General features: G+C 50.1%; 1 protein-coding gene and 1 long non-coding RNA gene across 3 annotated transcripts; one reads left to right on the top strand and one right to left on the bottom strand.

The window, feature by feature from the left end:
- Positions 1-15,445: 15,445 nt before the first annotated feature.
- On the top strand, positions 15,446-36,699 carry ASB13 (ankyrin repeat and SOCS box containing 13). Its single transcript, XM_058682002.1, has 6 exons — positions 15,446-15,573; positions 23,282-23,469; positions 24,471-24,621; positions 26,696-26,830; positions 32,598-32,789; positions 34,479-36,699. The coding sequence occupies exons 1-6, from the start codon at positions 15,531-15,533 to the stop codon at positions 34,604-34,606; spliced, it is 837 nt and encodes a 278-aa protein (XP_058537985.1). The 5' UTR covers positions 15,446-15,530; the 3' UTR covers positions 34,607-36,699.
- Positions 36,700-58,708: 22,009 nt separating this feature from the next.
- Positions 58,709-65,749, bottom strand: LOC131483637 (uncharacterized). Of its 2 annotated transcripts, XR_009247821.1 has the most exons (8): positions 65,512-65,749; positions 64,810-65,145; positions 62,559-64,382; positions 61,752-62,436; positions 60,623-60,818; positions 60,210-60,334; positions 59,789-59,948; positions 58,709-58,916 (listed from the first exon to the last, which is right to left on the bottom strand). It is a non-coding gene; the product is annotated as an uncharacterized LOC131483637 (long non-coding RNA). The 2 variants fall into 2 exon arrangements; XR_009247820.1 differs by having other exon boundaries at positions 61,752-64,382.
- Positions 65,750-70,674: the final 4,925 nt, after the last annotated feature.

Below are 70,674 nucleotides of genomic sequence, written 5' to 3' on the forward strand. Positions count from 1 at the left end.
TAGGCTTTGTCGGGGATCTCTGATGCTTCAGGCTAACATGGTGTGAACTTTGCTCAGGTGGGTGCTCCTTCTCCTGGGTGGCAACATAATCCTAATATTTACCTGACACCCTTAACCCTTACCATTTGGAAGAATGAGCGAACGAGAGCGCTAACATCTTAAAAAGGAAAAGGTAGACTTACCCTACCAAGTTATAAAACCTACAATCTGCTGTATGGTTTTAAAAGTTATGAAGATAGTATGTTTTATAGTTAACATGAAAAGCAGAGAAAAGTAGAAAGAACACATCGCCCCCTCAAAAACTATTCCCACCCGTTACTGTTAATAGGCTGGTTTGAGATTTTTTTCCCCTGTAATTTGGTATTATTTTAAAATACAGATGTAATCATATAATCTTCACATTTTGGTTTTGATTTTTAACCTAATCTTATAATTTTTCAAGTTATTTTATATTGGCTCCAAACATTTTTAAAGATCCCTTAGTATAAACCACTTGCCCATTACTTTGTGTTGAAATGTAACAACTTTTTACTGTAATAATCATGCAGTGAATATCTTATTCTATATTTGCTATTTTTAAAGTTTATTTTGAGAGAGAAAGAAAGTGGGAAAGAGAGAGAGCATGTGCGCATAGCAGGGGAGGGGCAGAGAGAGAGAGAGAGAGAGAGAGAGAGAGAGAGAGAGAGAATCCCAAGCAGGCTCTGTGCTGATGCGGAACCAGATGTGGGGCTCAAACTCACAAACCATGAGATCATGACCTGAGCCAAAATCAAGAGTCAGATGTTTAACCAACTGAGCCATCCAGGTGTCCCTGGTATTTTTAGTAGATTCCCAGATATCAGACATTGGGTGTGAAGTTTCTAAAGACTCTCTTGATATGTAATGCCAAGTTGATTTTTAGAAGCTTCCTAATTTAGGGCACCTGGTTAGCACAGTCGTAGAGCACGCAACTCTGGATCTTGGGGTCCTGAGTTCAAGCCCCACCTTGGTCATGGAGCTTACTTTAAAAGTTTCCTACTTTATACATCTGCCAGCAGAACTGTAAAGTGATGGCTTCATAATAGGTTTCTCTAACTTTCTACTTAATATTAAATATTGTCATTTAATAGTTAAAATTAGAATTAAATTACCCTTCATTAGGATACATAATTTGTTAACTCTTGTGTTTGCTTCACGCAGTTGTGATTCTGAAGCGGGAATAGTCTGCGTACGTTATGGCTGACTAATTTTGTAACCTCTTCAGTGAAGCTTCCTAAACTCCACCGAGGCTTTGGACCCAGACTAACCTGAGCTATAATCGCAGCTCTGACCCTTACTATGTGTGACCTTGGGAAAGTCAACATGTCAGAATCCTGCTGGGTAGGGTTTCATGAGTGTTAACAGCAGCGTTCGGAAAGCAATTAGCGCATAGTAAACATTCAATCCGTGTTTGATCCAGTACAACCACAACCCAACACCACAGTCTGTTTTAGGTTTACCATTTGTGAGTTTGTTCTTTAATTGTTTGCTACAGCTAATAATGTACTAAATAAACCAACCATTTATCTATTTTCTAGACTTATTTTCTCAATTTTTTAGTTTTTATTTTGTTTTGGAAGCTGGGCAATTTAGCCTCTAGCTACTAATGGGACAGATATGTTTGGCCTAGACTTCTGTCAATACTTCATATTATACTTTCTATTTTTTTGGCATTTAAAAACACTTCATTCAGTATGCCTTACGTATTTCTTTGGCGAATTCGGGGACAAAGATGTTTATTTTTAATTGTGAAGTATTTCAAACATACAAAAATAGAAATATTGATATTTATGTACTTACATGAAGATTAAAAAGATGCTAATTTTATGTTGTATTTAAGATACCCCTCCATTCTTAGAACTAAAATTGTACAAAGTACTTCTCTTCTAGGGAAACATTATCTTGAAATGGAGGGGTTATCATTCCTCTGCGTATTCCTGTTCTTTTGGGGCATACATGAAAGTGTGTTTTTACACAATGGCATCATACTGATAATATTCTTGTATTCTTGCCCGTCCCTTTTTTACTCAAACTTTAGAAGCAGTTTTGGGGTGCTTGGCTGGCTCAGTTGGTAGAGTCTGGGACTCTTGACCTCAGGGTTGTGTGTTCAAGCCCCACATTGGGTGTAGAGATTAAAAATAAAATGTTTTTTAAAATTTGAAAACATTTATGGGGCGCCTGGGTGGCTCAGTCAGTTAAGCGTCTGACTTCAGCTAAGGTCATGATCTCACGGTTCGTGGGTTCGAGCCCCGGGTCAGGCTATGTGCTGACAGCTCAGAGCCTGGAGCCTGCTTCGGATTCTGCGTCTCCCTCTCTCTCTGGTCCTCTCCCACCAGTGCAATCTCTCTAAATAAATAAATATTTTTTAAAGACATTTAAACACTGTTAAAATATATATCCAGGTTGATGCATGTAAATGTTTGTTTTATTAATAAACTATATTATTTATATTATTTATATATTTATATATATTTATATATGTAAATATTTATATTTATATATTTATATATATTATTTATTTACATTATTTATTTTATTTATTAATAAAATAACACCATTCATTCCCTTACAATTAGATGGCTTCTAGATTTTCTGTTGAAAACAGTGCCACAGTACAGATTTCTGCACATCTCTCACAGCACACTTGGCAGAGAGGCAGAAGTGCGCCACCATAGGGTGTGTATAGAGTGACCATATAATTTACCCTGTGGCCCAGGACACTCGGGAGATGAAAGGAAGGCTTACTAATAATTATTCCGGGACAAGAGGCTGAAGCCAGGAGTTTCCCTAAAGAGCCTTAGGTGTGTGCCTCTTCGGATTTCCTAGGCTTTGTTAGAGTGGTGATACCATTTGGCCCTCCTACTAGTTATGTACAAGAGTTCGTGTTTCCTCACAGCCTCACTGACCCTCCTTATTGTCAGACTTTAAACTTTTAAACCCAGCCGAATGGGTATAAAGTGGCATCTCACTGGCATATCAAATGATTTCTTTCTCTGTGACTTGCCCATCCGTATACTTTATTGGCTTATCTCTTTCTCATGGATGTGTAGAACGTCATTATGTTATACCACGAATCAATCTTGTTGACTACATGGATTGCAACTATCTTCTTTCTAACTGTGGTTTATCTTCTCTGTTTATGGGGTCTTGTGTCATACAAAAGCTTTTTATTTGACTGCAATACTTTTCACGACCAATATTTTCCTTTAGGCTTGTGTGTTTTGTGTCTTAAGAAATTCTTCCCGGGTGGCTCAGTCAGTTAGGTCGCCAACTTCAGCTCAGGTCATGATCTCATGGTTCATGAGTTCGAGCCCCGTGTCGGACTCTGTGCTGACAGCTCAGAGCCTGGAGCCTTCTTCAGAATCTGTGACTCCCCCTCTCTCTCTGTCCCCTCCCCAGCTCATGCTCTCTGTCTCTCAAAAAATAAATAAACATTAAAAAAAAAGAAATTCTTCCCTATCATAGTGTCAGGACAGTTTTGTTTTTTTTTTCTATGTTATACTCAGGTTGTTGTTTTTCACACTTGGCTTTTTAATCTGGAGTTAATTTTCATGTGTGATGTGATTTTATGTTTCTTCACATAGACATTTGACTCAATACAACTTATTAAATACGTCAGTCTTTCCCATGGATGCTCCCTCTACTGAACACCAGGTTCCCTCATGTAAGTGAATCTGTTTCTGGAAAGTTCTTTTACATTCCACATTATCATGCTGTTTTATTACCGACTTAATTGCCACTTCACAGAAAGTTATCTCGCGGGCAATCTAACTCTTTAAGGCTTCTTAGTTCATGATGTGTGAGAGTCCCTAATACACCATTTTCCAAATAGCTGTCTTATTTCAAAGGAAAAAAGTTATGATCTTATTAAAGGACATTTATGTTAAAAATGTAGTGGTTAGTTTAAAAAACTACCTACTTAAAAAAGAGGCGATCAGTAAATATTTGCTAAATGAATAGAACTTTTATTATATCATAGAGAGTCTTCCCATAGATTTGAAAGATAATCAGACACTCGTAATGAAGTGAGTATACAGGGAACACACAACATAATGAAGGCCACATGTGACCCGCCTACAGCTAACATATACTCAACGCTGAAAAGCCAAAAGGTTTTTCTGTCAGATTAGAAACAAGGATGCCCATCTCTTGCCACTTTTATTATTTAAAGTAGTATTGGAAGTCCTAGCCAGAACGAATAGGCAAGAAAAGTAAAAGGCATTTTCAGATGACACGATACAAAAACCATAAAGTATTCCACAGAAAATCTGCTAGAATGCATCCGGTACAGTTTCAAGATACAAAATCATTCTACAGCAATCTGTTGCATTTCTATACACAAATGACAAACTATCAGAAAAAGAACTGAACGACCCCATTTACAATTCCATCAAAAAGAATACCAAGGAATAAATTGAACTAAGGAGGTCAAAGACCTGTACGCTGAAAATTATGACACTTATGAGATAAGCTGAGAAAGAAAGACACAAATAGATGGAAAGGTATTTCATACTCATGGACTGAAGGATATCATCAGAATGCCCATCCTCCCCAAAGCAATCCATAGCTTCAGTGCAATTGCTATTAGAATTCCAGTGGCATCGTTTCACAGAAATAGAACAAGCCTCAAATTGGTCTGAAACCAAAAAAGGACCCTGAAGAGTCAATGCAGCCTTAAGGAACAACAACAAAGGGGGAGGTATCACACTGCCTGACTTCAAACTGTGTGACACGATCCGTGGTCATTAAAACGCTATAAAATTAGCATGAAGACAAACACGTAGAGGGATCGCTGGGAAGATGGCAGAGCAGGAGGACCCTGAGCTCACCTGGTTTCATGGATACAACTAGAGGACACTCACATTAGTGTGTATCACCCACAAAAGGACCCAGAGACTGGCAAACCAAACTCCACAACTAAATGTAGAGAAGAGTCCACATCAAGAGGGTAGGGAGGGGCAGGGATGGGTGGGGAGCTAAACAGACCCCAGGGACTATCCGCGGGAGGGAGGGCCCCACAGGTGCAGAGAAGGTGCACTGTCAAGCTGGACTTAAAACATGGGATTTTAAAAATAAGCGGGCTGGATCAAGGCGAGCCCAGAGAGCGGGAGGCAACTGAGTGGCCACCCTTAAAGAGGCAGCACAACAAACACCCTGTAGAGATGTAGACAAGAAGCAGCAGTCTGAAAATTTCTTGGGGCATACAGAAGGGAGAGTCACTTACTAATCTCAGAGCAACTCCCAGAGAGGCAGAGATCCTTGGGGGATTCTCCAGGAACAAAGGAGCTGGCAGGAGCTCCCTCTTTCTCCCATCCCCCACAGCACCTCCTACCATAAACACACAGCCACCTATGGGACCCGGTGTTCCCTGCACTCACTATACAACTTGTTCACACCACGGGAAATGCACGCTTCGGCAGATCCGACCCTCCCACCCCCAGCCAGGCCTGTCTCATTCCCAGTGTAGCAGGGCCCCTCCTGCAGAGGACCAGTGGCGTGCAGTATGTCACAACACTGCCCTGCCAGCCCGTGCGTGTTGATGATCTGCCCTCTAAGACACTCTTGGCCAGAGGCCATCCAGGATGGCGTCACAGGCCTGGCAGTGTGCGAAAGCTCCAACAAGGGCCAACACCACTATACCGTGATTCCTGCCCCGGGGAGAGGGAAAGGTGAACACACATAGCAGTCAGACTGGGGCCCAGCAGTGTGTTAATGGCAGACATCTGGTCCGACTAGAGGCCCCGCACACCAACGAAAGCTTCCCAGGGGACAACACAGGAAAAGCACCCTGGAGTTTAATGCCACTGCATCTCGGGCTAATGCCTGGTCTGACTCAACTCAAGCCCACAGCAGCCCCAGACTGACCCACTAACACCACAGGGACCAGACACTGCTCACAACAGGCAAAGAGAGCCACTGCAGACAATCGGGCTGAAGGAAAAAGTGTCCCAACCACAAAAGTAGGGTGAACACAACACACCTAAGAGACACCCTAGAAGTACCAGGTCCTGGTGCACAGGGGATACTACACTTTAGGGGACCATAGCACCTCTTCTTCATAAGACCATTGCTTTTAAGAATAGGGAGATGTAACTGAATTTCCTAACACATAGAAACAGACATAGAAAGTCAGAAGAGACACAGGAGCATGACCCAAATGCAAGAAAAGACAAAAATCACAGCAAGAGACCTAAGTGAAATGGAGACAAGCAATATGTCTGATAGAGAATTTGGAGAAATGTTCGTAAAGATACTCACTGGACTTGAGAAAAGGGTGATTGACTTTATGAGACCTGTAACAAAGAGATTAAAAACCAATCAGAGACAAAGAACACAATACATGAAATTAAAATTCACTAGGTGGAATAAACAGTAGACAAGAGGGAGCAGAATAATGAATCAGCGACCTGGAGGACAGAGTGATGGAAAATATTCAAGCTGAGCAAGTAAGAGAAAAAACATTATGCAAAGTGACAATAGACTTAGGGAACTCAGTGACACCATCAAACATGATAACATTCACATTATAGGGATCCCAGAAGAAGAAGAGAGAGTAAAGGGGACAGAAAAATTACTTGAAGAAATAACAGCTGAAAAGAGTACCAATATGGGAAAGGAAACAGAAATCCAGATCCAGGAGGCCCAGAGAGCCTGCAACATAATCAACCCAAAAAGGTCCACACCAAGACATATGGTACTTAAAATGGCAAAAAGTAGTAATAAAGAAATAAATCTTAAAAGCAGCAAGAGAAGGGCACCTGGGTGGCTCAGTCGGTTAGGCATCTGACTCCGGCTCAGGTCATGATCTCACAGTTCGTGGGTTTGAGCCCCACGTAGGGCTCTGTGCTGACAGCTCAAAGCCTGGAGTCTGCTTCAGATTCTGTGTCTCCCTCTGTCTCTCTGCCCCTACCCATCTTATACTCTCTCTCAAAAATAAATAAACACTAAAAAAAAATTTTTTTTTTAAAAAGCAGCAAGAGAAAAGATGACAGTTACATATGAAGGAAACCCTGTAAGTCTATCAGTGGATCTTTCAACAGAAAGTTGGCAGGCCAGAAGGGAGTGGCATGATATATTTGAAGTGCCGAAAGGGAAAATCTGCGGCCAAGAATACTGTATCCAAAGCTATCATTGAGCATAGAGGAAGAGATAAAGAGTTTCCCAGAAACACAAAAGTTAAAGGAATTTACCAACACTAAACCAGCTGTGCAAGAAATGTTAAAGGCGACTCTGAGTGGAAAGAACATAAGCAGGAGTAAGAAAAGTAGGATCACGGCAGGAAAATTAAGTATATCCATAAGAATCAGTCAAGAGACTCACAAAATAAAAGGATGTAAAGTATGATGCCATATACTTAAAACATGGGGATGGGAGGGAGAACAGTAAAGAATGGGTTCTCTTTTCTATAAGTTGTACCAAAACATCTACTTAACTTCTTTAATTTATACCATTCCTTTAAATTAAGGAATTTGGTACATTTCCCCAAAAAAGAACAGGTTCAAACTTAAGTGACCATCAACTTAATATATACTACTATATGCAGAAGATATTATATGCAAACCTAATGGTATCCCCAATTCAAAAACCAGAAATAGATGTGTAATAATAAAGAGGAAGGAAGCCAATTATATAACTAAAGGGAGCCACTTTATTATGAAACAAGAGAGCAAGGGAAGAAAGGGACAGAGAAGACCTTTGGAAACAAGTAACGAAAAGCAATAAATACATAGTTATCAATAATTACTTTGAAGGTTAATGGATTAAGTGCTCCAATCAAAAGACATAGGGTGATGGAATGGATAAAAAGTAAGATTCACACATATGCTGCCTACAAGTGACTCAATTCTGACCTAAACATCCATGCAGAGTGAAAGGGAAGTGATGGAGAAGCGTTTATCATGCATGGGATGTGAAAAGAATATGGGGTAGCAATGCTTATACCAGACAAAATAGACTTTAAAACAAAGACTATAACCAAGAGACAAAGAAGGACACTCTCTATATAATCATCCAGGGAACAAGCCAACAGGAACACATAACAATTGTGAATATTTATGCACCCAACATGAAAGAACCCAAATACATAAAGCAGCTAGTGACAAACATAAAGGAACTAATCTATAGTAATACAATACTAGTACTTGATGTTAACGTCCCATTTACATCAACGGACTGATCATCCAAACAGAAAAGCAACAAGGAAACCGTGGCTTTGAATGGCACATTGCACCAGATGGATTTAACAGATATATTCAGAACATGCCATCTTAAAAGAGGAGAATATGCATTCTTTCAAGTGCACATGAATAGTCTCTAGGGTAGATCATGTTAGGCCACAAAACAAGCCTCAACAGATTTCAAAAGACAAAAGTCATATTATGCGTCTTTTCTGACCATAGTGACCAACATTATGAAGCTAGAAATCAACCACAGGGAAAAAGTAATGGAAAGAGAATACATGGAAAATAAACAACGTGCTACTAACCAAAAAATGATACAACCAAGGAATCAAAGAGGAAATAAAAAATACATGGAAACAAATATAAATGAAAACACAACAGTTGAAAACTTTTGGGATACAGCCAAGGTGGTTCTAAGAGGGAGATTTATAACAATGCAGGCCTACCTTAAGAAGCAAGAAAAATCTCAAACAACCTAACATTACATCCAAAGGAGCTAGAAAAAGAACAAACGGAACACAAAAGTAGCAGGATGAAGGAAATAATAAGGATTAGAGCAGAAATAAATGAAATGGAAACTAAAAAGACAAAAGAACAAATCAATGAAACCAGAAGCTGGTTTGTTGAATAGACCAACAACATTGATAATCCTTTAGCCAGACTTGTAAAAAAAAAAAAAAAAAAAAAGAAAGAGGAGAATTAACAACCAATACCACAAAATACAAATGATTATAAGAGAATATCATGAAAAACTATTGACCAACAAATCAGACAACCTAGAAGAAATGGATAAATTCCTAGAAACATATAACCTGCCAAAATCGAAACAGGAAGAAAATTTGAACAGACTGATTACCAGCAATGAAATTGAATCAGTAATCAAAAAACTCCCGACAAAGTCATGACAAGATGGCTTCACTGGAGAATTCTATCAAACATTCAATTAGTTAATTAATTAATTTTAAGAAAGTAGTTTCTTTTAAGTTTATTTATTTGGGGAGAGACAGAGACAGCTTGAGTGGGGGAGGGGCAGAGAGAGAGAGAGAATCCCAAGCAGCCTCTGCACTGCCAGCTCAGAGCCTGATGCACGGCTCAAACCCCTGAAACCATGAGATCATAACCTGAACCAAAGCCGAGAGCTGGATGCTCAACTGGCTGAGTCACCAAGGTGCCCCTCTATAAAACATTTAAAAGAAGAGTTATTACCTATTTTTGACACTATTCCAAAAAATTGAAGAGGGAGGAAAACTTCCAAATTCAACCTATGAGGCCAGCATTACTCTGTTACCAAAACCAGATAAAGATATCACCAAAAAAAAGAGAAGTAGAGGCTAATATCTGATGAACATTGATGTAAAAATCCTCAACAAAATACTAGCAAACCAAATCCAATAAAACACCCAAAAAGTCATTCACCACGATCATGTGGGATTTATTTCCAGGTGCCAAGTGGCTCAGTATGTGCAAATCAATCAACATGCTACATCACATCACATCAACAAGAGAAAAGATAAAAACCATATGACATTTCAATAGATGCTGAAAATGCACAACATCCATGCATGATGAAAACCCTCCACAAAGCAGGCTTAGAGGGAATATACCTCAATACAATAAAGGCCATGTTTGAAAAACTCACAGCTAATAATGTACTCAATGGTGAGAAACTGAGAGCTTTTCCCCTAAGGCCAGGGACAAGACAACGATACCCACTCAAAACATTTATTCACCATCATATTGGAAGTCCTACCCACAGCAATCACACAAGAAAAAGGAATAAAAGGAATACAAATTGTAAGGAAGAAGTAAAATTTGCACTATTTGCAGATGGCATGAAAGTATATACAGAAAATTTTAAAGACTCCACCAAAACACCACTAGAACTGGTCAATGAATTCAGTAAAGTCTCAGGATACAAAATCAACGTACAGAAATCCATTACATTTTTATACATGATAGAATGAAGCTGCAGAAAGAGAAATTAAGAAAACAATCATATTCATAATAGCACCAAAAATAATAAAACACCTAGGAATAAACTCAAAGAGGTGAAAGACCTACCACTCTGAAAACTATAAAACACTGATGAGAGAAATTAAAGATGATGCAAAGAAATGGAAAGACATCCCACGCTCATAGGTTGGAGTAACAAATATCGTTTCGATGACTCTACCATCCAAAGCAATCTATAGATTCAACACAATCCCTATCAAAATATCAGCAGCATTTTTCACAGAGCTAGAACAAACAACCCTAAAACTTGTATGCAACCACCAAAGACTCTGAATATCCAAAGGCAAAGAAAAGCGAAGCTAGAGGTATCACAATTCCTGACTTCAAGTTTTATTACAAAGCTGTAGGAATCAAGACAGTATGGTAACTGGCATAAAAACAGCCATGTACATTAATACAGATGAATACAAAATCCAGAAATAATCCCATAACTATATGGTCAATTAATCTCCAACAAAGCAGGAAAGAATAACTGATGGAAAAAAGATAATTTTCAGTAAATGATGTTGGGAAAACTGGACAGCTAGCTACATGCAGAAGAATGAAACTGAATCACTTTCTTATACCATATACAAAAATAAATTCAAAATGGATAAAAAAAACAAAAACAAACCTAAACGTGATACCATAAAAATCATAGAAGAGAGCACAGGCAGCACACACAGCAATGTGTGTGACATTGGATGAAACAATATTTTTCTAGATTATGTCTCCTGCAGCATGGGAAATAAAAGCAAATATAAACGAATGGAACCACATCAAATAAACGCTTTTGCACTGCAAGGGAAACAAGTAATACAACTAAAAGGCAACCTACCGAATAGAAGATATTTGTAAATGACATATCTGATAATGGGTTAGTATACAAAACATATAAGAAACTGATACAACTCAACACCAAAAAAAAAAAAAAAATTCAATTAAAAATGGGCAGAAGTCATAAACATCCATTTTTCCAAAGAATACATGCAGATGGCCAACAGACACATGAAAAGATGCTCAACGTCACTCATCACCAGAGAAATGCAAATCAAAACCACTATGAGATATCACCTCACACCAATCAGAATGGCTAAAATAAAAAAACGCAATAAATAACAAATGTCCATCTGGAGAAATAGGAAGCCCTGTGCACAGTTGGTGGGAATGCAAACTGGTGCATTCACTGTGGAAAACAGTATGGAGATTTCTCAAAAAGTTAAAAATAGATGTACTCTATGATCCAGCAATCACATTACTGGGTACTTACCCCCCAAATACAAAAACACTAATTCAAAGGGATACATGTATCTGCATGCTTATAGTAGCATTGTTTACAACAGCCAAGTTATGGAAGCAGCCCAAGTATTTGTAGATAGATGAATCGATAAATATATGGTATATATACACAGTGGAATATTATTTAGCCATAAAACGAGTGAAATCTTGCCATTTTCAACAACATGAATGGGTTAGAGAGTATGATGCTAAACAAAATAAAAGAGAAAGGCAATATCATATGCTTTCACTTATATGCAGTATTTAAGAAACAAATGAACAAAGGAAATGAGAGAAAGACAAATCAAGAAACAGATTCTTAACTGCAGAGAACCAATGTTTGCCAGAGACGACTGGGTGGGGGATGGGTGAAATAGGCGAAGGGGATCAAGAGTACACTTATCGTGGTGAACACCGAGTAATGTACAGAACTGCTGAGTCACCATATTCTACACCTGAGACTAGTATATCGCTGTATGTTAACTACACTGGAATTTAACAAAATAGACGCATAAATTGATGGAACAGAACGGCATGCCCAGAAATAAGTCCGTGAGTGTATATGGTGAATCAATTCACAAGAAATGAGCCGAGACCATACCATGGGCAACGGACAGTCTCTTGGACAAATGGTGTTGGGGAAACTGGATAAGTACATGCAAAAGAATGAAACTGGACCACTCTTGTAAAATACACAAAAATCAACTCAAAATAGGTTAAAAACTTGGACCTAAGACCTGAAACATAAAACTGCTAGAAGAAAATGAGCGGTAAGTTCCTGGACATTGATTTTGGTGATTTCTTTTTTCTTTTTTTTTTTTGGATTTCACACCACAAGCAAAGGTAACAAAAGCAAAGACAAACAACTGGAACTACATCAAAGTAAAAAGCTTCTGGGGCGCCTGGGTGGCTCAGTCGGTTAAGTGTCCAAATCTTGGTTTTGCCTCGGGTTGTGATCTCATGGTTTCATGAGTTTGAGTCCTGCCATCAGGCTCTGCACTGACGGTGCAGAATCCCCACTGCTTGGGATTCTGTGTCTCCCTGTCTCTCTGCCCTTCTCCCACTTGCATTATCACTGTCTGTCTCAAAATAAATAAACTTTTTTTTAAAAAAAGTAAAACTTCTGCACAGTAAAGGAAACCATCAGCAAAATAAAAAGCAAACCTATTGGATGAGAGAAAACTATTTGCAAATCATAGATCTGATAAGGAGTTAATACCCAAAATATATAAAGAACTCCTACAACTCAATAGCAAACAAATGAGCTGATTAAAACACAGGCAGAGGACCTGAACAGTCACTTTTCCAAAGGTGACATACAATTGGCCAACAGGTACACGAAAACATGCTCGACATCATTAATCATCAAAATCACAATGGGATATCACTCCACACCTGTTAGAATAGCTATTAACAAAAAACCCCAAGAAATAACAAGCATTGGTGAGGACGCAGAGGAAAGGGAACACCGCACTGTGGCACAGCCATCATGGGAAACAGTATGGAGGTTCCTCAAAAAAATAAAAAATAGAACTACCACTTCTGGGTATTCATATGAAGAAAACGAAGACCCTAATTTGATGTGGTGGTTTCTTCCAACATAAGGCTGTTTTATCTACATTGATAAGCTGGCGTAGCCAACTTTGTTTTCTTTGCTAGATCTTCTGGACCTTGCTGCTTCACCACGCAGGTTTTTGTTCGGGAGACGGGCAACCCAGGTCTGCGAGTTTTTCTTCTGCGGCTTCCTCACCTCTCTGTGCGATTGAGGAGTCAGGGCCTTGCTCTGGATGAGGCTTTGGCTTAAGGGAATGTGTCTGGTTCGCTCTTTCATCGAGACCAAACTTTGTATCAACAATAAGGCTGTTTGCTTTCTTATCATTCCTGTATTTGCTGGAGTAGCACTTTCAGTTTTCTTGAAGAACTTTTCCTGGGGTGCCTGGGTGGCTCAGTTGGTTGAGCGTCCGACTTAGGCTCAGGTCATGATCTCGCGGTGAGTTCAAGCCCTCGAGTTGGGCTCTGTGCTGACAGCTTGGAGCCTGGAGTCTGCTTTGGATTCTGTGTCTCCCTCTCTCTGCCCCTCCCCCACGTGCACTCTCTCAGAAATAAACGTTAAAAAAAAAAAAAAAAAAAAGAACTTTTCCTTTGCCTTCACAAGTTGGCTAATTGTTTGTTGCAAGAGGCCTAGCTTTCAGCCCGTCTTGGTTTTCGACATGCTTTCCCCACTAAGCTCACTCATGTCTAGCTTTTCATTTAAAGTGAGAGATGTGCGACTCTTCCTTTCACTTGAGCAGGTAGAGGCCATCGTAGGGTTGTTGATTGGCCTGATGTCAATATTATTCCATCTGAGGGAATAGAGAGGCCCGAGATGGGGAGACTGAGGGCAAGAGCCTGTCAGTGGAGCACACAGCATTTATCAAGTAAGTTTGAGGTCTTCCATGGGTGTGGTTCATGGCGCCTCCAAACAATTACGACAGTAACATCGAGGATTATTGATCATAGATCACCATGATACTGAAAACGTTTGAAATACTGCAAAAGTTACCAAAAAGTGACACTGAGACACAAAGTGAGCAAATGCTGTTGGAAAAATGGTGCTGATAGATGCTTGCCACAGGCTTGTCACAAACTCCAATTTGTTAAGAAAAAAAAAAGGCAAGATTTGCAAAGTGCAATAAAGTGAAATGCAATAAAATGAGTATGCTTGTATGCAATAAAAGGAAATTAACACAAAGATAGATAAGTTACTATTTAATAATATTTTAAAGAAACTTATTTTAACTTGGAGGAAAATTAACTTAGATTCTAACCGCCGCAAAAAATTCCAGACTTAAATACTTACCAGCAGAACAGAACAAAAATAACATACCTGCTCTGGCCCTTGCTAGGGAAGTACATTCCGAATATGAAGAGGGAACACTCTCAGAGTATGTGTGTCTGAATATATAAACACTTAAAGCTCTTCTGTAATACTGAAATCAAGCAACAGAAGAAGGAAAAATTTACAAAATAAGCTAATGAGGAAATATCTGCTAACGTTTAACAAATAAGTAGTAGGTACGTACACAAACAAAAATATATGGTTTATAAATACATATGGCTTACACAAACATACAGTCTATACTAAGACCTAGAAGAGACTTTGCCAAGGAATAAAAATCAAAGAAAATACAAACATACAAACAAGGCATCGTCATAGGAAAAAACATCCCGCAGCAAACACATTTTTTAAACGTACGGTTAATACAGAATGCAAGAAACTGGCAAGAAAAATGCAAAAGCCTAATTATGGTACGCAAAGGGGTGCAAAGCCACACTAATAGGCTTGAGATGTCACTTGCAAGGCTGGGGCTGTGACTCCCCAGCAGCTCTGGTCAGACCGACAAGGTTCAGCCTCCACTCATTGCGTGCCTGTGGTCTGGACCGGAGGAACATTCGAGTCGTCCAAGCGAGAGATCAGACCTTCCGCACTCCAGTAGTCCTCCTGTATTTCCGCATCAGGTAATTTCTGGTATTTTTACTTTCCAGCCCAAGCTAACTTCTACAGGTAGGCTCAGCACAGGTCAGACCGGGTGAGAAATCTCGTGACCAGGCCGCAAGGAACTTGGACAAAGTTAAACCTGCCGCATCGCGCAACTGCCTTTTGTAAAAGCAAAGCAAAGCACAAGGGCTCATTCAGTTGTCCGCCTGGACTTATTAGGAAACCGGCTCTTTCCCGCCGCGAGGCTCGGAAAGGCGCGCCTGCTGGGTCCTCCCGAACCTAAGCGATTCAGGTGACAGACACAGGGAGCGTCCCCGCTCCGGCAGGAAGCCCGACTCGGCGTCCCAAGCGCGGAGCGGCCCTGGGTCGCCACGGAGGCTGCAGCCGAAGCCGGGTCGGGAGCACCAGCGGGGCGCGCACGGACTCCCCGGCGCCAGGCCGCGGCGGAACTACAACTCCCGTGGCTCCTCGGGCGGACGCCGCGCCCCGTAGGCCCGCCCAGCCAGCGGAGCCCCGCCCAGGTCGCGGGCGCCCGAGCCGCCGGAGTGTGCGGGCGGGCTCGCGGCGGCGGGCGGGCGGGCGGCATGGAGCCCCGCGCGGCGGACGGCTGCTTCCTGGGCGACGTGGGTACGTGCGGGCGCGGGCGGCGTGGGTGCGGGGGGCGCGGGGACCGCGGGGCTGTTCCCGGCCGGACAGGTGCGTCGGAGGACGCCGGCAGGGGCGTTTCGGTGGGCCCAGGTTGGAGCGCCGCCGTGTCCTCACGGGGAGCGAGGTCGGTAACCCCAAGCATCTCAGGCGCTCTCTGCGTCCGGCCTCTTGGCCCCGGTCAGCCAGTCGCGAGACTTCCCAACCTCAGACCCATCGGCGCACCTTGGGGAAGGCGCAGGGAGGGGTGGGCATGGTCATCCCCAAGTTCAGAGCACCCAGAGTTGCCTCTGGGGGACCGCTCCTAGGGCATCCCCGCAGAGCCCGGTGTGGGAGCCGGAACATCTTCCAGGGGCCCTGTGGGAAGGTCGTGTCGCACGGTCATTAGCATCCTACAGGTCTATCCGGCTGTGACCGAAGGCGTGTGCCCCAGAAGGAAGATAATGCCCTTGTGACAGGTCACCCCATGTTTAAAAAAAAAAAAAAAAAAAAAAAAGCCATCTCGGTTCTTCCTACCATTCAGGCTACGGGAGAATAAAATGGATCCGAGGGCAAAGGGACATTCTGTGGGGAAGGAGACTTGCCTACGAAGTAAATACGACAGCAGATGAAGTGACCCGAGAGAGCACTTAGAAAGCCTGGAAGCAAAAAACCAAAACCAACCAACCAACCAAAACTAAAGTACTTTGACACTGGTAAAAACAGTGCCAATAAAAGTGAGACCTCTTAAGGGTAAATTTGGCGTAAGGGGACTTGAAGTCATAGCAAGGCAGATATTTGAATGGGTCCTGGACAATAGCCACCTTGAACATGATCAAAGACATTTAGTAAACATCTGCTTTTACTTGGCATTCCACCGCAGGCGGGTGCAAGACTTTGACCCCTCCAGTGCCATCTGTGTTTGGTTCAGTTAAAATAAGCAAAGAATGGCTGACCAGGGCCACGTGGACACGTTTTCATGCTTGTGTTCAGGGAGAATCTTTAATAGCGCAGCCTTCACTTTTCTGAGCATAGTTTAAGGAATCTTTAAGAGAAGAGCTTGCTCAACCAATGGGTTTTACAGCTTCTGGGGTTCATGGATATTTTTGACTGCCATTGTTTATTTCCTCTAAAAATAGGTTCCTGACATTTTCATTCTCAGCATTAACCGATAAGCTGAATGTATTGGATCCAGAACACCGCTATCCCAGCAGAGGCAATGGCCCACTGTAGGAACTATAACCCATTTTAACTTTCTGATCTGAAATTGTAGATGTGTGGTATATATACTTCAAAGCACGTAGATTTTTCCATTTTTTTTTTTTTAATAGAACGTCTCACAGAGGTAAAGATTATACTTATTAAGGCCATATTGTAAAGCTCTGCAGAGAATTTAGGGCAAGCCACCTCCTAAGTGAATCCTATATTTATAACTTAGCCAATGTAATACAGGTTGTTACGGACCCAAGGGCAAGCATCCTTTTGTGAAGTGGAAAAAGGGATCCTGTGTTCAGGATCTGTACTCAAGAGCTGTATTCGAGAGGCTGGCAGACAATGACAAAAGGGTACCGTAAGGATTTGAGGTTCTAAGCAAGGTGAGCTGGTTTTTTCTTCTGTCATCCTTAGCCGTGAACTCTAAACACAGCTCGCTGCCATCGGGGGGGATCGCTACCATCTGGAGAGAGAAAGGAGAGACGGTTTCTGGGACCCCGATAAGAGCCTAGTGCTGGTCACAAGCCCAGAGGCAGCTGCAATACGCTTATTATTGATAATTTAGAGGTACGGTGGAGTTCACACAGCTGGAAAGAGGCAAGGCTGAGGTTTAAACCCAGGCGGGGCTTTCCTGGGTTGCCGGTTTTATGCTAAAAGGCTCACACCCTTCACATCAAGTACATTCATCTGTAATCAGTTTGTAGGGCTACTTGGATTGCTGGGCTGGGTGGATAAGCCACGTCCTGCTGTGGGTTTCTCAGGGGACACGGAAAGCTTTTACTGCCTATCTCCCATCTCCACTTGTTACTATATGGCCTTTCCCGCCGTGAGACATGTGTCTGCCTGTGGGGTCCATGATCAGAAGCACAGCTTGGTCTGCATCCCCATGCCTGGGAACCTACACAGGCACACCTTGGAAATATTTTGGGGTCAGTTCCAGACCACCACAGTAAGTGGATGTTGCAATAGAATCACATGAATTTTGGGGGGTTCCCAGTGCATATAAAAGTTATGTTTACACTGGCCTGTCGAGTGTGCGATCCTCTGAAAACCTACCTTAACTGTAAAAGTGCTTTAGTGCGAAGAATGCTAACTGTCATCTGATCGTCTTGCTGGTGGAGGGTCCTGCCTGGATGGTGATGGCTGCTGATTTAGCAGGGTGGTGAAAGTTGGGGTGGCTGTGGCAGTTTCTTAAAATAAGATAACGAACTTGGCCGCGTTGCTGGACTCTTGCCTTCACAAACTTTTTCTGGAGCATGTGATGCTGTTTGATAACACTTTATCCCCAGAAGTTCTTTCAAAATTGGAGTCAGTCTTCTCAAACCTTGCTGCTGCCTTGTCAGCGGAGTTTATGTTATATTCTAAATCCTTTGCTGTCATTTCAACAGTCTTCACCAGGAGTAGATTCCATCTCAAGAAACCACTTTCTTTGCTCCTCCGTGAGAAGCAACTTCTGTTCAAGTTTTGTCAGGAGATTACAGCCATTATTCCACTTTACGGCCCCACTTCTGATTCTGGTCTGCTCTCTTTCCATCTCATCTGCAGTGACTCCCTCCACTGAGGTCATGAGCCCCTCAAAGTCATCCACGAGGGCTGGAACCAACGTCTCCCAACTCCTGTTTTCCTGTGAATGTTGATATTTTGGCCTCTTCCCATGAATTATGAAAGTTTTTAATGGCATCTGGAGTGGTGAATCCTTTCCAGAAGGTTTTCAGTTTTCTTTGCCCAGATCAGAGGAATCACTGTGCTGGCTATAGCCTTATGGGATGTATTTCTTAAATAATAAGACTTGAAAGTTGAAATGACTCCTTGATCCATGGGCTGCAGAATGACGTCGTGTTAGCAGGTATGGAACCATGAATCTCGTTCATCTCCATCGGAGCTCTTGGGTGACCAGGCACATTATTAATAAATATTTTGGAAGGAATCTTTTTCCAAGGAGTAAGTCTCAACAGCGGGCCCAAAGTAGTCAGTAAACCATGTTGCAAACATATGTGCTGTCACCTGGGCTTTGTCGTTCCATTTATAGAGCCCAGGTAGAGTAGATGTAGCCTAATTCTTAAGGGCCTTGGGATTTTTGAAATGGTCAGTGAGCACTGGCTTCAACTGAAAGTCACCAGCTTCATTAACCCCAGCAAGAGAGTCAGGCTGACTTCTCCTCTCTAGCTATGAAAGTCCTGGATGGCGTCTTCTCCCAATAGAAGGCTGCTTCATCTCCACCGATCATCTGTTTGGCATAGCCACCTTCGTTAATTTTCTTAGCTACATCTTCTGGATAGCCTGCTGCCGCTTTGACATCAGCACTTGCTGCATCATCCTGTGCCTCCATGTTTTAGAGCTGTCCTCTTTCCTCAGACCTCACAAACCAACCTCTGCCAGCCTCCAGTTTTTCTTATACAGCTTCCTCACCTTTCAGCCTCCATGGAATTGAGGAGAGGTGGGGCCTCGCCCTAGGTTAGGCTCTGGCTTAAGGGAATGTTGTGGCTGCTTTGATCTTCTGTCCAGACCATCTGAACTTTCTCCAGATCAGCTGTAAGTCGGTTTCACTTTCTTATCATCCACGTGTTCGCTGGAGTAGCACTTTTAATTTTCTTCAAGAAAATTTTGCATTCACACCTTGGCTGTGGGGGTCAAGAAGCCTAGCTTTCAGCCCGTCTTCGCCTCCGACACGCCTCCCTTACCGAACTTAATCATTTCTAGCTTTTGATTTAAAGTGAGGGATGTAGTACTCTTCCCTTCACTTGAAGACCCAGAGGCCATCGTAGGGTTATTAATTGGTCGTAATTTCAGTGTGGTGGTCTTAGGGAATAGGGAGGCTGGGGAAAAGAGCTGGTTGGTGGAGAAGTTGGAACACAATGTTTGTCGATTAAGTTCACCATCTTATGTGGGCACGGTTCATGGCATCCTGAAACATCACCATGCTAACAAAGATTATTAGTCACAGATCACCATGACAGATGTAGTGAAGTTTGAAATATTGCAAAAATTAGCAAAGCATGACAGACACAAAGTAAGCAAATGCTGCTGGAAAAATAGCAACACAGGATTGCCACAAGCCTTCGATTCGGAAAAAAACGCAATTATCTGCAAAGTGCAAGAAATGGAAGGTGCACTGGCTTTCCTGAGCTGCATTTCCCTTTTTTGCTATATGATCGAGGGCCTCGCCCTGCCCTCCTCTTTTGAAAGTTGCAACCCCTCGTCCTACCTGTGGGGTTTTGCTTCTTCCAGTGTGACTCTGGAATGATAGCCACTTTTCACTAACCCCCAAGACAGGTGTGCCCATGCCTGGTAGTCACTGCTAAACATACATACTGGGGGGTATGTATGTACCCTTCGTGAAGTGGTAAATAGAAAGTTCCACAAGCTTGGCTTTTATATTTTGTGAGAATCAAATCTGAGTTTCAGCTCTCCTTTTGTTCCATCCTCCACCCCCCGCCACTCATACGATCAAGTCCCCATTTCATGGGGTCACAGGCTCTTTGGCTAGCAGACAAGACAGGTAGGCACGATGGGAGAGGAGGGGTATTATAAATGGACCGCATTTACTGAGCACTTTGTGCCAGGCCCCACACTAGGTGCTTTCACTCACTATAATCTACTGAATTTTCATAACCCACCAATGAACAAACTATCATCATCCCCATGTACAGGTGCAGAGACAGTCAAGGGAAGCTACGTCCCACAGAAGCTGATAAGTGGCTGAGCCAAGTTTCAGATGTAGCAGAGCTTAGTCCCTGTGCTGTCCCTGTGGTGTCCTTGCCACGGGCTGGTGGGGACAGGGAGGCAGGCTGACGGGACACAGACGAGATGCTAACCCAGGGTGGGTAGGGGCAGAGGTGGGGTAAGTCCTCCTGGAAGAAATAAGCACTGGATTGCAGCGTGGAGAGGTACAAGCAGAACTCACCCAGGGTGAGTGGGAAAAGGTGGGAGTGAGGTGAGGAGATGGGGGGAGAAAAGGGCCTTCATTCAGAGGGAGAGGTATTGTCTAAAGCAGTGGTTCTCAAAGTGCAGTCCCCAGGCCACAGCGTCCACATCAGCATCATGTGGGAACTTATTAGAGATGCAGATTCTCAGGCACCAAGACCTGCTGACTCTGGGGTGGGACTCAGCAGTCCATTCTCATAGCCCCCAGGTGGCACTGTTGGACGCTCAGGTGTGAGGGCCACTGGTTAAAGGGATCAGGAGGTCAGAACACTTTTTGTATAGCCAAAGGGAGTGATGGGGAGGGGTGAGCCAGTGTAGGAGAGAGAATTTTACTCCCATTTTGGGATCAGAGCAGTGCCTTGATCAATTACAGGTTTGTTGAATGTATACATGGAGGTTGGAATGAATGTAAAAATAGTTTTAGTTTGAGATGAATAAAAATGAGGATAATCTACCAAACTCATGAGAGGAGAGTCCCAGTAGCACTTGAAGGACTTTTATAGCCGTAAACGTTTACATTAAGAGGAAACAGCTCAAATCAATATCCTTCCACCTTAAGACACTGAAATAGAAAACTAGAGCTGAAGGAGGTAGAAGGGAAAAAATAATAAAGATTAGACAGGACATCTGTGAAATAGGGAATAGAAAAAACAACATAGAAAGCCAACAAAACCAAAAGTTCTCTGGAAAGAGCAATGAAATCGACAAACCCCAAGGAAAAAGATGCAGATCACGAAGATCAAGGAGGAGAGGGATGACGTTACTCTGGCCCTTCTAGAAACAAGGACCACAGAGGGACAGCGTGAACGGTGGCATGTCAGTCTGCCGGGGCTGCTGTGACAAAATGCCACTGGGTGGCCTGCACAGTGCACGTTCATTTTCTCACAGCTCTGGAGGTTGGAAGTCCAAGATCAGGGGCTCAGCCGGGCTGGTTTTTGCTGAGGCCCCTCTACCCCTTGGCTTACAGAGGGCCACTTTCTAACTGTGTCCTCACATGGCCCTTCCTCTGTTCAGGCCCATCCCAGGTGTCTGTGTCCTAATCTCCCCTCATGAAGACTCCACTTAGATGGGTTTAGGGCCAGCTGTAATGAGCTCACCTTGACTTTATTACTTCTGAAACCGTGCAGACTCCAAGCGCAGTCACATTCAGAGGTATATAGGGTTCAGGCTTTGCTTACGAATTTTGGGGACAAAATTCAGTCCGTAACCAATTGTAGGCCAACAGATTAGAGGATGTACACGAAGTGGAGAAATTCCAATAAAGACACAAACTACCAAAATTGGCAAAAAATAGACACCAAAACGGACTCAAAAAAAAAAAAAAAATAGAAACTCTGAATAGACTTGTAGCAAATGAAGATGTGGAATTAGGAATTAAAGCTTATGGCAAAGGAAAGCCCAGACCCAGAGATCTTCCCAGATGAACTTGACCCAACAGTTAAAGATTCAATACCAGTGCTTTCCAATTTTTGGAAGAGACAATTTCCTGACTCATTCTATAGAGCCGGAAAAACCAGATAAAAACATCAATCATAAGACAAATGACTTACGAGTGTAGATATAAGAGTCCTGAGAACACTAGCAAACCAAACATGCTATGGCATCATGACCAAGAGGGTTTATGCCAGAAATACATAGTTGGCTTAACATCTGAGAATCTGTCAATGTACTAACCACTTCCACAATTAAGGAAGGCCGGCAGGAACACTGCACTAGATGCAGAAAAAGCATTGAACAAAAATCCAACGCCATCTGGTGATTAGAAACAACAACAACTAGAAAGGGAGGTGAATGTCCTCCACCTGATAAAGGCCACCTGTGAAAAAGTCACAGCTAAGCTCATCCCTGACGTGAAAGTCGACGAATAAGGCCGGGACGTGCTCTTACCGCTTCCGTTCAGCATCGAGCTGGAAGTCCGAGCCAGGGCAGTGAGGCCGGAAAGAGAAGAGGCATCCAGATTGGAAAGGAGGTGGTGAAACTACTTCCGTTAGCAGGTGACACGATTTTACACGTACAAAGTCCTGAGGAACCCGTTAAAGTGGATTAAAGGTGGTCCCCACTTTCAAGGCACTCCCGGGCAAGGATGGGGTGGAGAGGGCGTCAAGCTGTAAATGAGGGTGTGCGCGCGAGTGTCGTGGAAGAAGGGGAGACTTCAAACGGGTGCAGGTACGGCAAGTGACAGGAGACTCTAACGGGAGATTCTCCCGTCCCGGCGCTCCAGTCTGCAGAGGTGGGGGATCCGAGGCGGAGAGGCAGGTGTGGAAGGGCGGTGGGCACGGAGCAGCTACAGGTGGCACCGGAGAGGGGTCAGTGGGGGGGGGGGGGGGCGGGGAGGGAGGGCTCCAAGAGGTGAGCAGGGCCCAGGTCGCCACCCCCGACAGGCCGTGCCAACGAGTATGACCTCCACGCTCCGGCAGTGGGGAGGACCCGAGCGTTTTGAGGAGCGTTTCGGCCGACTCCGTGATCCTGCATCGGGTGCTGGGTTTCATGAAGCGTCCTCGCGACCCTGCCATGGTCTCCTGACCTGGGTACACGTGTCCCTGGGTCTCAGCACTGGGTCTGCCTTCCCTTCCAGGTTTCTGGGTGGAGCGCACCCCTGTGCACGAGGCCGCCCAGCGTGGCGAGACCCTGCAGCTGCAGCAGCTGATTGAGAGCGGGGCCTGTGTCAACCAGGTCACCGTGGACTCCATCACGCCCCTGCACGCGGCCAGCCTGCAGGGCCAGGCGCAGTGTGTTCAGCTGCTGCTGGCCGCCGGGGCCCAGGTGAGGGGCCCTTTGGGACAGACCCCCGGGGACGGGAATGGATGGAGCGCGTATGGAGGGAGGGGAAATACTAAGAGGCTCCGGATTCACGTTGCAAATGCACAGAAAGTAGAGAAACCACGGGGGGGGGGGGAAGGAAGCCTCCAGCGTGGGGTGTAGTGGAGGCCAACAGAGGAGCTGGCTCTGGGGCAGCAGTGGTCACGGCTGGGCTGCCGGGAGGGCACGGGTGGCCGAAGAGCGGGCGGTTCTAGTTTCTCGCGAGGGAGACGTCTGTGAGGGCTGGAGGCCGTGGCCGAAGAGCCACTGCCTGGGTCCAAGAGCAGGATTCTAAGCACAAGACTGGGATCTGCTTCCCTGCGCACCTGCTCCTGCTTGCGGGCTGGCTTGAGCCTCCAGCCGTCGCCGCGGCAGTCGCTGGGCGGAGGGCAGCGGCAGCAGCGGGCCAGGAGCCCGGAGCGTGGGCTGCAGCCTCCGGGCCGAACGCAGCCAGGAGCTTGGCCGTGAGGGCGCTGCCGCAGGAAGCGGACCGAGCTGTCGCGCCTACCCACGCAGCAGCTGAAGTCTGAGCACAGCCCGCCAGCCTGGGGGTCGGCTTTCCCCTCCGGGTCATTTCCCGGCTAGAGGGGGCACGATAAGCAGCTCCGGGCAGCCCTAAGCCGGAATTAAAACGCCCTTTTTACATCCTGCCTTCGTCACCTTGCAGTCTTGGGGGGAGGGGGGCCTAAGGGACCGGTAGGAGGTGGCAGGAGTGAGGCCGAGTTGACCCTGTCCCAAGAGAAGAGGCCGGAAAAGGGCCCCTCCCGCACTTGGCGGGCTCAGAGGCGCTGCCAGCCCGTCTCCCTTTGTCCTTGAACGCCCTTGCCCGGGACGGCACCTTGGCACACGCTGCAAAACTACTGCTAATAAGGGACTTTGCAGAGATGAATGTGTGTCAGGATGAGGAAGCGAGTCGTGTGGGCTTTTCCCCTCAACCCTGACGCTCGTTTCTTCCTCCCCACCAGGTGGATGCCCGCAACATCGACGGCAGCACGCCCCTCTGCGATGCCTGTGCCTCCGGCAGCATCGAGTGTGTGAAGCTCTTGCTCTCCTACGGGGCCAAGGTCAACCCCCCACTGTACACGGCGTCCCCGTTGCACGAGGCCTGCATGAGCGGTGAGTCCGCGCCAGCAAAGCGAGCACTGTAGCGGAAGCCGTCAGCCGGCCGAGGTTCCCCCCGCCCCCCCATTCTGTTTCTGGAGTTCGGGTACCCGGCCGTGAGAATCCTCAGCTTTTCCTCCTGCAGACCCTTCCCCGCCAGGAGCAGGGGCCATGGTTTCTAGGGTAGGATTCTACTTCTTAGCTGGGTCTCCAGGGCCTTTCAGATACTAATGCTGAAAATCAGCCTACCCTGTGGTGGCTCACTTGGTCTTCACCGTCTTCTGCCCTGTGGACCCCTGTTGTATTTCGAGGAGACCCAGCACGGGCCGAGGACAGGGCGCTCATCCTGGGGGCTTGGGGGAACAGGTGGGATATCAGCCGCCCTGCAAGAAGGAGTAGGTTTCAGAGGAAGAGGAAGGCCACTCCAAGTGAGAGAAAGTGACTTGTCCAGGCTCATTGGACCAGAAGCTCCCAGGAGAGGGGTGACAGAGAAGACGAAATTTAGGGTGAGACCGGCAGGTGGGAAATCTTTAAATGACACACTAAGGAGTTTGGATTCTACTCTTCTGAGCGAAGTTTGCACACTTGTGGCCAATATTTTGATTGGCCGGCACAGTGCCGGCCAGTGTTGTGTTCGGGTGTGGGTGCGTGTCCTTTCGTGGCTCCACTCAGAGCCATCATTCTCTGCTGAGATGCCACTTGCACTCAAGTCAAGAGAACGTGGTACGGTTCCAAGGGCACTTTATGAAACCCAGGACCCTGCGTAGGATCACAGAGTTGGTCCCAATGCTCCTCAAAATCCTTGGGTCATCCTCACTGCTGGACGGGCCTACCAGTCATACTCGTTGGCCTGTCGGGGGTGGCGACCTGGGCCCTGCTCACCTCTTGGAGCCCTCCCCCACCACCGGCCCCTCTCCGGTGCCACCTGTAGCTGCTCCGTGCCCCCCGCCCTTCCACACCTGCCTCTCTGCCTGGGATCCCCCACCTCTGCAGACTGGAGCGCCGGGACGGGAGAATCTCCTGTTAGAGGTTACGTGCTCCACCTGGTCTGTAGAGTCCTCTCATGCTCTGGGCTGATAAGGGTCTGGAATTTTCTCTGGTCATTACTTTCTGTCTTTCCTGGTAGAGGGGGATGGGGAGACCGTTATGAATTTCTGTCCCGCTGTTAGGCAGATGGGGAGGGGAGCAGAGAGCTTTTCTTATATCTGCCGTGTAATTGCTTTAAGCTCAGAATAATCCTTATGCTAAAGAAGCAGATTTTGGGGGTGGCGTAGCTGCTGCTCTTCCATAGAGGAGCGATGGGGCTGGGGTATCCTGACGTGGAGAGAGGAGTTGGAGCCCAGGCAGGGTGGATTCATTTAGAAACCTTTAGGGGAAGAATCAGCAGGATTTAGTATGGGGGAGAGGACTACGCAGTGGTCCAGACATCCCCAAGAGAGTGGCCAGCAGAGGGCTGTAGGGAAGAGGCTGGATTTCAGGGCCACACGTGGAAAACTTGGCCGCTGCTGACGATGAAGCATGAATAAGTGAGGAGAGAGGATGGAGCCTGGGACAGAATGAACCTCCACCCAAGCCCAGTTAAAGATGCCGGGAAAGAGGCAGAAAAACACCTGCCAGGGAGAAGGCTGGGGGACCTCCGAGGTCAGGAAGCTTCGGGAAGCTCCTCCAGGGGGCTCGGACTCGGGCTGCCAGTAGCTTCAGCTTATCACCTCCAGGCCTGGTGCTCTCGACGCCGCTTAGGAGACCCCGGAGGTGGGGAGCACCTTCCTTCCTGCTGAGGAGCCGGGTCTGGCTGCTCAGAGGTGCTGTTCCCAAACCTACTGCTCTCCCCCGAGAGGCTCACCCATGCCCTCTGTCCCTCGTGCCGCCAGCCCGGGCCGGGGGAACCGTGCACGCCCAGAAAGCACAACGTTCTGGCTCCGCAAGGCAACTTGGGGTTGTGACCTGCTTTCAGTTGGGGTGTGGTTCTGGTTCTCCGTTCTCCCCCAGCAGCCAGGCGTGGGCTTACCTGTTCAGCTGTGCTTCTCTCAGGCTTATTTCAGAGGTGTATGCTCATTAACGGTCCTCATCCTTTTCTGCTTGCTTTAAGGAAGTTCCGAATGCGTGAGGCTTCTTATCGACGTGGGGGCCAATCTGGAAGCACACGACTGCCACTTCGGGACCCCTCTTCACGTCGCCTGTGCCCGGGAGCATCTGGACTGCGTCAAAGTGCTGCTTAACGCAGGTGTGCTGGCGCCTGCTGCCGCTGGCGTGTCGGTATTTATGCCGCGCAGGCGTGGTGGACTTACACCCGTGGTGCTCGATGTGGGGTGTTGCATTTATACGCGTGCTCCTCAGTGCAGCTGTGTTGTGTTTACTCGTGCTCTTCAGGGCAGGCGTGCAAGTCCATTGGCTTTTATGGCTGCTCTCCTCAGGGCAGGTGTGTCCTGTTTCTGCCTGCCCTGCTCGGTGCAAGGGTGTTGGTGATTGTATCCGCCCTGCTCGGCACAGGTGTTCTGTTTACCTGCACCGTGCGCTGGCCGTGCGCTGGGCGGTGGACTCAGACCAGGTTGGAAGTTGGCTCTCCCTCTTGCCAGCTGAGACCGTGGGCCTCAGTTTCTGTACCTATACAACTGGAAAAGGAAACCTTACTTTGGAGGGTTGTCAGAAGGATTTGTGATCACGTTTCTGCAGGGCCTGATGCTGAGTGAATGCTAATCGTTATTTTTGGTGGCCTCGGGGCCATCCCCAATACCTGCCTAATTCGATCGCCATCTAAATTTTTTTTTAATGTTTATTGAGTGAGATAGAGTGTGAGTGGGGGAGGGGCAGAGAGAGAACGGGAGACACAGAATCCGAAGCAGGCTCCAGGCTCCGAGCTGTCAGCACAAGCCCAACAGGGGGCTCAAACCCACAACCCACGAGCTGTGAGATCATGACCTGAGCCGAGGTCGGACACTCAACCAGCTAAGCCATCCAGGCGCCCCGGGTGCTTTCTAAATCAGAAAGAGATGGGGATCCGAGGGAAATGGAGCTGGCAGCATGTGGAATCCAGATCCTTGTCGGGTGTTCAAAAAAGGATAGGGAGGCTCCCAGGATGAAAAATAAAAAACAAGATGGAAAACAACCCAGTCAAGTGGAGGTTGGCTTCGGGACCTGTCTACCACAGGAGTTTGCAAATGTAGCCAAATTGGGTATTGGGAAGGAGTTTTCATTATGAACCCAACTTAAATATTTTGTTGGAAAATTTTAGCTCAGCCATGCTGGGTGCAGCTTAGGATAAAAAAACAAAACTGGTCAGGAATAGAAAGATTACCAGTTCTCTCCGGAGGACGGTCGTTTGAGCTTAGGTTGTATGTACTTTTCTATTTGTGAGTCTTGCTCACTTTAATGTGCACTTTTAAGTCTTGAGCAAAAAGGATTCATTTTGTATAAGGTTTGCCATTGAGGTCGTTTTTATTTATATATAAAAAAAAATCTTTTTTAATGTTTATTTTTGAGAGAGAGAGAAAGAGGGTGAGCAGGGGAGGGGAAGAGAGAGAGGGAGACACAGAATCTGAAACAGGCTCCAGGCTCCGAGCTGTCAGCACAGAGCCTGACGCGGGGCTTGAACTCATGAACTGTGAGATCATGACCTGAGCCAAAGTCGGCTGCTTAACCGACTGAGCCCCCCAGGTGCCCCACGTTTTTACTTTTTATATAGTGAAAGAATGTCTAGATGAGAAGCAGCCCTAGATCTTCTGGCCAATTCACTCAGCTTTTCTATCAGCCTAGGGTACCTGCCGGGCATTACTGCCGAACTTTTGAAATAGTTTTCTGGTCCACAGCCATCTGCAGAGCGTGTGGTACCTGTGTGCTCAGTACACCTCAGCGCCCGTCCTTTTTTCCTTCCTCTCCTTGTGGCTGTAGGGGGAAGGATAAGACTCGGGGTTTGAACCCCAACATCCTTTCTGCACAAAGTCCTAACTTAATGGAAATGGTTCCTCATGTGTAAGCAATGGAAAACCCACTGTAGGGGCTGCGGGGACCAGAAGGAGGCAGCTTTCGAGGCCAGTTTGTCCTGAGGGTCAGCAAGATCATCGAGCCCTCACGTTCCCTGAAATTTGGAGGTCTCCTGTCCAAAGTGTTCACTTGATCCTATGCCCGGGGCCCCTAACGGGGTTAAAATGGCTGCATCAGGGTCGGGCTGAAATCCAAATACTTTTTGCTCAGGAGGCTTCTGGAGGCTTCTGGCAGCTTTCTGAGAAGAGTGAAAAACCACTTGTCCAGATGCCTGCCTAACCCTTCCCTCTTGTGTCCAAGAGGAACCTGCGCCCAAATTGGAACCTGGGTCCAAACCGAATCCAGGCCCTTCTTCCAGACTCAGCCGAATTCTGATTGGGTGGGGCCCAGATTATTTGAACCAATTACTGGGGCTGGGGAGAGGGATTAGCCAATCAGGACCCACACCCAAGGCTGGAGCCTAGGTCATCCCACCCCCACCCTAATAGCACACCGCCACTGCAGGCTGTCAGCGTGGCGGGGCTGACTGGTCAGAGTGGGAGGGCGGCTGTGGGGTTCACGCCGGTCTCAAGCAGGGGTTCCCCGGATGCGCCGGTGGTACCAGGCCGTCAGCTCTGGGCTTGACTGCAGCTCTCCTGTGACAGCTCCTCCTCCCTAGATCAAATGGATTCTTTTCAAAGAAAACATTTTCAGCTGCAGGAAACCTCAAGCATACAGAAAAAGTAGGGAGGGCAGCACATGGGTTGCTCTTAAAGTAGCCGTTCTTCACGTTGGTGGGGGGTGGGGGGGTGGGCAGGCCCCTTGGAAAGCCCAGTGGAAGCGGCATCTCTGGAAAGCAGGTGCCCCCCGACCCACGGGGTGGGCACCGGATGGCCCAGCTGCAGGTTAGTTGTGCAGAGGAGGGGGCGGGTGAAGGTGCAGCGTGGGGAAGTAATAGCGACGCTTAACAGCTGCCACAGGATTTAGCTCCGCAGGAAGTGGTCAGAAGGAGTGATGGGTGTTACAGGGCCAGGTACTGAGCTGCCTGGCTTTGATGTCCCTGAACCGGCTCCCGTCCCCCTCTTTCCCTCTCCCTCTCTCCTCCTCCTTCCTCTCCCCTCCTCCCCCTTCCTCTCCCTCCTTCTCGCCTTCCTGTCTTTCCCTCTCTTTCTCCCCCTCCCATCTCTCTTCTCCCCTCCCCCTTTCTCCCCCTCCCTCCTCCTATCCTCTTCCCCTCCCTTTTCCCCTCTCCCTCCCTCCTCCTCCCCCCTACCCCATCCCTCTTTCTCCCTTTCCCCCCTGCCCCCCTCCCTCTCTCTCCTTCTCAGTTCAAGGCACATTATCATCATCAGTTCCCACGAAGCCACCTTCTTCCCCTTCCCTCTTTCCTCTACCCTGCCCCCATTCTAACGTGAATGTGTATGTGCTTCATCTGTGTTTTTGTAAGACACTCATTACGGGTTGGGACATGTATTTTTAATCGACCTAAGTGGTGCTGTGTTACAGACTTTGCCTCTTTGCTGTTTTTTGTCCTGCTCTGTAGTTTCAAGCCCCCCACCCCCATGTACTCTGTTTGCCCAGGGGTGTGGCTCCCCAGCTGCAGAGCATGCCGGACCCCTCCTAGTCTCCCCGTCCAAAGGAGCCCAGCGCACGGTGTAAAAAGGTCCTGTTTTGTACCTTGGTATGCCACCTGGTGGAAAGAGTCACCGTCCGAGGCCTGGAATCCTGAGAAGCCCTAGTAAGCGGGATGGAAGGGAGGTGTGAGTTGTACAGCCACCCCTAGCCATAGTGTTCTCCTTGACCTTGAGAGGAGCTTGACCGCCCGGGCCCCCTTCTCTCTTGCTATAAGTAGAGACAGTCTCTTTCCTCCTCACTTGGCAAGATTATTGTGACAATTAATGACCTGCGAGACAGCTGCCTGCACTTCAGATCGTTAGACTTTACAGTTTATTTTTCGTTGCAAGTTTGCATCTAGCGTCCAGACCTGCCTTTGCTTTATGACCGCGGAACTATGCGAGTCTGTATTCTGCCGGGCAGGTATTGGAAGAGCGCCCTCAGGTGGTGGAGCGGGTGCACGGTGCGGGGATGTTTTTTGAACGGACTGCCCTTTAGTACTATTTTTACCATGCATAGCTGTTGAATTAAATAGCTAGGTAATGTAGTCTTCTTCCTGAGGGATTTTTTTTTTTTTTTTTTCCCGTACCTGACTTGGGAGTTTGGGCTGCTGTGGGCAGTGGAGAGCATTACTTGTATTGTCTCATTGCGGTGCTTGGGGATTAAAACTATTTTAAGTCAGAAATCCGAATTACCCACTATTTTCAGTGGGACAGGAAATCTAATAGCCTTACACCCCTTATTTCCTATTTTGGGCCTCTAAATTTATCATTACGTGGAGACAGGTTGGTGATATGATTTCTTTAAACCCCACTTTGCTGATATTTTGTGACTGTGACTTGAATCTATTTTGGGGGGATAGCTTCAGTGATGCTGGACTATTTGCTTGGCTTCTTTAAAATTCTTCTGGCCACCTGGGTGGCTCAGTTTGTTAAGCGTCTGACTTTGGCTCAGGCCATGATCTCCATTTGTGAGTTTGAGCCTCACATTGGGCTCTGTGCTGACAGGTGGGAGGCTGGAGCCTGTTTCGGATCCTCTGTCCTACTTTCTCTGTGTTCCTGCTCATGCTGGCCCCAGAATAAATAAATATTTAATAAAATAAAATAAAATAAAATAAAATGGTTTTCTCCTACCCCCCTTTCTCTTATAACCTCCTTATCCATTAGGTGCAGACTTCAAAGAAGTTGGTATTTTCTTAAAAAAAAAAAAAAAAAAAATTCCAAGGCTGTAGGAGATCCCCTTGCATAGAATTGGCGATGGCTGTGCCCTAAGAATGACGCCTTACACAAATCATAGTTTTAGCAAAATCTTTACTTTTTAAAGCATCTAAAACTACTGTAATTAGCTACTACTTGTTCACCTCTTTCTGGATGTCTACTATTGTCCCCAAAACAGATGGATTCACAAGTGAGACACCTCATCTCTTACCTGAACTGGTGGACGACGTCTGGGGAACATTACCTGTTTTCCCTTTGAGCTTCTCTTTTGTGAAAGATGTTTATGTTTAAGGACTCTTCATCCATTCATGCAGCACACGTTGTTAGCGCCCCTGCCCTGCGCCCGTCGTGTGCGTGTGGGAACCATCAGGAGAGCCTCAGGACCAGTGGGGATGGACTGCATAGGGTCTTAGAACTGCTTCTGACTCACAGGGGAGTTTTCTGTTTTATCTTTCTTCTTTTTGCTTCTGTTTCCAATTATATTACTTTCTTACCGCGATCTGTGTTTAGCTCTCTTGCCATAAGAAAAAACGTTAATTACCGCATTTGGATCTTGAAAATGATTTTGAGTGGGGTGCCTGGGTGGCTCAGTCAGTTAAGTGTCCAACTCTGTACTTCGGCTCAGTCATGATCTCACGGTTCGTGGGATGGAGCCCCTGAGTCTGGCTCTGCACTGATGGCACGGAGCCTGCTTGGGATTCTCTTTTACTCTCTCTCTGCCCTCCCCTCCTTGTGCATGCACTCTCACTCAAAATTCCTTTTTAGCGTTTATTCATTTTTGAGAGAGAGTGAGAGCAAGCACAATCGGGAGAGGAGCAGAGAGAGAGAGGGGGAGAACCAGAATCTGAAGCAGGCTCCAGGCTCTGAGCTGTCAGCACAGAGCCCGATGCAGGGCTCGAGCCCATGAACCAGGAGATCATGGCCTGAGCTGGAGTCAGATGTTCAATCAACTGAGCCCCCCGGACACACCTCTCTCTGAAAATAAATAATAAACAAATATTAAGAAAAAGAAGATAGGTGGAAGGCTCCATGGTCTTGTAGACAAAAAGATTTTGAAAAGGCTGTGGCAGAGCCTGTCTGGATTTTCTCTCCTGCGGGATCGCTTCTGTGCACTGTGCTGAACGAGAAGGTACCGGTCGGGGTTTCTCCTGGCTGCGCGTGCCCTCCTCGGTGATACCGTCCCTCGCTTTGGACCCACAGGGGCCAATGTGAACGCAGCGAAGCTTCACGAGACAGCCCTGCATCACGCAGCCAAGGTGAAGAACGTCGACCTCATTGAGATGCTCGTCGAGTTCGGAGGCAACATCTACGCGCGAGACAACCGGGGCAAGAAGCCGTCTGACTACACGTGGAGTAGCAGTGCACCCGCCAAGCGCCTCGAGTTCTATGAAAGTGAGTAGAACTCACTTTCCTGTTGTTGTTGTTTGAGTGGTGCTTGCTTGTTTGGAATTGCACGAGTCTGCTGTGCAGAAAGCTTTGTCCCAGATGGTCTGTCCAGCCCTGTACAAGGCAGTCAGCTGTCCCGATCCCTGTGAGCAGCCCTCGCTCGCCCTTCAGGGGACAAGGGACAAGTGATCGGGAAAAAGGACAAGACTTCTCTGGGTACAGATTTTTAAGTGAGTTCACACCACCTTACAACCACATGAGGCTTTCAAACACCTCTTGCTTGTGGGGGGGGGGGGGAATGATTTATTCAAATTTTTGTCGGCCCCACCCAACCAAACTCCAAAAGAATTTAGAGGCAAGTACCATCCACATCTGTCAAATGTTTCCTGGAAGACAGTGTTCCTGCATCCAAATAATCTGGAGATAAAGGAACATGGGAAAATGAATTTCTCCAGGACTTGCTTTTTCTCTCTCAAAGAACGTATTTCATGAATCTGCAGAAGTTGAGAATATTGTGTTTGGCTTATTTATATTTTTATCAAGCAGATATTTGCATCAAACATGGGGGTTTTTTAAATATTTTTTTTAAGTTTATTTATTTTGAGAGAGAGCGAGCAGAGGGGAGGGGCAGAGTGAGGGGGAAAGAGAGAGAATCCCACGTAGGCTCCACTGCTCAGCGTGGAACCCAGTGTGGGGCTTGATCTCGTGACCGTGAGATCATGACCTGAGCCGAAATCAAGAGTCGGACACTTAATGGACTGAGCCATCCAGGCACCTCTCTACTTGGTTGTAAAGAATCGAATTGTTCTAGGGGCACCTGGGTGGCTCAGTCCGTTAAGCGGACTTCAGCTCAGGTCCTGACTTCAGCTCAGGTCATGATCTCACAGTCCGTGGGCTCGAGCCCCACATCAGGCTCTGGGCTGACAGCTCAGAGCCTGGAGCCTGCTTCTTATTCTGTCCCCCTCTCTCCCTGCCCCTCCCCTGCTTGCACACACATTCCCTCTCTCTTTCTCTTTCAAAAATAAACATGGAAAAGATTTTTTAAAAATTAAAAAAAAAAGAATCAAATCGTTCTAAAAGGCAGTTGTGAGGCCAGACTCTGCACATGTTCTGGCACCTCAGCTCCAGGGGCCTCCAGGTCCTTTCCATCTTTGGCCCTGGTTTGCTGGCCAGCTAGTGACAGGCTTCGTCTCTGGTCCTGAAGGCCTGACCCTCAGCACTGGGATGTGCATGCACAGACGGTGTCAGCCGGAGCAGTTTTGTGACGCGTGTCACTTCTCGTCGGGCGCCTTGGCCCTGCCGTACACGGTGCTGAGAGCCTGGACCCACAGGAGCTGGTGGCCAGGCCCCTGCCCAGCACTAGCCCTCGCCCTGGCCCTCATTTGTCTGCAAGTTTGAGAAACGAGCCTAGTAGCCTTAGATTAGTCCTTGGCTGACAAATCTGTGTGTCAACTTATGACTTTATAGAAAAGAGGAAAAACCTCCCCAGGATCCCACAAAATGAAACCCCAGCACACATCACCTGTATCCCATTTCCTGATCTTCCTTCCTAGGTCCCGTCCGTCCGTCCTGGTAGCCATCCAGGGAAAGCATGCAGGGCTGGCCTATTTCCGGTTCCACCTCGGTATTTGCTAAGTTGAAGGATGTTATGCTATTTCCTTAGGCTGACCTCATGTGCTTCCTGTTCCCTTTTAGAAACCCCTCTGTCCCTGGCACAGCTCTGCAGGGTGAGCTTGCGGAAGGCCACTGGTGTCCGAGGACTGGAGAAAATCAGCAAGTTGAACATCCCTCCCCGGCTCATCGATTACCTTTCCTACAACTGAGCTGCAGGCGTGCGAGGCAGGAGCCGGCTGGGGGCCCCCGGCCTCTCCGAGCCCAACGCTGGGCTGCTCGGCCCTGCCTTGTCTGCGGCCGTTCCACTGCCGTAGATAGAGCAATGCTCCCAGAGGCTGTGCTGGCTGGCCTGCTTTGTCTTCTCTGCAGACTCCTGGACAGTGTTGCCAAGGCACTGAGAAGGCCCTGCCTGGTCCCGGCCGTCCGGCGCTTTCAGGAAGGGCTCTGCAGGGAGCGCAGGGGAGGGCCAGGCGGGGCCGGGCACCGGGGTGGCCCTGGGCATCTGGAGGGAGGAGCCTGAGCTACAGAGGTCAGGGTCGGTCCCGACCCTGTGGCCTGGGACAGCTGCTTTGGTGATATCCTGCCGCTCGGATGCTCTTTTCTGGAGCTGCGGTTGGCACTTTCCAGGGCCCACTTGTGCCCAGCTGCACCCGTCACTCAGGGGGCTCTACACGGATCTCGGTCGGGGAAGGGCTCAGGCTGTTTATCCCCCACAACCAGCACAGTGCTTCTTGGGACCTTTTCAGGCCCCAACTCTTAAAAAGCTTATGTGGGGATAAGACGCTTGCAGAGCGTATTTAGGCTGTAGCGCTTGGGTGCTGTCAGTGGGTCTCTACGACAGGTGACGTGTTCCAGGAGTTGTTCCAGGCGCAGAGCGCCAGCCGACTTTAGGGATGAGGTCTCCTCTGTTCCTGCTGTTGCCGACTGAAACCTTCTCCTACCCTGAATTTTGCTCACTCCTTTGAAGCTCTGAAGTCGGTAGAAGAGGTCGCCAGCGCCCAGTGGGTATTCACAACCACCGATTCGTGCATTTTGCAGCCACTTACGGGACATCTGTTACGTTTCAGGAGTTGTCGGAGTGCTTTGAACCGGGTGGGAATCAGGCTCCCTGTCCAGGGCAGTGAAGGAATCTGTTCCTGTAGTGCTAGAAACAACGAATTCCACCCTGTAGGCAGGAGGTGAACTCACTGATATTCGGATTGCATTTGTCTAAGATTCTGTCTCCTAATTGAAAAACCAAAACCAGGGAGTTAAACTAGAGGACGTTTCTATAATTAGCTCAGGTGTATCTAGTTTCTGAGGGAACGGGGAAGACACCCTCCTGTGAGTCATGCCTGAAGCCGGCGTCCCCAGAAACGGGAATGTCCCCAGGCGCTTCCGGGAAGGCCTGCCCAACAGAAGGAGCCTGGGTTGCTGGGCTGCATGACCGACCGGCGGGGTCTCTTCACGGTTCCTCGTGGGGCCCACATCTGGGGAGAGTTTCACGGCTGCCACAGGTATTTTCTGTCTGCACTGTTTGAGCTGAGAATGAGCCACTCCCGTTCCGTTAGAGTCTGAGATCCGAGTTGGGGGTAAATCCGTGTTTTTGCATGTGCCAGTAATGACAGCGACAAACAAAGCACCGGGATCTGCCCGGGCATCTCTGGAACAGAAGCTTGCCCCTAGCAGTGAACGCCGACACTTCCTCACGCGGCACACCGAGTGCAGGATCAGACCCCACACCCACTGCTCAATAAAAATCGTTTGAGTTCATCCTTATGTTCCCGTGGCCCTTGTGTTGGGAGCAGAAACGCGGGACGGGCTTCGCCCTGTCGAGAGGGGCTGCTGTCGTCTTCTCGTGTTTTGGAAAGTCACGTGATGGGGCCTTGCCGCCCCCAGATTCATTCCTTTCTGCCTCTCCTTGTCTCCTGGTGCTGATGTACCGCCCTCAGGTGGGGACACGCTGCCCCGGGGGATCAGATGACTAAGATTTTAGCGCCTCCTGTCCCTCCCCCACTCCCCCGCCCCCAGCTTTATTGAGATGTAATCGACACGGAACCCACCCGAACCCTTAGTAGGGCTGTGACCGTAGATGCATCTCTGCCCCTCGAAGCCCCGGCCTCCCCCACTGCAGCGGAAGGATGGAGGCTGACTTCGATCATTAGAAGGACATCGGTGACCAACTCCTCAATCTTACACATTTGAAAGTGGGTCCCCGACACCCTCCTATGTTCTTGTGAGGCTGAAAAATAAGGTGATTAAAAGATGCCTTGAAAAGTATAAAGTGCTCCCCAAACATAAAAGTTACATGTTTGTGTCTGTACTGTGGTTTTGTTGATGTCTGTAGACTTTACAGCCGTGTAAATGCTTCTCTTCTGACCCTGGGATGGTCCTGGCTTATTTCAAGATAGTCCTGACTTAGGATGGTCCGGACTTATTTCATAGATCAGAAAGAGCGCTCAGTTTACATCTTATTTTATATATATATAAAATATTTTTTTTAAGAGTATTTATTTTGAGAGATGCAGAGACAGCACAAGTGGGAGAGGGGCAGAGAAAGTGAGAGAGAATCCCAAGTAGGTTCTTGCTGCCAGCACAGAGCCCAAGATGGGGCTCAAACTCACGAAGCAATGAGATCATGACCTGAGCCAAAACCAAGAGTCAGACTTAACTGACTGAGGCACCCAGGTGCTCCACTCAGTTTACATTTTAAAACTCGATGTGTCGCCGACAGATTTGGAGAGACATTTGTAGCACAGATAACAAATGACTGGTAATCAAAATATATAAAGACCTAGAAATCATTAAGAAAAGGATTCATAACCCAACAGATGAAGGAAAACAGGCGAAGACTCTGGACAAGAAATTTATGAAAGAGAAACCTCGAATGTCCCCTGAAGGGAAAGGGTGGTTAGTAATGATTAAGGAAATGCAAATTAGTAAATATTTAATTCAACAAAAGGATATCAATATATAGCATCTTCCTGATTAAAATTAAAAGGTCTGATAGTTTATGTGGATGGGGCATAAGGGGGACACAGCCAATGGGGGTGTCAGTTGAAGTGTATTTTGAAGGGTAGTAGATGATACTGAGCCCCATTAGAAGTGCATGCCACACGTGCTCAGTATTTCTCCTTTTATAAATGTGCGTTAAACTCAGGCATATGCTGCAGAGACGTGTATGAGGACGTTTACGCAGCAGTGTTGGTAACAGTGAAAGACCCCATTAGAAGGGGTAAGGTGGAGAGTATATTCTTACAATGCCTATGTTCTGTTAAGGTGAAGATGAATTAGAGTTACGTGTTTTCACTAATAGACTAATCTAAATGCTAATAGATTTAAGACTTAGAATGGGAGATGGAAAAAAAGTTGTGCACCTTATTTATGTGCAGTATGGATCCATTCATATCCTGAGCATCTAAGGATACCTGTGTGTATAGTCAATGCACACCATCACGGAGCCAGTGTCATGCTGGGGGCTCGTCCGGGCGAGGAAGGGACGTGTGACTTGGGAACAGGTGCAAAGGGAGTGTCATCTCTCTGTGACATTTAGTTTCTTAAAAAAAGTTAAAAGCAAACACAGAATTCTATTTGTTCAGGTTGGGCAGCAAACAGGTAACATGGGTGTATTCTCTATGTGTTTTGGTGTTTTGTGTTTTTTCATAATAACAATGTAAGGCCCAGAGGACGAACAAATGGCAAAAATGTCTTTTAAGAAAAGAGGAAGAGATCCCTGCCACTGTTATAAAGTGGACTCTGTTTAAGAATACTTTTCAGCTTGGGGCACGCACCTGGGTGGCTCAGTCGGTTGAGCGTCCGACTTCGGTTCAGGTCATGATCTCACGGTCTGAGTTCGAGCCCTGCGTCAAGCCCTGTGCTGATGGCTCAGAGCCTGGAGCCTGCTTCGGATTCTGTGTCTCCCTCGCTCTCTGCCTCTCTCCAGCTCATGCTCTGTCTCTGTCTCTCGCTCTCAAAAAATAAACATAGAAAAAAAAATAAAAAAAAAAATACTTTTCAGCTTCGTACCGGCTACGAGGTCCTATTTTGGTTGGGAGACCTTACGTTTCACAAGAGTTGCTAACACTCGCTCACCGCCCGTATTTTTGGGCAGGGAAACAGGTTGTAGCTACTTTCTTAGGTAAACTAGAGTGTGCCGTGAGGTACGCTAAAGGTAAACTAAAGCCCAGAGCGTGCCGTGTGGCTCCTGGGGCCTGCCCGCCTCTCATCTGAGGTTTTAGCCCTTAGTTGATTGTGAACCTTCTAGATGTGGCTCTGGGCAACGCTCCCAGCCACAAATCCTCCTCTTTGGAGAGATGGGAGCCTGAGGACCTGGTTCACTAGGAAGACCCATCTTCGGGCTCCGGGGCGCTGCCGGCCCCCCCACAGGTTGAAGCGAGGGGAGGTGCACTGTCCTGCCCCTCTCTGGGTCCCCTCCTGTCACGATGGCAGGACAAGGCGTCGCCTCCTTTCCTCCTCCCTGCACTGATGTTCACACTCACCGAAATGCTGCACGTGGCATCCTGTCCTTACTTCGGGATGAGTCTGCGCAAAGCTTCGAAGTTGTTGGGGACAAAAAGAATGCCTTTCGTAGCATGTCGCCTTTCCCTCCTGGGTTGCTTGACTGTGCTTTCTGTCCGGGGGCAGCAAGCCACCCTTACTTTCAAGCCGCCGCGCTCCGTTACTCATGAACGTGGGCCTAATGTGGGCCCTGCACACAAGGCCCCCTGTGTGCTCACGTCGTGAGCTGCCTTCCCGTCCCACAGCCGTCAGGAGGGCCAGCAGGCTGGCGGCTGTCCCGGCCTCGGGGCGGCTCTGTAGCCTTTATTCTTCTCCCTGTAATGGCCCAGAAAACACCTCCAGCCCTGGGGCTTTGCTTTCTCTCTTTCCTCCGTGTGGGCACCTCATGGCATTGACAGCCGAGCCCCATTATGTTGGTGTGAAAGTCTTGTGATCTCCGGCAGTTTGAATGAAACTGTGTCTTAAGTGGGTCCAATCTAAACAAGGCGCCTCCTATAAGCCTAATGTCTCAGAACCATAAATCAAGGGAGAGAAGATTCATGAGAGGTCTCCCCCACCCCACCCCCCACCCCCCAAGCACACACTTACTTCTTTATATGAAATTTTCTTTTCCAGCAGCTGGTCTGCAGGTGTGTGGTTCTGAGGACCCAGACGTCAGAGCGGAGAGAGAAGTTGAAGCTGAACCCTGGGCCAGGTTGTGCGATTACTTCGGCTTCCTGCTCTCTGCATGATCGATGCAGGAAACCCCCATTGCTTCTTGCTGTTAATGCAAATCCTGAGACTCATTCTGCTGCGTTAGAGACAGAGTGCCAGATGGGACAAGAGGCAGGAACGTTGACTCAAACCTCGGTTCACTTTCCCCATGCAGCCAGCCAGCCCACCTGCCCGCTAGCCTACCCTCCCTCTAGCCACCCATCCAGCCCTCCCTCCCTCCCTCCATGCACTCAGTTTCCCCTCCTGCCCTCTCTCCACCCATCCAGCCAGCCAGCCATCCCTCCTCCCTCCCTCCATACATTTATCCTTTGTTCCTTTCTTTTTATTTACTTTAAAACAGTTGTTTCATTTTAGGTTCTCTGCTGGTCACTAAGGATTAAAAAAAAAAAATCCATAAAAACGAAGCTTGGCCCTGAAGGATTTCAGGGACCATTTCTCGGGGAGGAGACATGGGAGCAAGTGCTGTGTCCAGAAACGTGGTGGTTGGGGCATGAGCCTCACACAGGACGAAGAGCTAACTCTGCTCTTGGCAGAGGAGGGAAGCGGGATGCCCGGGATTCAGCTCCCGGGTCTTGGGTTAATCAGTGCAACTGCGTTCATTTTTATATTCACGGTGCTGTGTAGTTTACAAAGCCTTATAAAATGGCCATTACTGGCTGTACGTTTCTGTGGTAAATGACTCGTTAGGTTTTTTTCTTTTGGTGGCGGTGAGTGGGGGATGGAAGTCAGAGGGGTCCCTTGCTTCTTTTAAAAAAACAAAGAGGGGGCGCCTGGAGGGCTCAGTCAGCTAAGTGTCCAACTTTGACTCAGGTCATGATCTCACAGTTTATGAGTTCGAGCCCCACGTCGGGCTCTGTGCTGACAGCTTGGAGCCTGGAGCCTGCTTCGGATCCTGTGTCTCCCTCTCTCTCTGCCCCTCTCCCTCTCACACTGTCTCCTTCTCTCCAAATAATGGATGTTAAAACAAAGAGTATACAATTTTATTCAAGGAACATAGCAACAATATGCTTTAATTCCATATACCAGACTGGAAATGGAAGAAGGGCAGGCAAGGGAAACCAGCTGTCCTTTGTGTCATCAGCAGAGGGGACACCAGCCAGCGCCGTGTGGGGATGGGAACTTTCCACTCAGAGCAGGTTGACAGTAGGGTGCAGCTTTGGATGCCTATGGCGCTGACCAGAGCGATGTTATCTGAACGCCTGGATGACATCCGCCTCTCCCCGCCCCCGCTGTCCCACCAACGAGCAATTCCCAGACCTGAGAGCTGCACCTGAAGGGCTCGGGGGGCCTTCCCCAGATGGTCTGACCTTGTCCGCGGATCACGCCTGTGCGGCCCTACAATAGGGCAGTGTAATAACTAAGCCTCAATGAAGCCAACTGACATTTCTAGTGATGAGGAGACTGTGGCCCAAGACGGGGGCCTTCGGTTCTTATTTTGAACACGTTCCTTCACAGAAACAAATATTACAGGTTCCCAGGCCAGCAGCCTCCAAGCACATATCCCTTCACATTCTAGAAACACTTAACTGTGATGGTTAGGACATTCTGCGGGCTTCTGCCCAGGTCCCGGAGGAATGAAACCCAGAGTAAGGCAGCCGGCCAGCTGCAAACACAAGTTCCTGCTGGGGGCTGTCGGGAACGGGCAACCATGTCCCGTAAGCACGCATGATGGAGTCCAAAGGACAGATGGTCAAGAAACGTGACTGCATCTACTCGAGCCCAGCAAAACAAAACATGATTTCCAAGATAGGCTTCTGATTTGAGGAAAAGCAGGAAGAGGTGGAGGGGCGGGGAAGCTTTCCTGGGATGCTAGAGGGGCTGTGGGAACCTGGAAAGGTTTTACAAGTTTGTACTATTGGGTGGTTCCTTCTCATCACAGGTGCACTTCCAGATCTATTGTGTGTCACCAGAGAGGCCAGTCTGAGCCAACAATGGCAGGGGGAGAGTGAGAAAGATTTGAAAAAAGTTTCTCAAGCTACTGGGCAAAAGTCAGGTGAGAAAGTGACAATGTTGGGACGCCTGGGTGGGTCACTCAGGTAAGCCTCTGACTCATGGTTTCAGCTCAGGGCATGACCTCACAGTTCGTGAGTTCGAGCCCCACATCAGACTCTACGCTGACAGTGTGGAGCCTGCTTGGGATTCTCTGTCTCCCTCTCTCTGCCCTTCACCTCTACCCCCTCCCTACTCTCTCATAGTAAATACACATTAAAAAGATTATAAAGAAAGCAACAATATATAGGTTAGAGATAATCAGAAATCTGGCCCAGCATAGCCTAGTTACTACCTGGAAAAATATTCACGGACAGGACACTTGAGGGTAGATGGAGAGAAAGGGATTCTATGAGGGGTGTGAGGGTTAATTTTATGTGTCACCCTGACGGGGCCAAGGGACGCCCAGGTAGCTGGAAGGTTATTTTCCTATTATTTCCGGTTATTATTTCCAGGCACATGCGTGAGGGTGTTTTCACAAGAGATGAGCACTGTGTTTGCAAGACTGGGTAAAAGGCGGCCGTCGGCAAGGTAGGCATTGCCCACTCGGCTGAGGGCCTACGTACAACAGAGAGGTGGGGGAAGGGAGAATTTGCCCTCCCTGCCTGAGCTGGGCCATCGCTTTTGTCCTGCTCTCAGACCAGGACTTACACGACAGGTTCCCTTGTTTCTCAGGCTTTTGCGCTTGGACTGAATCACACCAGCAGCTTCCGGGTTCTCCAGCCACAGATGGGAGACGGTGGGACTTCTCAGTCTCCATAACCACGTGAGCCGACTCTGATAATAAACCCTTATATCTGCATTTATCTCTCTATATCCCGTTAGTTCTAGTTCCCTGGAGAACCCTGGCTACCACAACGACTGAGTGGTTCGCAAATCTCGCTGTCATAACTCAACGTGGTGATCCCGTTTGACCTTGAACCTAGGACCCATCATTTGCTATGCACCAGTGTTGTTTAGATTTGGCATTTGTGAAGATATAGCCTATCACCCCCTGAGCTTTTTGCTTCTTGTCAGGGCGGTAATGTAGGAAAGCAGCTAGGCTGGGATTTCCGGGGCTTAGGGTCAGACGGAGCTGAAACGTCAAATCCCGCACCCCGATTTACCAGGGGGGCGGCAATGGCGGTCATGCAACCTTCCTGATCTATTCCAGTTGCTCTCAGCGCGGATCAGTCACCTGGAGGGCTTGTTCAAACAGATCGCTGAGCCCCACTCCCAGAGTTTCTGACTCGGTGGGTCTGGGGTGGGGCCTGAGGTACATTTCTAGTAAGTTCCAGGGCTGCTGCTGCTGGTGGGGGTATCGGGAGAAGCCACACTGTGAGGCCACTGTCCTTGTCTGCTGCGGTCCGCCCTTCACCAGACTGTGTCGTTTTACTTTCTAGCCCGGGTGTAAGGAAATGTCCTTGAAGCCTCATTTGTTAGGGAAACACGGAGTTTCGAGACTCCGCACCCAGCCAGGCTGTTTCCCATGTGGACCCTGCTCCATGCTTCCTGGAGGAACCGCTTGGACCACATTTCTTTCTTTCCTTCTTTCTCTTCCTTCTCTTTCTCTTTTTCTCTCCCTTCCTTCCTTCCTCTCTCTCTCTTTTCTCTTTCTTTCTCTCTCTCTTTCTTAAAATATATTATTTTTTTTAATGTTTATTTTTGAGAGAGACAGAGACAGAATGTGAGTGGGTTAGGGGCAGAGAGAGAGGGACACACAGAATCCGAAGCAGGCTCCAGGCTCTGAGCTGTCAGCACAGAGCCCGACGCGGGGCTCGAACCCACGAACCGCGAGATCATGACCCGAGCCTCCCCAGGCACCCCAGGGACCAGGTTTCTAAGGCTGAGGCCCCGGAGACGCGCTCTGCAGGCCTTGACCGTAAGGCACACGGTGGTGCTGTCCCCCGTGCCGCCCTCTGCTTAGGCGTCCAGCTGTGGCCCAGCCGCCCGTTGAGTGTGGTGCCGACAGAGGAGGGCACATTACCTGAAACCAGCTGCAAACCATTTTCCTCAGGCCGCTCCGGCTACTGAAGGAAATGATTGATGAACGGAAGGGGCCCCGCGACGTCAGATAAATCTCTGTCTTACCAGTGAGTAAGCCCTTGCCCCGCAAAGCGGGGTTCTTTGGTGTTTCTTCTACTTCCGAGCAAGTCAAGGCCCTTTGGAAAGCCGGCCCTCCGCAGCTTTGTGAGGTCAAGGGGACGAATCCTGCCATCTTTCTGCACCGAAACACGGAAAACAAAGACGCAGCTTAGGGGGACAGTGCTGCCCACCAGAAGGTCACCTTGAGACAGCGTCTCTCCGTGAGATACCCGCTCATATCGGGAAGCGGCCACATCCAAGCACATGGCAGGACGGAGAGGGCCTCTCACTTTTGGGAATTTGCCAGACTGTGTCCTGGGCCGCACCCTATTTCCTCAGGAGGCCCTTTGGCCCAAGCTGGGACATCTGGTCCCCTTAGGAAATCAGGATGCCCCCCTGGGCTTGTGGCGGACTCCCCAGGGGACACGGGGAAGGCCGTTGCCTGGGGTCGGGATGATTTCCTCCAGGGAGGGAATGGGACAGCAGCCCAAGGTGAGGGACAGGAAAGCTGGGGCTTTTAGGAGCGTTTAGGGTGTATTCGACCACAAGGAGACCCCAGAATCAAAGTGGGGGGCGTCGGGGTGGCTCAGTGGGTTGAGCATCTGACTTTGGCTCAGGTCATGATCTCGGGGTTCCTGAGTTCAAGCCCCGCGTCGGACTCTGTGCTGACAGCTCGGAGCCTGACGCCTGCTTCGGATTCTGTGTCTCCCCCTCTCTCTCTCTCTCTCAAAAATAAACATTAAAAAAAAATTTTTTTTTAACTGTGTTCTCTCAGGGAACAGGGAGTTGAGCTGCAGGCAGGCCCCAGGTCATCTAACCCCCGGCCCTAGACCATCGCAGGTGGTCCCCTGGGCAGAGGGCCACTGTGACGCCCCCACACGTCAGTGTCCAGAGGAGGAAGCGACATCGTCTCTTTTCTGTTGTTCTCTTGTGGGAGGGGGAAGCATTCCCTAAATCTCCCCAGCCGACATCCCTTGTCTTTCTACAGCGCCCCCCCCTCTCCGCCCCACTCAGCAGACACGGGGTAGATTTGAATTCACGTCCAACCCTGAACCAATCGCCAACAAGGAGTCACTGAGATTTGTTCACACTATCACTGGCGGGAGTGGGTGTCGGGGGTCCACGGGGACCCCCTTGAAGGGAGCGCAGGGAATAGAGAAAAAGACCACCTTCCATGGCACAGGACACGTGAGGTGCTGATCCGTGAATAAGGAGGATCAGCTGAATAAGGAGATGGCTGAGCTGTAAATGCCAGGGGAAGGAGCACAGGGGAGTTTTATTCCGGGGACGGATTTCAGTCAGGGAGTGATAAGAGCAGAAACATGCATGCATATTCTGGAATGTTCTGGAAGATGGGCAGCAAGCAGCGAAGGGGGGCGCGGGGTCTGTGAGAGGTATGAGAGGGAGGGAGAAAAGTGAGGAGGGTGGTGCCTGTCAATCCGGACTACTGTCCACTGGATGGGTGACCAACAGGGTAAGTGTGGGGGTGGCTGGCCTGGTGAATCCAAGCCTCAGCTCCTGGGAAAATGGGATGCCGTATAAAATAACATAAAGGGATGGAGAAATGGGGCAGGCTGCCCTGCGGCCACTCCCTCACCCACCTGAGGACCCTGGTTCCCAGTCACCTGACAGGGGCGCTCTAAGGTCACGCATCTGACCTTGCCGCTCAGAGCCAGGAGGCAGAGGCAGTGAAACAGCCAAGTCAAGAATGAAAAGACTTACGGACCTCGGAACTGGTGGAAATGAGGGCCGGGGAGCCTGGGTCCCGCCCGTGTGCTAACGGCCTAACTCCCCACTCAGCCTGTAGCATCAACAGAGCCGAGATTCCCAGAGTACAGAACTTCCTTTCTCCCCGCAGGGGCCAGCTTGTCCTTGCTGGCACTCAAAAGCTCGAGGGGATCCTTGGCTCTCTGACCTTGGCCAAGCTGGGAAGGTTCTCTCTCCTTTTATGTAACCCAAATAACGACAAGAAGAGAGTCCCACAATCTTTATTTGGGGGAGTTAGCCCCCTGAAAGCAGTCCCACTATTTCCACATGTTTCCAGCAACAAGCTCAGCCTAGGGGCTCATTCTCTCCTGTAAAAACCCTGGCGTCCAGTCTCGTCACCCTTGTGAGTCGGTTCCTCAGGGGAGAAGGAATGGGACCGTCCTCTTGAAAGCCTGAGAGTTCCACTCTGAGCCTTCTCCAAGGCTCCATTCTTTAGTCTCTGTAGTGGTCAGGGGAGCCAGCTGCTGTAACAAATAGTCCCAAGCCCCAGGGGTATAATACGATATAGTTTACGTTTTCTCCATGGCACTGGGGACGTGGGTTGGTGGGAGGGCTCTGCTCCCTGTGGTCAACACGTAGGGCCTTGGGATTCTCTGAATCTCTTCCCACAGATAAGGGAAGAAAGGACACGTGGAAGACACCTTCTCCTCCACCTCAGCTGGGGCGGGTGGGGGGGGAGATGCCCTCCACTGCCACTTATAGCCTATTGGGGAGAACAGGTTCCCCCTCGATGGAGAGGGGCTGAGAATGTAGCATAGCTCTCTGGTGGGGAGTTTGCAAGCATGGATACTGGCGAACAGCTAGCCAGAGTCTGCCACTGTGCCCAGGTCATGCGCATGTATTGAAACATGCCAAACGCATCCTCCTCCTAGAATTTCCCTCGGTGGTGGTGGGCCAGATTCAGCTCGTGGGCCATAGTTGGCTAACCCCTGCTGTCAAAGCTTAAATATGCCAGAGCCAAAGTTTTTCAACTTTCTTGACTTTTCCCATGTGGTCCCAAGATGGCTGCCACAGCTCCAACCATCATGTCCTTGTTCCAGGCAGGAAGAAAAAGCAAGGAGCAGGGACAAAGCAGGGTCTGCCAGCTATATAAGGCTTGTTTATTGGAGGCCCCACCCAATAGCTTCAGTTTTTTTTTAAAAACTGAAAAACTAAAAAAAATTGTTTTAAGGTTTATTTTTGAGAGAGAGAGAGACAGAACGTGAGCAGGGGAGGGGCAGAGAGAGAGGGAGACACAGAATCCAGGCTCTGATCTGTCAACACAGAGCCCAACATGGGGCTTGAACTCACGAACTGTGAGATCATGACCTGAGCCCAAGTTGGACATTTAACCTACTGAGCCACCCAAGCGTCCCTAATAGCTTCTATTTAATGAAGATATTCTTATTAACGAAGAAAGAGGAACAGATAGTTAAGGGGTGACTTAGATGAATAAAACTTATAAGAAAACAAATAACAGATGTTAAATAGCACCCAGCAGTTCCTACCACTGCTGCTTGTTTTTTGGAAACAACCCTCCAAGGATCTGTCCATAAAGCCTCCCCCGTTCACTCATTTCAGGTCACTAACTTCACTCCGTGCTGAAGTCCTCAGAGGAGGGTACAACCTTCACAGTGTAACGCTGCAAAAAGATTTCTGGAACTTTCTGATCCTTGTCAAAAACAAGAGACCACACAAGTCAACAACTCCCGTCCAGCTGCGTGGGGAACGAGGTGGAGGCCGGGGAGCAAGGATGTGGTGTGGGGCTGCCCACAGTGACCGTGGGCAGCTGGAGGGGACAGCTGGAGGCTCCCGGCCTCGGGGACAGGACTGATGGCCCGCGGTGGGTGCCTGGGACTCTGTCCGGGGAAGCAGATTCCATGACGTCTCTGGGCCGTCATTTCTAATGCTCCCTCTTCCAAAAGCATTTTATGACAGGGTGGGAGTTCTCGAGCCCCAGGTTTTGCTGTTTTTCTGCAAGTGTCTCCAAACTGCAGCAGAGACCCTGTGGACACTCTTGGTCCCGAGGCACGGAGTGCTGCAGAGAGTGCCTGACATGCACACCCAGGGAGGCCCATGTCCTTAGGGACGAAAGTGTCATAGTCTCTTCCATTCTCTTTCCCAGCATCCCTTTCTGCTCTGCAGAATGGGCGCCTTCTTTTGAGCGACTGGTGACAAGGACAGGACGAGAAGTTAGCATTAGAACCCGGGAGGGCTGGTAGGGAAGAGGAGGGGACTGCCATGCCCCCCGCCAGCCTGTCCCCTTGGTCGAGTGACGGCCCTAGGCGGTGGTTTGCGTCCCCTGGTTTTTACATATTTTTAGTGACTCTGACACCCATCTGGGCCCCTCCCTTCTCTTTCTGGCACTTTCTCGTCCAGCTTCCATGTTTTCTAGTGCATGGCTCAGACCCTGTCCGTGCAGCTGGTGGTTCTGGAAGGAGATTCGTGCTGGTTATCTGTGGCTTTGGGACTGGAATCTGTGTCTCCCACCGTAATCGGTACCCGCCCCCCCCTCCCCCCGCCCCCCGCCAGACATCCGTGTGAACACGAGGAGGCGTCTGGCCAGCTGCAAACCCCACGCGGCCTTCTCTGCCTCTCCTCCGTCTCGCTGTGAAAATGAGCTCAGACTGTGTGGAAGGCTCGCCAGCTCAGAGCTAAACTCCTCGGTTTTCAGGGCTTCAGCTCATGTGGGGCCTTTTCAGAATCTTCATAAATTCTCTCCGACCGAAGACGCGCTCCCTCTCTGGGCTTCCGCCTGTGTTACTTACAACCGCACTCAAAGCACCTGACGCTTCTGTGACAGTCTGATCAGACGCCATTCTAATAATTAATTCATGAGCTTGTGGAGTTGCCCAAACCGTAGGTGCCCTGAGGGTGGCGACCGGGTCCTGGCTCTCATCAGCCATAATCCTGGTGACCTGCCTGGGTGTGCCTCAGGATGGTGTGTCCCGTCCCCGGGTGCCCACAGTGCGGGGGAGGGGTGCTGCCGCGCCCTCCCCGTCTCTCTGGTGCATACTGGGCACTGAGGAAAGAGCCCGAACATCTCAGGACTTTATTTTGTTATCATTTCCACGTAGACACTGAGCCACGAGTAGCACGACTGCAGGCGAAGCCCCCTGGAGACGCTGAGAGGTCCAAGAGCGGACAGCTTGGCTAGGCCATTTCTGGGGTCAGTGGCTAAAGAGGGGGGGCTGCCTGATAGCGGAGTTTGAGCTTCAGCTGCAGCGTGGCGTGAACAGGTGATGACGTCCCTGCCCTGAGCTTGTTGACCAGACAAGGCAGGAAGCCTTCCATGGAGATTTCCAGAACCTGCCAGAAAGAAGTAGCCTTCTGGCCAAGATGTCGGCCACCACCAGCTTCACCCCCACAGCGGACAGAAGTTCAACTGCCCTTTGGGCTTTCTGACCTTTGAACCAGTAGTGATCGGCACGTCCTGGCCTCACGACCAGTCTGCAGAACCTTGTCCTCAAGCCGGAGTCTGTAACAACCGGAGACAAAGCTGGGTGGCTTCTATATCAGAGACCAGCCCTGCCATGCAGGGTGGTCAGTGATGGGCCAGCTCCTGGAGGATCAATGGAGGAGATCGCTCGCGATTTTTCTGGAACCTTCTGTGAAGGTTCTCTCTCCCAAGGCCGGTCCTCCCTCTCTCCCAGGGAGAGAAGGCTTCCTCCTCCATCCCCTGTATCTCCCAAGGGAGTGTATGTGCCCTGGTCTGGCCGTCTGTCCTGAGCTCTAGCCGCCTCACCATCCGGTGCTGAGGGGGCCCTGCTACCTGAGGCAGGGACTGGCCACCACCACCAGAGGGCGTCTGCCCGTCTTTGGACAAGTCAGGATTTGCTCTGAGAGGACAGGGAAGCTTTTGAATCATGGGCCTTTGCTCTATCCTTGGGACTAAAGGAAACATGTCTACTTTTTCTGCAAATAACAACGACGATGATGATTTGTCTTCATCAGCTTGGGCCGCCTTAGCCACAGACATTTATTCCTCGCGGTTCTGGAGGCTGCAAGCTCAAGACCAAAGTGCCGGCAGACTTGATTCCCTTCTTGCCATGTCCTCACACGGTGGCGAGAGTCAGCTCTGGTCCCTCTTATAAAGACACGGATCCTCCCACAACCTGATTCCTTGTCACTATTATGAAGCTTCCATTTCTCTCTTATTTTTTTTAAAGTTTATTTATTCTGAAAAATTCCCGTAGAGTTAACACAGCACTGTATTGGTTTCAGATGGACAATATAGTGATTCAACAATTCTATGCACTACTCAGTGCTCATCGCGAGGAGTGTGCTCTTAGTCCCCGCCACCTGCTTGCTGTCCCTCCCTCCCCCTGGTGACCATCAGTGTGTCCTCTGTATTGAAGAGCCTGGTTTTTCTGGTCTTTTTCTTTGTTTCGTTTCTTAAATTCCACATGAGTAAAATCATACGGTATTTGTCTTTCTCCGACTGGCTTATTTCACTTAGTATTATCCTCTCCAGATCCATCCGTGTTGTTGCCAATGGCAAGACTCCATTCTTCTTTAAGGCTAATCTTCCACTGTGTATTCATAGCACATCTTCTTTATCTGTTCATCTGTCGATGGGTCCTTTGGCCGCTTCCACAAATTGGCTATTGTATGTAATGCTGCTATACACATAGGGGTGCATGGATCTTGTCGAATTAGTGTTTTTGTTTTCTTTGGGTAAATACCCACTAATGGGGTTACTGGATCTTATAGCAATCCTATTTTTTTAATCTTTTTTAAAAAACTTTATTTTGAGAGAGAGAGAAAGAGAGAGTATGAGAGAGTGCACACACGCACGAGGTGGGGGAGGGGCAGAGAGGGAGGGAGACAGAGAATCCCAAGCAGGCTCCACGGTGTCAGCACAGAGCCCAAGGGGCTCGATACCACAAATGGTGAGATCACCACCTGAGCTGAAGTCAAGAGTCGGACGCTTAACCAGCTGAACCACCCAAGCACCCACCCCTAGTAACTCTATTTTTAATTTTTTGAAGAACCTCCCTTCTGTCTTCCAGAGTGGCTGCACCAGTCTGCATTCCCACTAACAGTGCAGGAGGGTTCCCCTTTCTCCACATCCTCTCCAATACCTGTTGTCTGTGTTGTTTCTTTTAGCCATTCTGACAGGTGTGAGATGATATCTCATTGTCGTTTTGACTGTCATTTCCCTGATGATGAGTGATGTCGAGCACCTTTTCGTGTGTGTGTTGGCCATCTTTTTGGAGACATGTCTGTTCATGTCTTCTGCCCATTTTTAATTGAATTATTATTTTTTTTTTCTGATATTGAGTTCTATAAGTTCTTAATATATTTTGGACGTTAACCCCTTAGCAGATGTATCATTTGCAAATATCTTCTCCCATTTGGTAGGTTGTCTTTTTGTTTTGTTGATGCTCTCCTTTCCTATGCAGAAGCTTTTTATTTTGGTATAATCCCAATACTTTAATTTTGCTTTTGTTTTATCTTATTTTGCTAATTTTGCTTGCTATAGGCGATATACCTAGAAACATGTTTCTATGGCTAATTTCAAAAACAAATTGCCGCCTACGTTTTCTTCCAGGAATTTTATGGTTTCAGGTCTCACATTTAGGTCTTTAATCCATGTTGAGTTTATTTTTGTATATAGTGTAAGGAAGCGGTTCAGTTTCATTCTTTTGCATGTAGCTGTCCAGTTTTCTCAACACTATTTGTTGAGGAGACTGTTTTTTTTCCCACTGCGTATCCTTGCCTCCTTCGTCATAATGGACCGTGTAAGCTCTATTCTGTCCTATTGATCTATGTGTCTATTCTTGTGCCAGTACCATTTTTGATTACTATAGCTTAGTAGTATATCTTGAAATCTGGGATTGTAATACCGTAATACCTCCAGTTTTGTTATTTTTCAAGATTTCTTTGGCTATTCTGGGTCTTCTGTGGTTGCATACAAATTTGAGGATTCTTTGTTCTAGTTCTGTGAAAAATGCTGCTGGTATTTTGATAGGGATTGCATTAAATCTGTAGATTACTTTGGGTAGTATGGACATTTTAACAATGTTTGTTCTTCCAATCCATGAACATGGAATATCTTTCCATTTGTTTGTGCTCTCTTCAGTTTTTTTTTCATCAGTATTTTGCAGTTTTCAGCATACAGGTCTTTTGCTTCCTTGGTTAAGTTTACTCCTGAGTATTTCGTTATTTCTGGTACAACTGTCGAGGCAATTGTTTTCTTAATTTCTCTTTCTGCTACTTAGTGATTAGTGTGTAGAAATGCAACAGATTTCTGTGTACTGATTTTGTATCCTTGAGCCCTCATTTCTTGAGCATGCACGATGTGTCCCCAAAGCTATCCCAGGTAAGTGTGCCTGTCTTGTTTTCAGATGAGAGAAGGTTCTGAGAAGTTAAACCATTTACTCAAGATTACATTGTAAGGAAGAGACGGCAGGTGGAGAGGAACCTGGGTGTATCTTCTAGTTTCTTCTTGTTGCTTTGTCGCCTGTGGAGATGGCTTGCGTGCCCCACAGTCCATCTGCCCAACCCTCTGAGTTTTCCTGTCTCAACACTAAGTGTCTCCCTTCCCTTCATCACTTCTTCAGACAACTTCACCTTTCTGGCTGCATGGCCTGACCTCGCTCCCTCAAATGACTGCCCTGCGTCAGAGAACAAATGAACTTCTTGCAAACAGGTGAGAATGTGTTAATCGTGTTCCTTATCTCTGGAAATAGAATTTTACTTTATTTAAAAAAATTTTTTTTAATGTTTATTTTTGAGAGACAGAGACAGAGCATGAGGAAGGGAGGGGCAGGGAAAGAGAGGGAGACATAGAATCCAAAACAGGATCCAGGCTCTGAGCTGTCAGCACAGAGCTCGACACGGGGCTTGAACTCGGGAACGGCAAGATCGTGACCTGAGCCGAAGTCGGATGCTTAACCAACTGAGCCACCTAGGCACCCCTAGAACTTTTTTTTTTTTTTTTTTTTTTTAACATTTATTCCTTTTTTGAGAGGCAGAGAGAGACAGTGTGAGCAGGGGAAGGACAGAGAGAGGGACACACACAGAATCTGAAGCAGGCTCCAGGCTCTGAGCTGTCAGCACAGAGCCCAACGTGGGGCTTGAACTCATGAACTGTGAGATCATGACCTGAGCCGAAGTCAGATGCTTAACCAACTGAGCCACCCAGACACCCCTATAATTTTACTTTAATAAGAGCTTTCTGGAGGCATGTCGTGTTGAGGCCCACATTATGAGTGTTGTGAGCCCTACACACTTTGCTCTCATGGTCTCTGCCTCTGTTAAGAAAAATTTTTTTAATTAACCACTGTATTGGTACAAAGATGAATTTAATCCAGGCTGGGCTCATTATTATATATTCATTATTATTATATTCATGTTTTCTTCTCATTTTAAAAGAGCTCGACGTTACAAGTATTGTGGGCCTGAAGCACTGTCCCTACTGTGCACAGAGACCAGGTGGCCCTGTGTGTCTTAACCCTTGATACTGAATAGGAAGTTAGTCACTGGGATGTGTGGCTAAGAGGCTGTTCTAGAATTCTGTTAACTGCTGAAGACAGAACCAAAGGAGAGGTTCTGGAGGTTAGCTTTTTTTAAAAAAATGTTTTTAATGTTTTATTTTTGAGAGAGAGAAAGACAGTGTGTGAGCAGGGGGTGGGGAGGGGCAGAGAGAGAGGGAGGCACAGAATCCAAAGCAGGCCCCCGGCTCTGTCTCAGCTGTCAGCACAGAGCCCGACAAGGGGCTCGAACCCACGAACCGTGAGATCATGACCTGAGCTGAAGTCGGACACTTAACCAACTGAGCCACACAGGTGCCCCTGGAGGTTAGCTTTTTAATGTCACCGTTTTGCTCCTATAAGCTTGGGGTCCCCCATGTGTCCTCAGCTTTCATAAAGGAGCCAAGGGTTCAGCCCAAAATATTGGCCAGCCACGGGTAGGACACACATTTATAGCCTGAGTCTTACTCTCAATTAAGGCTTCCTTAGCGTAAGGCCAGTGACCCACAGGGGTGAAAGGTGCCAGTTGGTTGGGGCAAAGTGGCACTTGCACTATGGGTCCCCAGCCTGGCCTTTTGTGTTTGGCCACATGGGGGCACCAATGAGCCAGCCTGATGTCCTCCCTGCCCAGGCCTAGTTTTGCCCAAGGAATCTCTGTGGCTCTCACCTGCCTCCTCTGCAAGAGAGAGGCCTTTCACTGGGCCCCCAGCCTGTCTGCAGTGTCCTCGGGCCCTCACAACCTTTGCCTTCTCTCACCTGCTTCCCAGGGTGGCTGCCAGGCCCTCTGCACCTGGAAACTAGAACCTTCCACCTTCCTGCTGCTAAGGCTTAGAGGTACGGGCAGAAAATGGGAGGAGGGCCGAGCCCCAACTGCAAATTCCACGGTCTCATCCAACAACTCATCTCCCAACAAGAGCTCTGCCTTAGCCTTGCTCAGAGACCGTTGCAATGAGAAATGCTGATTGTTGCTTTTTAATGGCAGTGCCTTCACGGTGCTGTGAATGCCCTTGTACTTGAACGTTTCCATGTCTCCAGCACGGGGCCCAGGGGCTGGCAGCAGCAGCCCCCCACAGCAGTGGCGCACAAGAGGGGGTGTTGGTGAAGAAAACAGAGTTCTAGGCCCTGTTCCTGAGACTGATTCCCTAGGCCTGGGGTGGGGCCAGAAATCGCCATTCTCCCAACCAGCTGGCCAGGTGAAATAAGGCCGTAGAAATGTTGTTGAAAGAACAGTTTTCATTAGTGGGTGTTCTTTATTTTTTTTTCTTCTACCCTTTCTTTTTTTGTTTCTTTTTGTTTTAAATCGTATCTCAGTGCCTTGGAATTCTGGCATATGGAGGATGTAAAAATAGCCTCGTTGTGAGCCAGCGTTTCCAGTCTCCTGTTTAGTCTGGGGCCGCACACATCCCCGCCCCCTCCACCCCCATCGGCCCTGGGGGGAGGCCTGCGTCCTGCCCCTCAACGACCCCAGGCACCAGGGGTCACTCCAGAACACGGACGCCGAGTACTCGCATTAAGGGCTCCCTGCGTCTTCCTGTCTGTCCCTGTCCCGCTCACCTGAGGGACCTCACAGAGCCAGGACGCTGCACGCCTCCTGCCCACCGCCCCCCACCCCTGCGGCGCACCTGCTCCCCCAACGCCGGGGCTCCAAACCAGCCCTAACACCAGCACAAAACAAAGGGGGACAAGTTAAAAAATGTATCTTGACCTCAAAGCCCAGAGCTGGGTTCACTTCCAAAGCACCAGTAAGGAGAGGGTCTGCCCGGGGAAGCGGGGGAACGCGCCGCAGGAGGGACAGTCCCCTTGCGGCAGGGCTGGGAGGGGGCCTGCAGAGTTGGCGGGGGGAGGGTCGGGGAGTGAGCGGGCCTGGGCCTCCCCTGGTGCGGCGGGGACAGCTCTCTGGCCCGTGGCCTCCTTTGGGAAGGGAGCACCCCTTTCTTTGCTCACCTTTCCAGGAGGCAGGGCGGGTCCGGCCCTAGCACACCTGGAGCCCGAGGGGTCCCCGCAGGAGGGGAGGCGCGGGACCCCTTCCTGGGGCCTGGAGCTGGCCCCCCCACCCCCCGCAGACTGGGCCGGTACCCCTGCCACCCAGGAGAGGAAGGCGTCACTCACCCACTCGTGCGTCCAGGCTTTGAGCATCTCCTGAGCACTCACTCTGTTCCAGGCTCTTTCTTAGCCTGGCAGGTGGACCTGCAGGTGTAGGGCTGGAAAGACTTGGTCTCTAGGCTCGGGCTCCTGTGTCCTCTCTGCTGCGAGACCGCCCAGCCCGGAGCTGGAGCCTTGACCGCAGCCGCGACCGTGGCGGGGCCTGCACCCAGAGCTCGCCCGCCAGCCTGGGGCCCATGCTCCGGAGAGGAAAATCCAGCGCCTCCCACAACCTGTGTGGAAATGCAGCTGTGTGTGGTCTCACGGAGCCGGCGGAGCCCTAATTCTGCCCACCTGAGCCCTCCAGGAAATCAGCCTCCAGCACATGGCCCTCCATAGCTTTTGTCCCCCTCCTTTTGAACACCAGACACCGCGTAAGGCTCAGGCCGGCACATCCCTCCTCCCTGACCCGAGTATGAGAAGGGGGGCCAGCCTCCCGAGCATTACCCTTGCACGGCCCTGCCATTCTGCACATTGTTTAACCTTCTAAGGTTCATTGCCTCATCGGGAACGCAAGGGTAATTGCCGTTCTTACCTCCGCAATCTCAAGAGGCTCATTATTATTCGATTTTCATTTTATGGTGGTCTCACAAAATACCAGGTGTGGCGCTCAGTGTTTTACGCGTGCTCAGACTGTCTCTACAGAGTAGGTGTTACCAGGATGGCCAGTTTGCTAGTGAGGGAGCAGAGGTCCAGAGAAGTAGAGGTGGAGTTGGGATTCCATCCTGGATGTTGGTGGGACTCCAGAACCCCACCCTGCCGCACCCCTCGGCCTCCCTGAGGCCCGCTTGACGTAGAACATCGTGTCCGTTTAAGGTGTACAACTGAGGCCCGCAGTAGCCATGGCCCCGTTCCACCTCACGGTGCGGAAAAGACGGTCAGCCACCAAGGGCCCCTGCTTTATGGCGCCTTGGCCTTCCCTTCAAAGCAGAATGCCGAGTCCTGCCCTGCCCTGCCCTCCCCCTCCCGCCCTTGGGTGATGGGGCGAGGTCACTGTGCTGGTTCAGTTGCGTGACCACCGTCCAGCATCGGGGCGAGGATCTCGCTCTGAAGCATAGCACTCTTCCTTCCTTCAGAAATCCTCCTTCTGGCTCCAGCCCTGTCTCCAGAGGTCAAGGCTCCTTCTTGCCTTGACGTCTCAAAGTTGTTGGGTTTCCACTGGGCCCTCTTCTTCTCCTTCTTCTCCTTCTTCTTTTTTTAAACTGTTTTTTGAAGTTTATTTATTTATTTTGGGGGGAGAGGGAGAGAGAGAGAGAATCCCAAGCAGGCTCTGCACTGTCAGCACAGAGCCCAGTGTGGGGCTTGAACTCACATACTGTGAGATCATGACCTGAGCTGAAACCAAGAGTCGAATGCTTAGTGGACTGAGCCACCCAGGGGCCCCCCTGGGCCCTCTTTTAATGTCATGTATGTGAGGGCCACCCTCTCCCCCAGGCGTTGGCCGAATCTTCCTGTCTGTAGTCTCACCAAGCCCCCTTGACATCCTGCTGAGGACCTTTGGTCCTCAGAGCAAATCCCAATGTCCTTGGCCTGTTATTCGAGGTCCTGCTGCCTGCCCCAACTTACCTGTCCACCCCTCCCTGTCCCAGCTGCCTGCAGCCACCTGCATCCCTGTCTGCCGCCCCAGCCAGCCCATGCATTGGCCGCAGGGCCCGCACCCTTCCCCACCAGCTGGGGAGCTCCCACTCCCTCTGCCCCGCACCCCCCCGCCCAACCTCCTTGGGTCAGTGACTTCCACCTGAGTACCTTCTTGTCCACAGGGAAAACTGTGGAAAGCTGACAGTGACTATCTTGCAGGTGAGAGGATCCAAACTAAAGATGTAAAGGATTTTCCGTCAACCCCCAAGAAAATCCACAGGAGAATCCAGACTGGAGCCCAGTCCCGTGGGGTCCCGGGTGGGGCTGTTGAGGGAGTCATAGGGCCTCCCTGCCTCCGTCCCCACCAGTGCACTGAGAAGGAGCCCAAAGAGGACTGTCCCCAAATCCCAAATCACGGGCAAACATCTCCTACTGAGAAAACGTACCTTCTCCCTCCCTTCCCAGGCTCCTGTATCCGGATAGAGGGAGGGAATGCGTTCAAATGAAAAAACAAAACATGTTCCTCCAATCCCCAAACACCCTTTATATTAGAGTTATCTGAAGGATTAAGTAACGGGGATGGGGGGAGACCACACAGTTTTACCCCCAGGCTCATGTGTCAGACATACACCTGGTCCCGAGGGGAGAAACCCAACCATGAGAAGAGAGCAAAGGGCAAGCAGACGGAAACTTGGCGAGAGCACGCAGGCTATTTGTAGCGGCAGCCAGACCAGGAAAACCGAGCCGGTGTGAGCAGAAATGGCTAGAAGGGGAGGCTTTTCCAAGAACTTACAGAGGGACCTCCTTCCAAGGGGCTGCGGGCCTCTGCAGACATGATCTCATCGCCCCCTCCCCCCACGGCCTCCAGGGGTACCTGGGGGTCTCTGCCCGGTCCCAAAGCCAAAGAAAACTCAAACCACCCACCCCCTTTCCTAAAGACGCCTGGATCTGATGTTTGCTCACCGACAGCGGAGGGACCGCAAGGTTCCCCCGACAGCCGATACAACAGAAGTCTCCTCGAGCTTCAAGAGTCCTTAAGAACACTTGAGATCTCTCAGGACAAAAATGACTGGAAAACAACAACAACAACAACAACCACCCTGCAGTTATTCAAAGAAGAGAATTGCGTCATTCTGTGCCAAGGGGGTTGATGGTCTCAGTGGCTTTGGTGGGAAGAGAGAGAGAAGGACTCAGTGTATTAGGTGAGGAAGCCTAGGAAAAAACAGCACCAACGGGACACACAGGATACACAGAAGAACTCGTTCTTGCCATTAAGGACGTGAGAAATCCCACCACCTGCAGGCTGGACGCCATAGTTCCGCTTCAAACCCAAGGGCCAGGCTTGGGAAACAGCGTCCCTCTGAGGGTGGGACAAAGTGGATGTCTCAGCTCGGAGAGCTAATTCTCCCTGCCTCTACCTCTTGTTCCATTCGCGCCCTCAGGATTGATGATGCCCCCCCATGCCCATCCCCCCCATGGGGGAAGGCTCCTCCTACACTCCGAGCACCCATTCAAATGCTAAACCGCCCTGAGACTTCCACCAGAAAAATAATCCTTCCCAGCTCTCCGGGGCCTCCCTTAGACTAGTCAAGGTCACACATAGAATCAACCACGCCCCGGCCATGCAGGGGGCGGGGAGGGATGCCCAGTGCTGTGGGTAGAGAGAGTTTTGGGGATCGACTAAGCAACGTTTGGGGGCCTCGTCTATGCTGTCAGCACTTTGCTAGATGCTGGAGGACACAGAGGTGAGCCAGGGCCAGGCTCGATGGGTAAGGGGCAGATCCTGTGTCGTGGTGGGGAGCAGACGTGCTAAATGAGTGTCACAGCGTGTTCAGAAGAAGAGAAGTTTGGTGGCCGTGGGCTCTCCAGCAAGGCTTGGTGGGGCCATCCATGGAGTGTCAACCACGAGCCGGCTCTGTGTATTGATCCCTCTACCCCATTGTGTTCAGTCTGTACCATACCTGTGGCCGAGGGGTGGGGGAGCTTAGCAGAACCTCCCATTCACAGAGCTCAGCACGTACCAGGCACTGGATTCCAGGAGGTTCTTGAGCCAATGGTTGACGATGACGTTCGTTGTAGGAGGGCTGTTCAGGAGACTGAAGCCATGGGAGAAAAGTAATTTATTGTCAGGTGCTGAGTATATGACCAAGGGAACCAGATCCAGACCCCAGGACCCCAGGGACTAGGAGCCCAGGCAGACGGCCCAGCCTGGAGCCGGTTGTGCCTCTGAGTGGCCGTGTGTCCTTGGCACAGTCACGGATTCCGCAGCTATTGATTGTAGGATTGAGGTAAGAAGATCTGCTTCAGAGGGCTGTTGGGAGGACGAAATGATGTGATACATACGCACTTGTTTAGCACAGGACTGGCCTATAGAAGTCACTCGATAAATTATTTCATGAGCTTCCTTCTGATGCCGGGTCTGTGAGAGACTTAGTCTCTTGCTTCATCTACCGAGATACCATTTTCTCACCCTCCTTAGTGTTTCTTCTTCCCACAACTTCGGTTTAGGTTACAAAGTCTTGTGAGGTCCATACAAAATGACAGGGACAGGAACCCACCCAAGAAGACAGGCCTATTTCAGTTGCCAACACGATTTATGTTAGAGCCTTGGTAGACCTTGCTGACTGTGGGCATTGAATGGCACTGGAATAAGTGACCGCAGCCTTTTGGGGACTCACCTTATCTAAACACTTTGAAAAATAATAAGGATGTTAGGGCTTAAGATAAAAAAAGAAATGCATAGGGGCGCCTGGTGGCTCAGTCGATCAAGCGTCTGACTTTGGCTCACGTCTCGATCTTACAGTTCACGAGTTCGAGCCCCGCGTCAGGCCCTGTGCTGACCTCTTGGAGCCTGGAGCCTGCTTTGGATTCTGTGTCTCCCTCTCTCTCTCTACCCCTCCCCCACTGACTCTCCCCCCACCCCCCTCAAAGATGAAAAAAAATTTTTTTAAACATTAAAAAAAAGAAAAATAAATAGCTAAAACATCACAGCCAAGAAGAATGAAAATCAATTGCTATTCAGGCTCCTATTTGAATCTCAGTTATGATAAATATCTGCTTACTTAACGAAGATTCTGTATCTTGCAGTGGGTTATTACAGGAGAGGACTGATGGCATCTGAGCCCCGGCTGTGGAACACTAGCAGTTTATCCTTTAGGGACATAATGAAAGCAGAACCCTTACCCAAGCCAGCCAGGACTGTCCTTGAGCCCCACCTCGTGGACCGCACCCCACTTCGAGCGTCTGTTAATGGTTTGTCCTTGCTTCCCAGCAGCGGTAGGGCAGGGACACCCACGTTCGTGACCATTGAAGGAAAGGGGTCTTTTCCACTGCAGCTGCTGACCTAAAGAAACTCACGGAACGTTAGCAGCCAGGGCCACGGAGACGCCTTTAGCTGGCCGTGGTGCGCAGCTGAAACGCAGTGTACGTGTGTGTACCCTACAGAGAGAAGGACCCGCGGCTCTCAGCCCTCTTTTCCAATGCCCGGGGTTTATTTTGGCTCTGGGCACCAGACCCTCCTGGGGATAGAGGAACCTCGTGGACCAGGGCAGGGAGGAGGCATTTGAAAACCACAGGGTTTGTGATGAGACAGCGCAAAACAAACCTGACCAAAATGCTGAGTTTAGGGTGGGTCGGGTGGTGTGGGTTTCAGGGGATCCCATGACCATCAGGGGTAGTGTGCAGAGCTGAGCACACCCATATTCCGAGTTCCTGGCAGACATCGATTTCCTGAGAAATGTTCCACAAAGTGATCACACAGCTTTAGCTAAACGGCCCTCATTAGATCCCCCCCCATCCCCCCGCTAACCACAGGCAGCAGCTTTGAGGTTGTTGAATTTGTACATGAACAAATGTTCCTAAAGCCCAAGAGAGGTTCCCATTTGTCTCCCCAGCCCCACCCAGGCTCTCTGGGCTTGTGAGCCTCAGTAATGGCCCCTGCACACACCGGGCCTGCATACGTCCATCCCTGGCATCCCTGGGGACGCCACCAAGCTCTCCGATGGGCTGGAGCCTCACCAGAGTCTATCACCTCTAGCTGCCAAGCCTCCCGGAGCCTGCAGGGAGGTGACGGAGGTGGGACAGAGAGCTGCGGATGTCAGGCTGAGTCTCTGGCGGGGCCCAGTCCTGAAGAAGCATGCTTCCAGGCGGGAGGGACTGTGAAACATCAAGTCCTGTCTTCCTGGCAGTCGTCTCTCAGTTGGCCACCATAATTCTGCTGGAACGGGAGAGGTAACCCCCCACACGGCTGTCCAAGGATTCCATGGATTGACTATTGTCTGCATTATGCTTCCTGATCAGCAGGGCTAAGGGGGAGCCTGTGGCTTGGCTTCCCAGGTCCCTTAACCACCTGTTCACACGCTTGGGCTCTGGGCCCTTAGGACCTTAACTGGGTAAAAGGTCAACGGTCACCCTCTGTCACTTCCAAGCTGCCCCACATCCCCCTCCCATCAAACAAAACAAAACACAACACACAAGCAAACAAAAGCCCTTCCAAACGCCCAGACCTTGTCTGCTTCGGGAAATTCAGTCTTGACTAACGGAGAAGCCACCAGATTCAAGGGGCTTGTGAACGCAGGTCTTCTGTCTGCTTCCTGATCGTCAGTGTCACCCCGTGACATGGCTTGGCTTGTGGACTTCAATAAGAAGCAGACAAAAATGCCAGGCCTGGGGCGCCTGGGTGGCTCAGTCGGTTAAGCGTCCGACTTCGGCTCGGGTCATGATCTCGCAGTCCGTGAGTTCGAGCCCCGCGTCAGGCTCTGTGCTGATAGCTCAGAGCCTGGAGCCTGTTTCAGATTCTGTGTCCCCCTCTCTCTATGACCCTCCCCCGTTCATGCTCTGTCTCTCTCTGTCTCAAAAATAAACGTTTAAAACAAAAATTTAATAAAAAAAAAAAAACGCCAGGCCTAAGTGGCCTGGGTTCGGAAACCTGTCCGGGTGGCCCCTCCTTCCTTCCACGCTTCTGTGGGAAGGCGGCAGGCCTTTCCAGGGGAACCCTGGTTCCATCCCACCATCTTTAGGGGGTCGGGTTGGGCAGGTTGGCCATTACCAACCACACGGAGACCATCTCCTGAGCTTAAGACTCTATGCTTCAGAGAGTTCCTTCTGGGCGGCCGGCGGCGTGAAGGCAGAAAAAGGAGCTGCAAACCTGACTCACACCCTGCGCTGCCCGCAGGTTTCCAGGTAAGGCCGGAAGCTCGGAAGGCTCTCCTCTTGGAACCGTTCACTTACAAGAAGTAGTAGCCAAGGACTCAGCTTCCGTTTTCCCCTTGCCCAGCGCTCGGGGTGACGTGACCCAAGATTATCCTCCTGGATGGCCTCCGTTTGTACCTTACGGGCGGGGATGCGGCCTCATCCATCCTTGTATCTTCAGGCCTTCACACAAAATGTGAAGAGTAGGTTCCAGATACGTTGAGTGGGCGATGAGGGAGGGAGGTGAAATGCCAGAGGGAAATGAGGAAAGAAAGAGAGGTTACCGGGGCGCCTGGGTTTGCTCAGTCGGTTAAGCGCCCGACTTCGGCTCAGGTCACGATCTTGCGGTTTGTGAGTTCGAGCCCCGCGTCGGGCTCAGAGCCTGGAGCTTGCTTCGGATTCTGTGTCTCCCCCTCTCTACGCCCCTCCTCTGCCCACGCTCTGTGTCTCTCTGTCTCTCAATAATAAATAAATATTTAAAACAAAAAACAAAAAAAAAGAAAGAGAGGTTACCTGCCGGGGGGTGGGGCCAGGTGGATGGGGAGGGAGGGGCAGGGGAAGAAACCACTTTTCTCTCATACCTTCTGATGCCACCTGCAAATCTCACCGACACACCTTCTGCTGTCTTCCCTAGATATTTCCTTACAAGGCCAAAGAGAGAGGGAGTTACCCAGAGACCGTAGTTCTCTCCTCTCAGTGGCCAAGAGCCAAACGGACCGCTGAGGGCCGTGGGCCGCAGTGAGCCTCCCCTCAGATCCCCAACCTGATCCTCGTCCACTATGGTATTGCACACGCACACGCACAGACGGGGCACACCGACAAGAGAGTGGATACCACCAGACGTGCTCGTCCTCGCTGGTCCGCCAGAGCCTGGGAGAGTCTGGAAGGCAAGACAGGGGAAGAGGAGATTTGCCGAGATGCTTCCGTGTGTGGTGCTGAAGTGACCTGATAAATCAAAACCGGCCACTTGGTGGCTCCTGAGCTGGTGAGCAGACCTGAAGGACACGCGAGTCCGCAAACGCGTCCATTAGCGGTGTGCCCCAGGGACCGACCGCAGCCTGAGGACGCAGAGGCTCAAGCGGTTCCGTTCTTGTGCGCTCCCCTCTGATAACACACAAGCATTTTAGTGCAAAAGAGGAGGTCAGCATTCAGATACCCGACTGCCCCTTTGGGGTCAGGCCCCTCACTCTGCCCTGGCTGGGGTCTCAGGCACGGCGGTCTGTGTGGAGAGATTAGGAGAGACGGAGCTCAGGCTCTAAATGCAAAGCGAGGGTACATCCTGCTGTCTGGAGGCTGTCCGGATCCGGGAGCAGTGCGGATGCCAAGATTCGCTGTCGATGGGACAGTAACCAGAGGGACGGGTTCCAGCAGGGCCCTCCTGCCTCCTAGGACAGCAGTGGGGGAGATCGGGGCGCAGGACAGTTGCCCTGGGTCTCTTCTCCTGGGCCTTGACCTTCTCCTCTTTGGACAGGTCATGCCCGCCTTGCTCTGTAACCCGTGCACAGGGAAATCCCGAAGTCGAGCCGTGCACAGCTGCCTGGAGGAACAAGGAGGCCCCGGCGTGACTCAGTATCCCCATCCGCTGGCCGAATCCATACAGTCAACCGCGTGAGAACCTTCCAGCCCCTCTCCTGCCTTCCTCAGCTGTGAACCCCCGAGGCCTTGCCCTTGCCTCACGGTTGCTGACCCCGTGCCCGGCACTGGCCCAGGCTAGCCCCCCACACCTCTGAGGGCCCCGGGAGACCAGGACCGCAGTCGAGCTTGTGTTTCGAGTGCTCAGCCCGCGTGCACGGTGTGCGGATGGTGTGTGCCTGGGGGGAGGCAACCAGCACACCCCCCCGCGTGTGCAGGCGCTCTCCCCCGCCCCCCATCACAGAAGAGAAGGGGGGAGGGCCCGCAGCACGCATCCCTGGGAGAGAGGGCCCCCTCCCAGCCCCGCAGCATGCCCTGAAGGCACGAGACGCTGTGCTGGAAGGCTCGGGGTCGCTTTCCACCGGACCCCAATCTCTCCTCCAGGCTGTCCCTGTCAATGAAGAAAAAGACTCGGTGATGCTACGGTCCCAGACGCGTCAGTCCTGGAGGTGGTGGGCCGGATCACTGGCGGCCCACATCTGGCCCTTTTCAGAGTGAAAGGGGTACACAGTGGCAACGCCGGACGTGGAAGGGCCCCGACAGGTGCCCACAGGAGGTCTGCGCGCCAGGCCACGAGGCCACGGGCCGTCCTGGCTTCCTCCACGGCTTCCCCGGCTGTTGGACAGTGTGATTCTACCGGACGCTGCTTTGGCCTCTAGCTCCCGAACGGCAGTAGTCTGGCTCGTTTCTGCGGAGGGTCGACCTGCCCCACGTGTTCCAGAACACCTCCTGGAAGGGAGGGCCTTGTGGCTGAGCTTGCCTCGTAAGGCGCCAAGCCCCGTGGCCACGTGTCAGCACCGGTGATATTTGCCCCGTGACCCCGCGGGGTGTTTGCCGTGAAAGAGGAGGAACGGTTTCTCCATCTCTGCCTTCGCTGCTTTGAGCAGAATTGTGATTTCTCACGCTCTCAGGCCCGCCACTCTCCCGTGTGCCCGCTGGAGCTCCCACGCCGCCCCTGCCAAAGCAAAGGGCGCGAAACTAAAAGAGTGGACGACGCTGCGGACCGTCTAAGGCCAAGATAGCTGCCTCCACCACCCTGCGGGCATCGCGGTTCATGTAACCAAGGCGCTAAACCCCCCACCCTGCCCATTTCGTCCTTTGTGAAAGCCCGCCGGCTAACTCCATCAGGCCATTTCTCCCCGGAGGGGCTCTCGCACTCCCTCCTTCCTCTCTTTTGGCCTCCGTTGCTGCCAGCTGCCACTGGTCTGCGGAATCCCTCCAGACCAGCCTTCTAGAACACCTCATTCTTCACGCTGTCCATCCTGCCCGGGAATCCACCGTCTCAGGGTGCAGGACAAGTCGGGGCGTCTGATGGGACTTTTGGGAGGCTCCAGAGTATCTATAGGAGGACAGTCTGGCGGGAGGGAGGGGTGAGGGCTCACCTCGGAGGCCACTTCTGTAGCAGGCATACTGGCTTTACCTCTTTGCGATCACGGATGCCTACGAACAGCAAAGGTTTCTGAAGGCGATTTTAGCAGAAGGCTTCTGTTCAGCAACAGAAAATCCACATCCTACTGCTGTCAACAGAAACACCCAGAGTGCAGTGAGCTTCTTTCCGGGTGATTTGCTCTGCGAGTTCTCAGTCTCTTCGGGCCTGCATGTTATTCGCTGAGCCCCCAGCTCTTCTGAGGGGCAGCCTGTCCCCAGGCTGGGACCCTCAGGGGAGGCATGTGCCTCCTGGTTCACCTCCAGGAGGAGGAGGAGGGCGCCTCTTCTCTCTAAGGGGGAACAAAGCCTGCATTTCAGTCCGAACACACGGATTGAGTTTTCGTGTCCCTCTCCAAACCATCTGTAGCAAGAGTTCGCCGGGAGCCTGGGGCTGTGTCAGTCCCCGTGCAAACGGTCGGCGTGGGCGGGATGGTCCCCGGTGTCCATAAGATTGAGAAAATAGCATCAAATGTTAGCAAGGTCGAGGGGCAGTGTGGATGGGGGCACTTGATGGGGATCATGTGTGAGTGTGGGGAATGCTCAAGCCCCAGCTCCTGCCTGGCCCCCAAATGCGAGGCTTCTGGGCATGAGGGAGCCGTTCTAGAAAGAGGCGGTATTTGAGACAGTGCGGGGAGCTTCCTGAGAGAACCACTTACGCTTTGAAAAGGGTGGGTTTAGAAGGACCTTCTCTTCGAGTTTGGCTTGAGTCCAAGCAAGGTACCTGAGAGCACATCACGTCTGCGGAAAGAAGAGAGGGACACAGTCAGCGGGGCCCCTTCTGGACGTCCGTCCTGGGATAGCCCGACTGGTGACGTCCAGTATGGCTGCCCTGAAGGACTGGAATCGTTCCTCTCCACCTCGCACACACCTCCAACTCTTTCTTGGCAGTGTGAATCTTTTTTATGTTTTATATAGTTTTGAGAGAGAGAGCACGAGCAGGGGAGCGGCAGAGACAGGGGGAGACACAGGATCGGAAGCAGGCTCCAGGCTCTGAGCTGTCAGCACAGAGCCCGACACGGGGCTCAAACTCACGGGCCACGCAGACTGCGAGATCATGACCTGAGCCGAAGTCAGACGCTTAACCGACTGAGCCACCCAGGCGCCCCGTGAGGCAGTTTAAAATTAGCCCTTTGCTGAACGCGTTGGACCTGGTTCACACTGACCCAGCTACATGCCTCGGTTTCTCCAGGGAGGAAGCAGAGACAAGTCAGCAGGAAACCAGGAGAGAGGCTTCTAGTTACCAGGCTTCACCTCGAGCACCGATCTGATACGTGATTTCCTCAGAACTGGTATCAGCCCTTTCTGTTTCTTTTATGGCAGAAAGTCCGGAAGAGGCCCCTGCCCACCCAGTTCGCGATGATATGTGACCTCTCCGTTCTTTGCTTCCTGGAGGCCGGAAGCCACAGGCGGCACTTGCTGTCCTCGGTGTCCAGCCCCACGGCATTGCCTAGGCGGGAAAGCACGTTAATCCGTGCGGTGAAGGGAAGGGGCTCTGGCTCCCAGGGAAGCTGCGTTCCGCGTTGTTCAGTGCTGACTGCTCTGTGACGGGGGCCTCTGCACCCACTCGCGGCCACTGACTCGGGGGTCACTCAACGACCCCTGGGAGGCACTGGGCCTGCCGGACCTCAAGTTTCATAGCAGTTAGACCCACCGGTGTGACCTGGCTGGACCCGGAGGCTGGGGCCCTGTGGGGACTGACTGTCGGACCCCACGAGGCACCGCTGCTGAGGGGGGTTGAAAGCTGAGATAGGACAACCCCGGAAGAATTGAAACAGACACAGGTGACCCTAGAGGTCATCGGATTCCCTCCTTCGGGCTGATATAGAAGGACATTGATGCCTAGAGAAGAGGACAAGATTTACCCCCAAAATTAAGCACTAGAAAGCGATGCCATTAGAACTTGAACTTGGACTTACTGCCTCCTGATCTCCGTTCCTGGATTTCTTATTACAAATATATCATGTACGTGGATACATGTCACCTTTTAAAGAATTTATGGCTCCTGAGTGGCTCAGTTGGTTAAGTATCTGACTCTTGATTTCTGTTCAGGTCACGATTTTACGGTTTGTGGGTTCAAGTCCCATGTCAGGCTCTGCGCGGGCAGCACGAAGCCTGCTTGCGATTCTCTCTCTCTCTGTCTCTCTCTCTCTCTCTGCCCCTCCCCCACTCATTCTCTCTCTCTCTCTCTCTCTCTCTCTCCATAAATAAACATTAAAAGAAGAATTCATGGCTCAAATATTGTACACTCTTGACTCTTTTGAGACGTAAAGGCAGAAGTATGAACAGCCCTGGGGAATCCTATCGCCTCCCTGTTTCTGGTCTTCCACTCACAACGGGATCGATGCTCACCTGTCCATGACGCCCAACTCAGGTGGGCAGGGGTCACCCCGGCTTTCAGGGAGCTCACTGGCTTGGGAGCGGCTCCCCAGTCTGTGTCTCGGAGACAGTTTTGCCTTAAGATGCTTTAGGAAAAGTGTGACGCGAGAGAGTCTGCCAAATAAAGATTTTACTGTGAATCAGTGAGGTATTTCTGGAGGCATCCTGAAGTCCTCAGGACTTACCCTGGGGACATTGTGGGCACTGAAGGGGATGACAGAGCACAAGAGGATATTCACAGGGTCTCCCCAACAGGGTCCACGCTTGCTCGTGGGCATGATGTTTATATTTGAGAACAGAATTTACCTTTCTACTTTCCTTGCTCTGTATGCCTTTTTGTAACTGTGGGCTGGTTTTAATTTTTTTAATGTGTATTTATTTTTGAAAGAGAGAGAGACAGAGCGCGAGCAGGGAAGGGGCAGAGAGAGAGGCAGACACAGAATCCGAAGCAGGCTCTGAGCTGTCAGCGCAGAGCCCCAGGCGGGGCTTGAACCCACGAACCGTAAGATCATGACCTGAGCTCAAGTGGGACGCTTAACCGATTGAGCCCCCCAGGCACCTCAGCTTTGGGCTGGTTTTAAAGCCCGATTCTATTTTCAGGTGGAGATAGATATTACTTACTAGGTTTTATGAGGCGTGGGACTCAGCGTGCCTGATGCGTGTTCTGGGAAATAAGGTCGTGTTTTCACCCGAGTTTTGGCCGTCGAGCTGCCTGAGGAATGTTGCTCGGACTGCACCCTGATTCTGGCGGGACCCTGCGGCCTCAGTTTACATCTCACATTCCAGGTCTTCCTCAGAAGAACCTTGTAGTGACGCACGTGGAGATCCTTCAAGACGAAGTCAGGGGAACGGAGTCTAGTTCTGAGACAGGCGGGGAGGGTCTTGGCCGGGAGTGCACACGCACGTCTGTGCAGGTGCCCGCATTAGCTGAATACAGGGCCCTGCTCTGCGTCCCGGGGCCCGAGGGTCACCCAGACCTCCGCATCATGGTGCCGGTTCACTTTGAGGGGTCCAGTGTGGACAATGGGACAGTGGACTTCAGAACGTCCCCCTTGCGAAATCCAAGAGCAGGTTCTTCCTGATTTGGGGCATGAGACATTACTACAACTTTTATGGGGGGCAGGAAGGAAGTCCTCCGTAGAGGACAAGCCAGCACACAAGTCTGCAGAAACCCCGAACATTTGAAGAGTGGCTTAGCTGTGCTGGCCTTCTCTCTCTCTCTCTCTCTCTCTCTCTCTCTCTCTCTCTCTCTCTCTCCCTCCCTCTCTCTTGTTCTCTTTAGCTTGCCAGTGAATATACTTACAGAAAAACACCCACGCCAAGAGTGTTCAGCTAGGTGAAATTTTATACACGTGAGCATCCAGCTCAAGAAACACAACCTCGGGCCCCCGGAAGTGCCCTGGCTGTCCCCTCCACGCCCCCGCCACCCCAGGGGAGCTGCAGGGCCCATGGCGAATGGCCCAGTCGGTTCGCCTGTCCTTACAGCTCGGATGAGTGGGAGCAGACAGAGCCTTGTGCCTGGCTTCCTCTGGCTGCCGTTGTCTGTTCCTCCTCTTCTGAGGGACCTGAAAACGAAGCCGTGTCATCAGATGTCTGTGAAAACTGGCACCTCCAAATAGGACCGTGTGCACAGAAGGCGGGCGCTTCGGGGAAACCTCGGTCCAGATGTGGGAGCGATGCTGTCCCCTGCTGTCCCACCACGGCTCCCAGGGCTCGCCCACCTGCCAGAGCGCTGGGGCGGCTGAGGCAGGCGGGGAGCCCTGTCCTGACCCAGGAGGTCGTCGTGAAGGGACCACAGCCGCCGCAGCCCGTGCACGCGCTGTCGCCGGGAGCCGGCTTCCTCTCCCTCCTCTCTCTCTTCCTTTTCTTCCTCTTCCTCCCCCTTCCTCTTCCTCTCTTTCTTCTCTAACCAAATTCTTGACCCAGTAATTTAGAAAAGAGGCAGATGTCTCCTGAGAATGACGTGTGCCCGACGCCTGCCGTTCACCAGCCTGAGAAAAGCTCACGTGCTTCCTTGAAAATCTCTAAAGCGGGGCGCCTGGGTGGCGCAGTTGGTTAAGCGTCCGACTTCAGCCAGGTCACGATCTCGCGGTCCGTGAGTTCGAGCCCCGCATCAGGCTCTGGGCTGATGGCTCGGAGCCTGGAGCCTGCTTCCGATTCTGTGTCTCCCTCTCTCTCTGCCCCTCCCCCGTTCATGCTCTGTCTCTCTCTGTCCCAAAAATAAATAAAAAACGTTGGAAAAAAAAAATTAAAAAAAAAAAAAAAGAAAATCTCTAAAGCAACTCACACGTCACCAAAGCCTCGAACCACCTTTCTTTCAGTTTTCCTCACGCCGCTAACTCAAAAGGAGACTTTTCTCTTTCACCCTACCGGACACACGGAGAAACAAGGAACAGAACATGAGGTCAGGTTGGGCAGAGAGCTCAGCTTCCCTTTGGAGGCGCGAGAGCAGACCACGCGGGCGGCTGACAGGCAGGAGCCAGTCCCATCGCAACTTGCTGTCAGCATACCTGTGCCTGCTTCCTCCTGGGGCCCAGCCGGGTCCCCCACCTGCTGGAGCACCAGGCACAGGCGCCCCAAGGAATGCCTTCGGGCTTCAGCCGTCCCACAGACGGCTGGAGCCGCATCCGACTCTCCAATGCCCACCTCTTCTCCCCCGACACGGGCAGGTCCACGGCTTTCGGAAACGCTTGGTGATTAAAATGCAGCCGGCCTGGCGTGAAACGACAATCCAAGACCCAGTTGGAGGCCTCTCTTTTATCCCCCCTTCGAGGCTCTAGTTATTTGTTATTTGTTTCCATTTGCCGGGGCTGTTGTAACAAAACACCACACTGGGGCTCCAACGACAGAAATTATGGAGGTTCGAGAGGAAGGGTGGGGGGCAGGGCTGGACCCTCCCGAGGCTGCAAGGGGAGTCTGTTTGTGACCCTCTCCTGCTTCTGGTTTGGCATTCCGTGGCTCGTAGAAGCATCAGCCCCACCGCCGCCCTCACCGGCTCGTGGTGTTCTCCTCGTGTGTACCTCTGTGTCCAAGTTTCCCCCCTTTATAGGGATCCTGGCATGTTGGATTAGGGCCGCCCTACTCCGGTATGACCTCATCTTAACCGATCGCATCTGCAAAGACTCTATTGTTAAGTGAGGTCACATTCGGAGGTCCTGGGTGCTAAGGGCTTCAACGTCTGCAGTTTGGAGAGACACAGTTCAACCGTGACGCTTCCCTAGTATTCCCAGGGTGGGGGGAAAGGTAAGAAATGGTTACAATCAAAGCCAGACAAAGCTCTTAGAGGGCAGCGCTGGAAGTGAGGGCAGCAGGGATGGTTGGGAGGAGGGAGGACCGAGAACCTTCAGGGAGGTTCTGGGGCCCGGCCATGCTCTGCCCCCTGCCTGCACCCTGTGGCCCCTGTCTCCCCCCGACCCCCAGATTCACATGTTGAAACCCTGCCC

The sequence above is a fragment of the Neofelis nebulosa genome, chromosome 8 (assembly GCF_028018385.1).
Source record: "Neofelis nebulosa isolate mNeoNeb1 chromosome 8, mNeoNeb1.pri, whole genome shotgun sequence".
In the NCBI taxonomy this organism is placed as follows: Eukaryota; Metazoa; Chordata; class Mammalia; order Carnivora; family Felidae; genus Neofelis; species Neofelis nebulosa.

Excerpts from the sequence above, each read along its gene's own strand:
- ASB13 (XM_058682002.1), top strand. The coding sequence starts at position 15,531 with ATGGAGCCCCGCGCGGCGGACGGCTGCTTCCTGGGCGACGTGG. Across the intron at positions 15,574-23,281 it reads CTGCTTCCTGGGCGACGTGG|GTTTCTGGGTGGAGCGCACC; the intron begins GTACGTGCGGGC and ends CTTCCCTTCCAG. Across the intron at positions 24,622-26,695 it reads GCACGAGGCCTGCATGAGCG|GAAGTTCCGAATGCGTGAGG; the intron begins GTGAGTCCGCGC and ends GCTTGCTTTAAG.